Here is a 72,089-nt window from a genome sequence, read left to right as displayed (position 1 = left end):
TTGAGATATTGATACTAGAGGTAGTTACGGAGTTGAGAGTTAGCGACCTAACCCTGATGGAATTAATTAAAACCTAGGCTGGAATTTTTGTGATATTAGAGATTTATGATTGCCTAGTGGGTTTATTCTATTTATACAGTCTTTATTTGGAACTATTACCCTCCTAAGAACCTTTGGGTTCTTATCCGTCGTGGGTTTTCTGTTTTTCATATGCAGAGCATGATACCCCTCGATTAGTGTGTAGGATTCTATTGGCAAAGTGAAGAAGACTCTTTTGAAGTTATTTTGATTTACTTAGCACTTTCTCCACTTTGAAAACCTTATTGTATATTTCCTCTTAAAGGTTCTTATTTGGAGAAACAGGATTTCTATTTTGTATACTTTCTGATTTTTGTAATATTCTAGCTGCCTTTTCTTCGTGGGTCGAGACTAATAACTTTATGTATCCTATTCCAGAACTTATGTATATTTATATATCTATTTTGTTCTTATATTTGACATTTCTTACGTTCACGTTTCATGTGTGTATAATGGTTGTCGATTTTGTTTATCTTTCCTTCATAGGCTCCTAGTTATATCATTATTCTTCATCTTTAGGTACCATAATACGTCACCACCTCTGATTTACGACTATCCGTAAGGCTTTGTGTGGTAGGGTGTTATAAGTTACTAGATTAGACTTTATGTTTCTGGGCTTAAGGTTTTCTTTAGTTTAACTTAGTAAGAGATTATAAATACCTCATAAACTATTGTAGCCATCATAAAGTGATTAGAGGAGTATCAAAGCACTTTTTGGTTTCGAGATAAAACCATAGTGTGGGCAAATGAGGTCGAGTAAGTCACTTTCTTATTGCATCGGAAAATTTCGTAGAAGGTTGAATGATTCTTTTCGATTCAATTTCCAAATTATGGTGTGAACAAGTTAGGTTGAGTGAGTCCCTTTCTTATTGCATTAAGAAATTGGATAAAAAAATATAGTGTCTTTTTATATTCAATTTTAATCTATCCTTTTTTATTTTCTATTTCAATTTATCTTTTGTTTTTCAATGTCAATAATTGTCCTTTTGTTTATCACTTTTTCTGTATCAATTGAGTAGTTCATGATGAATTTTATTAGAAAGACGACATCAACATGCACCTCTGTGTTCTAGTGATATTTATCATACACTACTAAAAAAAGCAAAATAGCGGTAGATTTTTCTTGCAAATTTTTTTACCAGAATTCGTTGTGAATTTTGCTACAAAATTATCATTTATGGAAAAGTTGTAAAATGTTTGCTGCAAATTTTAAAATTCACATCAAATTTCATGACTTATTCTTGCACAATAAGACAAAAAATATTGCTTTTGAATATTTGCTGTGTAAACATAAGCAAGTAAATAACCACAGCTAAATCCTTAGGAAATTTGGCAATATGTTTAGACCATGTTATATTCACAGCTAATTCTGCAGCAACAAAATTTGTGGATTTAATTGTGAATTTATGTTGCGAATTTAGCTGCAAATTTTATTGTGAGCAAGTTGTTACAAATTTAGCTTCCGGCTTCGCCACTCTGATAGCTCGGGTATTACAACAATCCTTATAATATTTAATACTAAAATATGAGCCTGTTTAAACTGTAATACCGCTCCAAAATACTTTTGTTAGGTAACGTACATCCATACATACCATACAACTTACAAAACTCACAAAGAGTACAAACATATGTATATATATTAAATAATTTTACAAGCATTAACTAATACAATTCATATCCCTCTTACAGAACTCGCAAAGTTAAAGGCAAGGGAAAATATAAATACTAAAACAATACAGAAATAACGTCTATCAGAAAAGAAATAAGCTCTTTCGAACTTCGTCGTCCGTAACTTGAAAAAGAAAAGACCTGCAGGGAAGTGAGAACATCTTCCTCGAAAGGTTCTCACTATAGGGTTGCATAATTACTATAATAGGATATGCGAGATAAGATCATTACAGTGATTAATAACCACCTTATGCATCTTTTCAAAAGCAAATGTTTACTATAAAAGAAAAATCTGAAATCTTTTCTGAAAGAGGAACTGTTCATTTCTAAAAAAAAATTCAAAAATCCTTTCAAAACGATTATCTATGTTGAACCAAATTAGCTTTTCATACTTTTCCAAACCAAAAACATCAACCAGACATGGCTTTCGGCCCACCTCATAATTAACCACGGCTCTAGGCCCAAACAACCCAAACAACAACCAATCACCACAGTCCAACAGAGTCTCAGTCGCAAACACAAATAGGAAAGTTCAAGCACAAACAAACAATTACTGCAAGTAGAATAATTAGCAGTTAATCACAAGTAATCACAAAGGCAAACTGAAGAACGAAGCTCTCGCGCGATCTAGAATTTTCACAAATAAATTCGCGTTGTAAGTATAGCTTCTAGACCGACAAGAATTCCTTTCTTACAAAAGTTTGGTTGTCACAAGTAATAAAACCCAATAAAAATAAATAACTGAAGTATTTAAACCTCGGGTCGTCTTCTCAAGGAGTTGCAGGGCAATATGATTTATTATTTGTTATGGAAAAAGTGTATTTTTGGGTTTTTAATGTATAAGATAAAAAGCAAGAATAGTAAATGGCAAGAAAGTAAACTGTAGGAATTAATTTAAATAAACAAAACTCTTGGCAAGGTATAAGAACTAGACATCCTATCCTAGTTATCCTTATCAGGTGTGAAGAGAATTGGGTTCTGCTCCCACTTTTAAATTAACCTTTGCTAAACAAAGGAAAGTCAAGTGGACAAATTAATTTGATCCTCAGGTCCTAGTCAACTCCTATGGAGAGACTAGAGTTATTGGAGTGCAAATTAACTAGCAAAGAATTCCAATTTCATTCAACAGCTGAGTTTGATAACTCAAGTGTTGCTAAGTACTTAACCAAAGCCAAAAGGGGAAAATAAATCTAAATTGAATTGAAATCATTCATAACATAAATAAAGCAAAGCAATCTTAATTCTGAAACACCTCAAAATATATTAATTAAGAGAATCATAACATGAATGGTTCATAAGCCAAATCTGAAAGATAAATATCAATTAAAGTAATGAAGTAAATAAAACTAGAAAGTAAATTAAAGGAACATTGAACCTGTGATTGTAGAAGCAATCCTAAAAATAAGAGAAATCCTAATCCTAATCCTAAGAGAGAGGAGAGAATCTCTCTCTCTAAAAACTACATCTAAAACCTAATATTATGAATTATGAATGTTGTATTACTCTTCTCTCTTGATTCCTCTATTCTCTGGCTTATAATCTGTGTTTCTGGCTTGGATTTGGGTCGAAAAGGGTCCAGAAATCACTGGGGGCATTTTCTGCAGATTCTTGTATATGGCGTCTGTCACGCGTTCGCTTGGGTCACGCGTTCGCGTCATCTGGGAGTTTTCCTTGTCACGCATATGCGTCGGTCACGTGTACGCGTCAATTGCGTTCTGCTCAAGGCACGCGTCCGCGTCATCTACGCATTCGTGTCACTACTTTTTTGCGCTAGGCATGCGTTCGCATCGTCCATGCGTTCGTGTCGCTGCCCTTTTCTTCAAAACTCCATTTTTTTGTGCTTTTTCTTCCATTTTTGTATGTTTCCTTTTTGTCCTTTGAGCCATTCTTGCCCTATGAGATCTGAAAATACTTAACACACAAATCACAACATCGAATGGTAATAAAGGATAATTAAAATTAATATTTTTAAAACATAAGAAACATGTTTTTCACATATATCATAAAATAAGGAAGGAAAGTAAAACCATGCAATTTACATGAATAAGTGGGTGAAGAATTGAATAAATCACTTAAATTGAGTACAAATTATATCATAAAATATGGGTTTATCAACCTCCCCGCACTTAAACAATTGCATGTCCTCATGCTAAATCCAAGAGAAAGGGTAAAGTTAGAATGGTAGAATTTCATGCAATGCAATCTATTCTAAATGCAAACTACCTACATGAATCTTGCAATTTTAATTATCACCCACCTATATATATATATAGAGCTTACATGTGGTTAATTTGTTTCATATTTTCAAGGAATTATATATGTATAGCCAAACCTAGATCATGTTAAAGCACTGTCACAATTGAGTTGGGTTAAAATATTTCATAATCTTGCAAGACAATTAAATAATTAAACAGAGATATATGGTGATGAGCTATTGAACCCTCACTGGATTTTGTGTTTATTCTCTAGTCACTCAGTGTTTGGGGTTAATCACTCTATTATTTTCTATTCTTGCTTTCTAAAACTTTGTTATTCATCTAACCAATCAACAAATATTGAATACAGACATACAAAGATCATGAGGTCTTTTAAAGGTTGTAATAGGGCCAAGGTAAGGGTAAGGGTATATATATAAGGCCAAGTGAGCTATAAGTTGAATCCTTAATTAGTCTAAGGTCTCACCTAACATATACATATTCTATATAATTTATAACTTCCTTGGGGTTCTCAATTTTTCTCTTTCTTAATACATACTCATGTACCAATTTCAATTTTGATTCTTATCTCATGTGCATTGATTTCTTTACTAAACTTATCATTTGGGTAATTTTGTCTCCTTATTTACTTATTTAACTAAAAAGAATTTTTTTTTGAAATATAAACAGAACATATATCAATGCACATGGTATTTTAAATTTGTTTTACATGAGCATGCTCCCAAAATCCTTATTGAATTAATCCTTTCCTATCAACCCATGTTCCCATGTTTTTCCACACTTAGTGGATACACAATCTCTATCTTAAGCTAACCAAGGATTCAACTTGGAATTTTTAATTTGTTTTTCTGCTTAAGGCTAGTAATGTGGTTATAGAACAAGAGGGGATTAAAAGCTCAAGGGGGCTAACAAGGGTGATGTAAAAGGTAAGCTTATTTGGGATAAGTGAGAAAAAATTTAAATAATGGCCTCAATCATCTCTTGGTATGTATCTATATTCTATATTGGACATATAGATTAAAATAAAGTAAAGATTTCCAGAATAAAAAAGAAGGGCGAACACACAAAAATAAAATAATTATGGTTAAATAATGTAACCATACAAATAAGCTCAAAAACTCACAGGCTGTGTGTTCTCTGGCTCAAAAACCATATATCAGTTATGTATGTCATGCAAGTAGAAATCAAGAGTTCCCATTATTCTCAATGTGAATCTTAGGGTGGCCCTTAAAATCTTAGAGTTCTTCCTTGAAAAATGTTGTGTAAATTAACCAATCATTTATTGCTATATATACAGTGTGTGGATTGTTGTGATTCTGTTATACTAAAGTTTTTAGTTTACTCTTTTTATTTTCAATTAATCCAAGTTATCGTATGCTAAAAGGGTAAACTAAACTAATTAATCCATATATTCTATATCACAACTTAATAACTAAAATTACAACTAGACTAAACTAAATATCTGAGATAAGTATATGAACTAAAGTGCAAAATACAAAAATACTGTAAAAATACAGAAAAATGTGCAAGTACTGAAAGACAAGATAAGATAAAAATAAAAATAAAGATAAAAATACAGAAAAATAAACAAAATAGGATAAAAAGAGTGTCTAAAGAGTGGTTCACCAAAATAAAGTACGCCAGAGATGGCGACCTCCCCACACTTAAATAATAGCATCGTCCTCGATGCTCACTCAGGCTGGGTGTGAGAAGTGTCATCTCTGGAAGGATGGGCTACCGGTGACTCTGTGGTAGGCGGAGGATCTGCAGTCTTGGTAAGTGTAGGAGGAGCTGCCTGCTGACGCGGAGGCTCTGTCTGTAGAGGAATCTCCGGATCTGAGGCCTGGATCTGGTGGGGCTCCTCATGGTGTGGTGAAGAAGGGGGGGTGGTGTCGGCGGCGGTCCAGCGGCTGGGATGGCGTTGCGGCGGCAGGTCTGGGTGGCTGGGAGAGGTGGTGGTTGGGGAGGGGGGGTTTGGAGAAGAGAAGTTGCAGAGGGGGGTGGGGGGTTTTCGCGTGAATGGGTAGGGTTTCGCAGGAATGGGGGTTAGTGTTTTTGAATCCACGCGAACACGTGGAGCACGCGATCGCGTGATTTGGGCGAAAAGGGTGTTGACGCGAACGCGTCATTGACGCGATCGCGTGAATTGGGTAAAAGGTAAGGGACGCGTACGCGTGAAACACGTGAACGCGTCGCTGAAAATTGTGCTAAACGCACAGTTTCAGGGTCATTTTGGCGCAACTCTCTATTTCCAAAAGGGTCCATAAAATCCACGCGACGCGTACGCGTCGCTCACGCTTTCGCGTGGGATGTGGGTAGTGCGAGTGACGCGTTCGCGTCAGGGACGCGAACGCGTGGGCCGATTTGTGCTAAACGCACACCAGCCGCACGATTCCAGCGCAACTTTCTGGGCATCGGATCTTTACACCGATTTCCATTCGACGCCCACGCGTGGCCTGCGCGCTCGCGTGGGGTGATTTTTTTATGCAATTGTGCAGTATGCAATATGCAATGCTGATGTAGATGCTATGAATAATTCCAGGTTCAATGAAAATAAAATAGAATAAAAATAAGCAAAACGAAATAAAATTGAGAAAGGAACGATCATACCATGGTGGGTTGTCTCCCACCTATCACTTTTAGTTAAAGTCCTTAAGTTGGACATTTGGGGAGTCCTATGTTATGGTGGCTTGTGCTTGAATTCATCCAAAAATCTCCACCACTGTTTGGAATGCCAATAGCCTCCAGGGTCCCAAACTAGGCATGTACAGCCTTTGAGTAAATTCAAACAAGCTCTTAGGTTCCCGGAATGTTGAATATCAGAATAGATTCCAGGATCCCAAACCTTGCTCTTATATCCGCCTTTGTCTTGATTTATATTTTTCCAGCCGGGCGGTTTGGAAGTTGCATTCTCACCAAGATGGCCAAACATTCTCCGAGACCCATTCAATCGAACTCGAAACCAATCCTTACACTTCAGATTGAAGCGTGGAACCTTATTGAATCTTGCATACCAGCCTTGAGCACGAACCATTTCCTTTTTACTCTTAAAGCCGCAAAGAGCTCTAAGCTGACCATCTGTTTCAAGTAAACCATATTCAAGTGGAAAAGTAAAGATAAAAGCTAAGGATTTTACCCACTTGAAGTTTGTATTGGGCGGTAATGGCCTTGGAATAGGTGTTTCCAATGGTTTTGCAAGCTCTATTCCCTTGTATTCTTCTGTGAATTCTTCCATTTCTTTGCAGTTTTCTTCAGCTGTAACCATATCTTGATCGAAGTCTTCGGTATCTTCCTCATCACTCAAATTATAATTTGGAGGTTGCGAAAAGTCTACCTCCGCATCATCTTCGTATTCACTTGGGGAAGATTCTTCCATCTCAAAGAATTCACTTGCGAATGCAAGTTCATTACTAGGAGAACTTGACTCGTGATCTTCATTATCAAAGAAACTTGGTTGTTGAGTTATTCCGTCCAGTTCTTCATAAGATTCCTGCTTTGGAGGTTGTGCACTATCCTCCTTAGCATCAATTGTAAATTTCTTGACGGAATCCTCCACAATTCTGGATTCCCATGGAGGTTCAGCATCTCCTAAGTCTTCAACCAATTCTTCTTCTTCTATAATTTCAGCTTCCTCCACTTGTTCCAGTACAAAGTCATGCTCCGTGTTGTCCAGTAGGGTCTCTAGTATCTCATTCATGCTGCGTTCTTCATTAGATTGCCCACATGAAGCCATGGGGGTTCCTTGAGTGTCCGAACATCGGGGAGATAGTCTATTTATTGCTTGATTCAATTGGTGAAGTGTGGCGTGAAATTTTTCAAATATTTCCTTGAGTTGCTCCCTAGATTCTTGGAGAGATGGATATGGATGTGGTGCATAGGGAAGTGGTGGTTTTGGGAGTAATTGGGTTGGAATTGGGGTGGATAAGGGTTAGGGTCATATGGAGGTGAATGGTGGCAGTTGGCTTGTGAGTGTGGTGGTTCAAAGCTGTGTTGAGGAGGTGGTTCATAGGCGTATGATGGGGCTTGTCGGTAATTACAAGGGGGTCCACCATAACTAATGTTCTGACATGCATTGTTGAATGGTCGTCGTCCATGATAGTTTGGAAGGTGTTGTTGCCTAAAGGGTTGATCAGATCCTCGTGGTTCCGTCCATCTCTGATTGTTTTGACCTTGATGCATGTTCCTGTTATAGCTTCCATTCCTTTCAACATTATTAGAACCAAACTCAAAGCGATAGGGGTGAGAATTCATAGTAAATAATAAAAATTAAAAGTGAAAATAAAAAGAAATAAACAAGCAAAAGAAAATATTTACAATAACCAATAATAAGGCACACAGTTACAACTCCCCAGCAACGGCGCCATTTTGAAGAACGAAGCTCTCGCGCGATCTAGAATTTTCACAAATAAATTTGCGTTGTAAGTATAGCTTCTAGACCGACAAGAATTCCTTTTTTACAAAAGTTTGGTTGTCACAAGTAACAAAACCCAATAAAAATAAATAACCGAAGTATTTAAACCTCGGGTCGTCTTCTCAAGGAGTTGCAGGGTAATATGATTTATTATTAGTTATGGAAAAAGTGTATTTTTGGGTTTTTAATGTATAAGATAAAAATCAAGAATAGTAAATGGCAAGAAAGTAAACTGTAGGAATTAATTTAAATAAATAAAACTCTTGGCAAGGTATAAGAACTAGACGTCCTATCCTAGTTATCCTTATCAGGTGTGAAGAGAATTGGATTCTGCTCCCACTTTTAAATTAACCTTTGCTAAACAAAGAAAAGTCAAGTGGACAAATTAATTTGATCCTCAAGTCCTAGTCAACTCCTATGGAGAGACTAGAGTTATTGGAGTGCAAATTAACCAGCAAAGAATTCCAATTTCATTCAACAGTTGAGTTTGATAACTCAAGTGTTGCTAAGTACTTAACACCAAAACCAAAATGGGAAAATAAATCTAAATTGAATTGAAATCATTCATAACATAAATAAAGCAAAGCAATCTTAATTCTGAAACACCTGAAAATATATTAGTTAAGAGAATCATAACATGAATGGTTCATAAGCCAAATCTGAAAGATAAATATCAATTAAAGTAATGAAGTAAATAAAACTAGAAAGTAAATTAAAGGAACATTGAACCTGTGATTGTAGAAACAATCCTAAAAATAAGAGAAATCCTAATCCTAATCCTAAGAGAGAGGAGAGAACATCTGTCTCTAAAAACTACATCTAAAACCTAATATTATGAATTATGAACGTTGTATTACTCTTCTCTCTTGATTCATCTATTCTCTGGCTTATAATCTGTGTTTCTAGCTTGGATTTGGGCCGAAAAAGGGTCCAGAAATCACTGGGGGCGTTTTCTGCAGATTCTTGTATGTGGCGTCTGTCACGCGTTCGCGTCATCTGGGAGTTTTCCTTGTCACGCGTACGCGTCGGTCACGCGTACGCGTCAATTGCGTTCTGCTCAAGGCGCGCGTCCGCGTCATCCATGCATTCGCGTCGCTGCTTTTTCGTGCTAGGCACGCGTTCGCGTCATCCATGCGTTCGCATAGCTGCCCTTTTCTTCAAAACTCCATTTTTTGTGCTTTTCCTTCCATTTTTGTATGTTTCCTTTTTGTCCTTTGAGCCATTCCTGCCCTATGAGATCTGAAAATACTTAACACAAAAATCACGGCATCGAATGGTAATAAAGGATAATTAAAATTAATATTTTTAAAGCATAGGAAACATATTTTTCACATATATCATAAAATAAAGAAGGAAAGGTAAAACCATGCAATTTACATGAATAAGTGGGTGAAGAATTGAATAAATCACTTATATTGAGTATAAATTATATCATAAAATATGGGTTTATCACAAACCAAGTACAATATGCACACCCAAACAATGTCACATAGATGCATATGATGAATGCCTGTCCTAGTGGTTGATGAGTCTCATCTGTCGGTTATAAAGCCAACCCGACAAGTCCTGGTTGCTAACTATTGGACTGTCCCTCTGTCGTGTATCCCCAACTCGAGTTATTCACAATTATAATCATAATTCACATCCAACACCTTCACTGGTGTATATTCACGGGGGCGAGCTCATCCGGAACTTTCACAGTGTCCGGCCACACTTACGACATAGGGTCAACAGAGTATCGAGTCTCAACCTGGAGCACGTGGTGGTGATAAACCACTATTTTATGGTTTATATTGTGTTTAATTGTGTGGTTTTATCATGATCTTTACCCACTTATTCATATGATTAGCATGTATTTATATTTCCTTCCTAAATTTATTACATGATTGAAAACTTGCTTCCTAGAGACTTTTGATTATGTATTTTAATTCTCCTTTATTCCATTCGATGCTGTAATCTGTGTGTTAAGTGTTTCAGGCTTTATAGGGCACGAATGAGTTGGAGATTGGAAAGGAAGCTTGCAAAAATGGAAGGAACACAAGAAATTAAGGAGATGACCAGCGAGAAGTGACGCGGCCGCATGGCTCACGCGACCGCGCGAAAGAGAGGAAATCGCAGTGACGCGGCCGCATGGCTCACGTGACTGCGTGAATTGGAATAGCACAAGTGACGCGGAGGCGTGGACGACGCGTCCGCATGGAGAAGCAAAACGCCGAATGACGCGTCCGCATGGGTGACGCGATCGCGTGACGTGCGCGATCTGCATAATCTGCAGAATCACTGGGGGCGATTTTGGGCCCTGTTTCGACCCAGTTTTCGGCCAAAAAAAGCAGACTAGAGCCAGGGAACATGCAGAAACCAACAGAACATTCATTCTATATAGTTTTTAGTTTTTAGATCTAGTTTTTCTCTCCTCTAGGTTTTCTCTCTACACACACATTCATAGTTCTTGGGATTTTTATTTTCTATTGCTTTTTGCATTGGGATTTTGAGAAGAGTTATTACCTCATCAAGACTTCGTCATTCTAGTTCGTTTTCTTTACTTGGCTTTACTCTTCCATGTCCTTTAATTTACTCAATTTTACTATTGGATTGTTTTAGAATTTATTAATACAAGAATTACTTTTATTTTTAATTTACTCCTTTAAATTTTATTTATCATGTCTTTCTTTAATTCCCTTTCTTATGTTATGAGTTTTACATTCACAATAAGCGAGTAGTTCCCTTACTTGATGGGGAGTTGATTGAAAGGAACCCTTGAGTTGGAATACTCAAAAGAAAGATTGTAATTGGGTTTATTGCTGGATTGCCCTCTGGTCACTAACGCCAGTCCTTCCAAATAAGCGGATTGGGACTTGTGAATAGAAACAGCATTCCAACTTGTTTGACTTTCCTTTACCTAGTAAGGGATAACTAAACAGATTAATCCCCAATTATCAATTAATCTTGAAAGTACTGCAACAAGAATAGGGCTTCCAACTAATCAACTCTCAGTCAAGGCTTTTATTTAAATTACTTAATTTCTCTAATTTAATTTACTGTCTATTCAACTCAAACTCTTTTGAAAACATCTGATTAATAAAATAGCACACCTTTCTGCAACTCGTTGGGAGACAACCTGGGATTCATACTCGCAGTATTTTAATTTTAATTTCTGTGACATCCTTTTTAAATTGATAAGCGGATTTCTGGTTGGTTGAGAACTATACTTGCAACGCATATCTTATAACAATTCTTAACTCGCCAAATTCTGCCACATCAATTTTTGGCGGCGTTGTCAGGGACTTGCAATAGAGTGCTAAAGTTATTGATTGGATTTTATTTATTTGCATTTTATTTTATTTTATTACTATGAGCTGCTTGTTTCTTTCGTTGGATGACGCGTTCGCTTCTTGATCCAAGCTTGCTAGTATTCGATCCTGAGATTGAAAGAACTATTTCACGAATAAGGCAAGCTCGGCGTCGGTTAGTCTTCTCTGAGGGCGGATCTGAAACATCACTTGAGAAAGAAACCAGCTCCCATTCTACTGATTTGGTTGTTTTACGTGCAGGTAACATGACAGCAGCTAGGAGAGTTACTATCCAGGAGGCTGGAGCCCCTGATTTTACAATGCAACCGTTTCAAGCGCATCATCCATCGGTGGCTACAGACTTTGAAATAAAGACCGCACTGCTCAATTTGATGCCCAAGTTTTATGGCTTACCTGCTCAAGAGCCTATGAAGCACCTGAGTGATTTTCAAGCAGCCTGTTCTACTGTCAGGCGTGATGGTGCAAATGAAACTTCAATTTTGCTGAAAGCCTTCCCGTTTTCTCTTGAGGGAAAGGCAAGAGAGTGGTACTACACTCAACCCACAGCAACTGTATCCAACTGGGATACACTGAGAAGAGAATTCTTGGAAAAGTTCTTTCCAGCTGAAGTTACTGATAACCTGAGGAAAGATATTTCCATGATTGTTCAGGATGACTCTGGAACTCTCTATGAGTACTGGGAGCGCTTCAATAATCTTCTGGAAGCATGCCCCACCATATGATTGACAAGATAGTGTTACTCGGTTACGTCACAGAAGGCATGAGGCCCCAAGACAAGACCACATTGGAAAGTGCTAGCAATGGGTCTATGAAAAAGTACAAGACCACTGATGAGACATGGCAATTGATCAGCGACTTAGCTGAATCTACTAGGAATCACAGGCAGAAACAAGGCCGTGCAAAAGCCGTTGCTGAAGTATCCTCTAGCAGAGAGACTGCTGCTCTAACTCAGAGTATCTGTGAGATGACCAACTTGCTGAAGCAGATGCAATTGAACCAACAACAAGTTCAGCAAGCTCAACCTTCTCCACCACAGCAAAACCAACAGTTAGTCCCACAAAGAGTTTGCAGAATTTGTGCTGATTATAGCCATTATACTGATGAATGTCCGCAGCTCCAGCAGGAAGACAACACCGTGGCAGCCACTCATAATTTCTATGACCGCCCCAACCAAGGGTACAATCAAAGTGGCAATTACAACCATGGATGGCAAGATAATTCTAACCAGAATTGGAGGGACAACAACAACAGAGGAGGTAGAGATAATCAGAGAAATCAGAGGTGGAATAACAACAATAACAAGCAGCAGAACCAGTACCAGCCTTACAGAGCACCTCACCTGAGGCAATCCCAAGGACCACAGAATACCCAATAGCAGACCTCTTAAATTACCTATCCTTCTTCTTCTGCTAATGATGACTTACTACAATCTATTGATCGGAGATAGCAGACCATAGAAAATAACATTAATGCCACTCTGAATGGTCTGAACGCTACTTTGCAAGCTCTTGTCTCACAGAATGGTTCAATGAATAACTCCAATAACTAACCCTTGAGCTCCAGTGGAATTTCCTCTCAACCATTACCCAATCCCAAGGGTGGTATTAATGCCATCACCCTAAGGTCTGGAACCACACTGCAGGAGAGGAACCAGGAGGAGCCAAGCCCACCAGAACACACCTCAGCTGAAGAGATAGTGGAAATAGAAGATGTTGAAGAGGAAGAAGACATATAGGACATAACTGAAAAAGAAGAAGTTCAACCACAGGAGGAAGCATCAAAAGGCGCAGACACTGCAGAAGACACCACTCCTATTCCATTTCCACAACTTGCAAGGAAGCCCAGGAAGCAGCTGGAACCTGATCCAAAAATGGTAGAGATATTCAAAAAGGTTGAGGTAACTGTTCCTCTTTTTGATGTTATTCAACAGGTACCTAAATCTGCAAAGTTTCTAAAAGATTTATGTATAGATAAAGACAAAATTAATGAATTAGAAACTATTCCCTTAGGAAGTTCCATATCTGCTTTAATGGGAGGTTTACTTGAAAAGTGTAGTGACCCAGGTCCTTGTATGGTTAATTGTACTATTGGTGGTGTAATAATTTCTGACTGCATGTGTGATTTAGGAGCGTGTGTTAGTATAATGCCTTTGTCTATATATGATATTTTGAGGCTCCCTCCCTTAAAAAGGTCGGCAGCTCGTTTTGTGTTAGCAGATAAAACACTACAAAAAAACAGCTCTATTGCCACGCTTTTAAAGCATGGCGAAAAGCTGAAAAAAGCGTGGCGATAGCTTTTTGCCACGCTTTTTGAGCTACTGCCACGCTTTTGAAAGGGTGACCTATCAAAGGGTGGTGATTGCTCTGTCGCCACGCCTTTTCAAGCCTATCGCCACGCTTTTCTTTTTGCCACGCTTTTTGTAGATTGTCACGTTTAAAAGCGTGGCCGTAGGTGAGAGATATGGCCACGCTTTTAAAGTATGGCCGTATGTGAAAAATATGGCCACGCTTTTAAAGCGTGGCAATAGAGGGAGATACGGCCACGCTTTAAAAGCGTGACAACAGAGGGAGATACGTCCATGCTTTAAAAGCGTGGCCGTAGGGTTAGATACGGCCACGCTTTAAAAGCGTGGCCATAGGGTTAGATACGGCCACGCTTTTAAAGCGTGGCAATAACAAGAGATACGGCCATTAAATCACAAAGCTCACTATCATTGCTGTTATGGTAAAAAAGAAATTCTACTAAAGTTCACATATCAAATACCCAACACATTTAGAATTGTATCAAAGTTAATATTAATTATTAAGAGCTAAATCCAAAATAAACTGTCTTACACCAATAATCAAATCATTCCATTAGTAGTATCTTTCTATGATCTACTGTACCATAACCAAAATAATCATTCTAGAGACATCAATTGAAACCTAAAAGGTTGTCAAGAACTATACAATGGCATAGGAAACTTGAACAATACTAAACTAGTAACACAAGGTGTATTCCGAAACGAACAAGGAGCATGAAATCAATCAGCCTAAGCACGTTCACCACGGATGCGGCGAGCAAGCTGAATGTCTTTGGGAATTATGGTGACCTCCTGGCATGGATGGCACACAAGTTGGTGTGCTCAAACAAACCAACCAAGTAGGCTTGATGCCAGGGCATCTTGGCCAGTTTCACTGACCTTTTCTTTACTGTTTTTAGGTTAGTTTCATGCATTTCTTTAGGAAATAAGCTAGTTTTGGGTAAATATTCACTTATGCCTTGACTCAAGCATACATTGTGCATTTTACATGATTTCATGAGGATTTTGCATAAGTTTAGTGACAAATATTATGTTGCATTACTCATGACTTGGACTAGAGCTTTGATGCACTTTGTTGCTTGATTTCAGGACCAAAAAGAAGCAAGAAAAGGGGAGGTAACTTGCAAAGATTAATGAGAAAAGTGATTGCCAATAACACTCTCAAAAAGCCATCAATGCCCACGTTAGAGAGTCACGTTAACCAAGTTAACGTGAACTCTAACGTGGAGAAAAGAAGTTGAGCCAACGTTAGTGACACTCAACATTGTCACTAACGTTGGCAATTACTCATAAGTGGCCACGTTAGAAGCCACGTTAACCTAGTTAACGTGGCCTCTAACGTTAAGGGGGAGGGAGAGAAGCCAACGTTAGTGACACTCAACATTGTCACTAACGTTGGCCTATGGTGCTAAGTACCACGTTAACTCCCACGTTAACTTGGTTAACGTGGGAACTAACGTAGAGGATGAAGAGTTGTCGACAACGTTAGTGACACTCAACATTGTCACTAACGTTGAAGCAACCACACAACCCCCAAGAGTCACGTTAACTTCCACGTTAACTTGGTTAACGTGGAAGCTAACGATAAGAAATGAAGGATGAGCCAACGTTAGTGACACTCAACATTGTTACTAACGTTGGGATGGCTAAAAGATGGCCACGTTAGAAGCCACATTAACCTAGTTAACATGAACTCTAACGTGAGACCTAGGGGCACATTGGAACGTTAGTGACAATGTTGAATGTCACTAACATTCTCGAAGGATGGCAAAGGCCACGTTAGAAGCCACGTTAACCTAGTTAACGTGAGCTTTAACGTGAAGCAAGAAGGGGCACACTGGAACGTTAGTGACAATGTTGAGTGTCACTAACGTTCTCGAAGGTTGACAAAGCAACGTTAAAAGCCACGTTAACCTAGTTAACGTGGGTTTTAACGTAAGGCAAAAGGGGTGCATTGGAACGTTAGTGACAATGTTAAGTGTCACTAACACTCCCGAACTTGGACTTTCACTAAATGATTAACACTCCTTACGCCCTGAGCTTAAGTCTCTGCCCACTCCGCACTTTCTCTCTGCAAGTAAAGCCAAGCCCAAATAAAGAAAGGAACTGCTTCAAACTCAAGATCCAAAGGCCCAAGACTTGAAGAGTGAACTAGAAGCTGAGAAGAGTAGTATATATAGGAGTAGCTTTAAATTGTAAAAGAGTTCTGGAGGCTGAAGAATTACTCTCTGTATTTACTTTCTTTGCAATTTCTAGTTTTATGATGTATTCTCCATCTTTGTTTTCATTTTCAAGAGCTATGAACAAGTAAACCCCTTTCATTGGGTTAGGGAGCTCTGTTGTAATTTGATGGATCAATACTAATTTTTATTGTTCTTCTTCTATCTTTCCTCTTGATTTTACTTGAAAGCTTTCGATCTTCATCCAATTGAGTAGTTATCTTGGAAGAGAAGCTATTCAAACTTGGATCTCTTTTGAACCTTGGAAGAGGAATGAAGAGATCAAGCTAGAAATGCTTTCTCATGCTGGACCAAATTGGGTTTGGATGGGTATGTGACTGTAACCCTCTCAATACTTGGTTTGGGAAATGCATGTGGTATAATCAGTGACCATACTTCATCTCTTCTCATGAGCAATTGACCAAGGAATTGGCTATTAATCAAGATTTGAGAGATTGAATTGCAAGGGATTGTAATTCAATCACTTAAGATTGCCAAGGAGATCAATGAGTGCATTGATTGAGGAAGAGATGAAAATGAACTTGATCCGGAGAATTGCAACATCTCCTAAGCCCAACGAACTCCCCATCTCTAATCTTACCCATTCTCTTTAATTTCTGCGACTTACTTTTATGAGCAAATCCCCCATTCCCATTTACAATTATGCAATTTATTTTCAGTCATTTACTTCCAGTCCTTTAATTCTAGCATTTACTTTTCTGTTATTTACATTCCCGCCATTTTATTTTCTGCAACTCTCAACCCAAATTCTGGATTCGCTCAACTAGAACATTCTTCTAATTAAAGTTGCTTGATCAATCAATCCCTGTGGGATTCGACCTCACTCTATTATGAGTTTTTACTTGACGACAACTTCGGTACACTTGCCGAAGGGAGATTTGTTGAGAGACAAGTTTTCCACGCACCAAGTTTATGGCGCCGTTGCCGGGGATTGATTGTGCATCAACAATGATTAGATTGGAAGATCACTAGATTGAGCATTTTATTTTGTGTATTTCATTTTCTGTTTGAGAGATTTACTTTTTTGTTTTAGCTAAACTTCTTCCCTTCTCCTCTACTCTTTTGTTTCTCTTTGTTATTTTCAAATTCTGTTTGCTAACCCACTAACTGTTTGATATATTGCATCACCCACAACTAACAATAACTCTGACACAAATACTATCTGCGCCTATTTTCTTTGCTTGTACTTGTTGGTTGTATGACAGGGAGAAGAAGCGGGGCTTCAACTTCCTTTGATTCTGAACCAGAGAGAACCTTCCTTAGACTAAGGAGGGAGGCAAGAGAAAAATGAGTAGTTGGTGCTGAAGAAGAAGAGGAACAGTTTGAGGAATACTTTGAACCAAACATGGAAAAAAACATGGAAAATCATCATGAAGAAGAAACTCACAACCATGGCAGAGGAGGTGGAGCAAATCATGCTAGGGAGGATAGAAGAGTTTTAGGCTCTTACATTAATCCAAACCCAGGCAATTGTGGAAGTAGCATCCAAAAGCCAACAATCCATGCCAACAACTTTGAACTTAAACCACAGCTCATCACCCTTGTTCAAAACAACTGTTCGTTTGGAGGAAGTGTTCAAGAAGATCCCAACCAACATTTGACCACCTTCCTGAGAATATGTGACACAGTGAAATCTAATGGCATTCATCCTGACGCCTATAGATTGCTCTTATTTACCTTCTCACTCAGAGACAAGGCAGCCAAGTGGCTGGAATCCTTCCCAAGGGAGATCTTGACAACTTGGGAGGATGTGGTGAACAAATTCTTAGCAAGATTCTACCCTCCTCAACGAATCAATAGGCTGAGAGCTGAGGTTCAAACCTTCAGGCAACAGGATGGTGAGACTCTGTATGAAGCATGGGAGAGGTTCAAAGACTTAACAAGGAGGTGTCTGATGAGCGGATATTTTATACGCTTTTTGGGGTTAATTTCATATAATTTTGAGTATGTTCTAGTTAATTTTTAGTCTATTTTCATTAGTTTTTAGGAAAAATTCATATTTCTGGAATTTACTATGAGTTGTGTGTTTTTCTGTAATTTCAGGTATTTTTCTGGCTGAAATTGAAGGAGCTGAGCAAAAATCTGATTCAGGCTGAAAAAGGACTGCTGATGCTGTTGGATTCTGACCTCCCTGCACTCAAAGTGGATTTTCTGGAGCTACAGAACTCGAAATGGCATGCTCCCAATTGCGTTGGAAAGTAGACATCCAGGGCTTTCCAGCAATATATAATAGTCCATATTTTTCACAAGGATAGACGACGTAAACTGGCGTTCAACGCCAGTTCTCTGCCCAATTCTGGCGTCCAGCGCCAGAAAAGGATCAAAAGCTGGAGTTGAACGCCCAAACTGGCATAAAAACTGGCGTTCAACTCCACAAATGGCCTCTGCACGTGAATTGCTTAAGTCTCAGCCCAGCACACACCAAGTGGGCCCTAGAAGTGGATCTCTGCATCATCCATCATAGTCTACTCATATTTTGTAACCCTAGGCTACTAGTTTAGTATTTAAACAACTTTTAGAGACTTATTTTGTATCTCATGACATTTCAGATCAAAACTTTGTATTCTCTGACGGCATGAGTCTCTAAACCCCATTGTTGGGGGTGAGGAGCTCTGCTGTGTCTCGATGAATTAATGCAAGTATTTCTGTTTTCCATTCAAACACGCTTGTTCCTATCTAAGATGTTCATTCGCGCTTAACTGTGATGGAGGTGATGATCTGTGACACTCATCACCTTCCTCAAATCATGAATGTGTGCCTGACAACCACCTTCGTTCTATATACGATTGAATGAGTATCTCTTAGATTCCTTAATCAGAATCTCCGTGGTATAAGCTAGAACTGATGGCGGCATTCATGAGAATCCGGAAAGTCTAAACCTTGTCTGTGGTATTCCGAGTAGGATTCAAGGATTGAATGACTGTGACGAGCTTCAAACTCCTGAAGGCTGGGCGTTAGTGACAGACGCAAAAGGATAGTAAATCCTATTCCAACCGAATCGAGAACCAACCGGTGATTAGCCGTGCTGTGACAGAGCGCGTGAGCGTAGTGTTCACTGGAAGGATGGAAGGTAGCCATTGACAACGGTGATCCACCAACACACAGCTTACCATAGGAGGACGTGCGTGCGTGATCAAGAGGACAGAGGAAAGCAGAGATTCAGAAGACAAAGCATCTCCAAAACTCCAACATATTCTCCATTACTGCATAACAAGTAACCTTTAATCCATGCTCTATTGTTTAATTGCAATTCAACTGATAAACATAATTGACTTCCTGACTAAGATTTACAAAATAACCATAGATTGCTTCAAACTAACAATCTCCGTGGGATTCGACCCTTACTCACGTGAGGTATTACTTGGACGACCCAGTGCACTTGCTGGTCAGTGGTACGAGTTGTGAAAAGTGTAATTCATAATTCGTGCACCAAGTTTTTGGCGCCGTTACCGGGGATTGTTCGTGTTTGGACAACTAACGGTTTATTTTGTTGCTTAGATTAGGAAAAATTTTTCTTTTTAGTTTAGAGTCTTTTTATTATTTATCCCTTGTTAAAACACTTTAAATTTATAACTCAATTAGTTAGAACGTGGTGTTTATGTTCATGGTAATTGGCTATCATATTTTTAAAATCTTTTTCAAAAATATTTTTTTTTATTAAATCCTGTGCCAAACTTTAAGTTTGGTGTTTTCTTGTTGATTTTTCAAAAAAAAAAAAATTTCAAAAATTTCTTTTGGTTTTCTAAAAAATTTTAAGTTTGGTGTTCTTCCCTAGTGTTCTTGAGTTTTTCTTGTGTCTTGATCTTAAAATTTTTAAGTTTGGTGTTCCTTGGTGTTTTCCCTCCAAAAATTTTCGAAAAATAAGGAGCATTAGATCTAAAAATTTTAAATCCTGTGCTATCTTTTTGTTTCTCCCTTTTCCCTTAAACATCCAAAAATATCTTTTCCCTCTATTTTTAAAGCATCTTTTTCGAAAATCATTTTTTTAAAAAAAAAAATCATATCTTTTTCAAAACTTCCTAACCATTTCCTCTCTCCTCAATTTTTCGAAAATCTTCACCCACTTTTATTTATTTTTATTTTTATTTTATTTTCAAAAAAAAAATTTTAGTAAATAAAATAAAATAAATAAAAAGGTAAATCAATCCAAGTTATATCCCTTTATCCATCATGGACATAAGTGGAAATGAACAGTACAGGAGGACTCTGGTGTCATATTCTAACCCCTCTACTGCTTCATATGGGAGTAGCATCTGCATACCCTCCATTGGAGTTAGTAGCTTTGAGTTGAATCCTCAGCTCATTATCATGGTGCAGCAAAGTTGTCAGTATTCCGGTCTTCCACAGGAAGAACCTACAGAGTTTCTGGCACAATTTTTACAAATTGCTGACACAGTGCATGATAAGGAAATAGATCAGGATGTCTACAGACTATTACTGTTTCCATTTGCTGTAAAAGATCAAGCTAAGAGGTGGTTAAATAACCAACCTAAGGCCAGCATAAGAACATGGAAACAGCTGACAGAAAAATTCCTGAATCAGTATTTTCCTCCAAAAAGGATGACACAGCTAAGGCTGGACATCCAAGGCTTTAAACAAGGAGATAATGAATCTCTTTATGATGCCTGGGAGAGATACAGAGAGATGCTACGAAAATGCCCCTCTGAAATGTTTTCAGAGTGGGTTCAGTTAGACATCTTCTACTATGGGCTTGCAGAAGGAGCTCAGATGTCTCTAGATTACTCAGCTGGTGGATCTATCCATATGAGAAAGACAATTGAAGAGGCTCAAGAGCTCATTGATACAGTTGCCAGGAATCAGCATCTGTACCTAAGCAGCAACCCTTCCATGAATGAAGAGGTTAAAACAGTAACTGCTGAATTCAGTACTGTAAAACAAGCTGCTGAATTCAATTAGCAATTGGATTTTCTAACAAAGCAGCTAGCTGAATTCAAGGACAGGCTACAGGAGACAAGGATAGCTAATATACATATGGACGAACAGTTTAAGCAAACAAAGCAGCAGCTATCAAGGCAAATAGCAGAAGAATGCCAAGCAGTTCAATTAAGGAGTGGGAAAACATTAAATACCCCACCTCAAGGCATCAAAAATTCAAGAAATGAGCAACCCACCAAAGATTCACCTGAGGACAGTAAGAGCCCAAGGAAAAATAATTCTGGCGCTAAAACGCCAGAAAATGGGTGGAAGGCTGGCGCTGAACGCCCAGACCATGCCCAAAACTGGCGTTCAACGTCAGAAACAAGGCAGAATTAGCGTTCAACGCCAGAAATGGGCAAGAATCTGGCGTTGAACGCCCAAATGGGGCAGAATCCAGCGTTGAACGCCCAAAATGGGCACATTTCTGGCGTTCAGGCGCCAGGAACAGACAGTGAGCTGGCGTCTAACGTCACTCCAGCTTCTGACTCTGGCACTCAATTGCCAGTGAGGGATCAGACACACACAAGTGCTGATAACAACCCCTCTAAAAAGGCTTCTTTAACCACTAAGGTTGAGGAATATAAAGCCAAGATACCTTATCCTCAAAAACTCCGGAAAGAAGAGCAGGATAAGCAATTTGCTCACTTTGCAGATTATCTAAGGACTCTTGAAATAAAGATTCCATTTGCAGAGGCACTTAAGCAAATACCTTCTTATGCCAAGTTCATGAAAGAGATCTTGAGTCATAAAAAGGAGTGGAGAGAAACAAAAAGAGTTCTCCTCACTGAAGAATGCAGTGCAGTCATCCTGAAAAGCTTTCCTGAAAAGCTTAAAGACCCTGGGAGTTTTCTGATACCATGCATATTAGAAAGTGATTGCACCAAGACAGCTTTATGCGATCTTGGGGCAAGCATCAACCTAATACCTGCATCCACTATCAGGAAGCTTGGCTTAACTGAAGAAGTTAAACCAACCCGGATATGTCTCCAACTTGCTGATGGTTCCACTAAATACCCATCAGGCGTGATTGAAGACATGATTGTCAGAGTTGGGCCATTCGCCTTTCCCACTGACTTTGTTGTGCTGGAAATGGAGGAGCACAAGAGTGCTACTCTCATTCTAGGAAGACCCTTCCTAGCAACTGGACGATCCCTCATTGACGTCCAACAGGGGGAAATAACCCTGAGAGTCAATGATGATGAGTTTAAGTTGAACGCTGTCAAAGCCATGCAGCATCCAGACACATCAACAGACTGCATGAAAGTTGATCTCATTGACTCTTTGGTAGAAGAGATCAACATGGCTGAGAGTCTCAAATCAGAGTTGGAAGACATCTTTAAAGATGTTCAGCCTGATTTGGAGGATTCAGAGGACATGAAAGAGCCTCTGAACTTTCTTCTGAAAGAGGAAAAACCTCCTAAACCCGAGCTCAAGCCACTACCACCATCCTTGAAATATGCATTTCTGGGAGAAGGTGACACTTTTCCAGTGATCATAAGCTCTGCTTTAAATTCACAGGAAGAGGAAGCACTTATTCAAGTGCTAAGGACACACAAGACAGCTCTTGGGTGGTCCATAGGAGACCTTAAGGGCATAAGCCCAGCTAGATGCATGCACAAAATCCTATTGGAGGATAATGCCAAACCAGTGGTTCAACCACAGAGGCGGTTAAATCCAGCCATGAAGGAAGTGGTGCAGAAAGAGGTCACCAAATTACTGGAGGCTGGGATTATTTATCCTATTTCTGATAGCCCCTGGGTAAGCCCTGTTCAAGTCGTCCCAAAAAAGGGAGGCATGACAGTGATTCATAATGAAAAAAATGAACTGGTTCCTACAAGAACAGTTATAGGGTGGCGCATGTGTATTGACTACAGAAGGCTCAATACAGCCACCAGAAAGGATAATTTTCCTTTACCATTCATAGACCAGATGCTAGAAAGACTAGCAGGTCATGATTATTACTGCTTTTTGGATGGCTACTCAGGCTATAACCAGATTGCAGTAGATCCCCAGGATCAAGAGAAAACAGCATTCACATGTCCATCAGGAGTGTTTGCTTATAGAAGGATGCCGTTTGGGCTATGTAATGCGCTTGCAACCTTCCAGAGATGCATGCTCTCTATTTTCTCTGACATGGTGGAAAAATTTCTGGAAGTCTTCATGGATGACTTCTCAGTATATGGAGACTCATTCAGCTCCTGTCTTGATCACCTGAAACTTGTTTTGAAAAGATGCCAAGAAACCAACCTAGTTTTAAACTGGGAAAAGTGTCACTTCATGGTGAATGAAGGAATTGTTCTTGGGCATAAAATCTCAAACAAGGGAATAGAGGTGGATCAAGCAAAAATAGAGGTAATTGAAAAATTACCACCACCTGCCAATGTTAAGGCAATCAGAAGCTTTCTGGGGCATGCAGGATTCTATAGAAGGTTTATAAAGGATTTTTCAAAAATCGCAAAACCTCTAAGCAATCTGCTAGCTGCTGACACGCCATTTGTGTTTGACACAGAGTGACTGCAGGCGTTTGAAACGCTGAAAGCTAAGCTGGTCACAGCACCAGTCATTTCTGCACCAGACTGGACATTACCATTTGAGCTAATGTGTGATGCCAGTGATCATGCCATTGGTGCAGTATTGGGACAGAGGCATGACAAGCTTCTGCATGTCATTTATTATGCCAGTCGCGTTCTAAATGACGCCCAGAAAAATTACACAACCACAGAAAAAGAATTACTTGCAGTGGTTTACACCATTGACAAATTCAGATCATACTTAGTAGGATCAAAAGTGATTGTGTATACTGACCATGCTGCTCTTAAATATCTACTCACAAAGCAGGATTCAAAACCCAGACTCATCAGATGGGTATTGCTTCTGCAAGAGTTTGATATAGAAATAAGAGACAGAAAAGGGACAGAGAACCAAGTGGCTGATCATCTGTCCCGGATAGAGCCAGTGGAAGGGACGTCCCCCCCTTCTCTAGAGATCTCTGAGACGTTTCCTGATGAGCATTTATTCGCCATTCAGGAAGCACCATGGTTTGCCGATATTGCAAACTATAAAGCTGCAAGGTTCATACCCAAGGAGTACAACAGGATACAAAAGAAGAAATTAATTACTGATGCAAAGTACTACTTGTGGGATGAACCTTATCTCTTTAAGAGATGTGCAGACGGAATTATCCGTAGGTGTGTGCCTAGAGAAGAAGCACAGAGGATCCTGTGGCATTGCCACGGATCTCAATATGGAGGCCATTTCGGAGGTGAGCGAACAGCCACCAAGGTCCTCCAATGTGGCTTCTATTGGCCCACACTCTATAAAGATTCCCGAGAGTTTGTACGTAATTGTGACAGTTGCCAAAGAGCTGGTAATCTGCTTCATGGTTACGCCATGCCTCAACAAGGAATCTTGGAAATTGAGTTGTTTGACGTATGGGGAATTGACTTCATGGGACCTTTCCCACCATCATACTCAAACACTTATATTCTGGTGGCAGTTGACTATGTATCAAAATGGGTTGAGGCTATTGCCACACCCACCAATGATACTAAAACAGTGCTGAAGTTCCTCCAGAAACATATTTTTAGCAGGTTTGGTGTCCCTAGAGTACTAATCAGTGATGGGGGCACTCACTTCTGCAATAAACAGCTTTACTCTGCCATGGTTCGGTATGGAATTCGCCACAAGGTGGCCACTCCATATCATCCACAAACCAATGGGCAGGCTGAAGTCTCTAACAGAGAATTAAAGAGAATCCTGGAACGGACAGTAAATACCCGTAGAAAGGATTGGGCAAGGAGCTTGGATGATGCTCTGTGGGCTTACAGAACAGCATTCAAGACCCCTATAAGGACCTCTCCATACCAACTGGTGTATGGTAAGGCATGTCACCTGCCCGTGGAACTGGAACATAAGGCCTACTGGGCAACCAGATTCCTAAACTTTGATGCCAAATTAGCAGGAGAAAAAAGATTGCTCCAGCTAAATGAGCTAGAGGAGTTCAGATTCACAGCTTTCGAAAATGCCAAGCTATATAAAGAAAAATAAAAAAAGTGGCATGACAGAAAGCTGTCATCTAGAATCTTTGAACCAGGACAGAAGGTTCTGTTGTTTAACTCTAGACTCAGGCTATTCCCCGGGAAACTGAAATCCCGGTAGAGGGGACCATACGTGATTACAAGTGTATCACCATATGGTTATGTGGAGCTTCAAGATATTGATTCTGATAAGAAGTTCATTGTCAATGGATAGAGAATCAAGCATTATCTAGAAGGCAACATTGAGCAAGAATGCTCAAGGCTGAAGCTAGATTAAAAGCTCAGCAAGGTCCAGCTAAGGACATTAAAGAAGCGCTTGTTGGGAGGCAACCCAATTTTTATTTACTTTCATGGTTTTTCATGTTTTATTAGGTTCATGATCATGTGGAGTCACAAAATAAATATTAAAAATTGAAAACGGAATCAAAAACAGCAGAAGAAAAATCACACCCTGGAGGAAGCACCTGTCTGGCGTTCAACGCCAGAACAGAGCATGGTTCTGGCGCTGAACGCCCAGAACAAGCATGGTTCTGGCGTTCAACGCCAGAAATGGCTAGTAAATGGGCGTTGAACGCCCAAAATGGGCACCAACCTGGCGCTGAACGCCCAGAGTTGTGTGCAAGGGCATTTTGCATGCCCAAATTGGTGCAGGGATGTAAATGCCTTGACACCTCAAGATCTGTGGACCTCACAGGATCATTTCAAGATCTGTGGACCCCACAGGATCCCCACCTTCCCTCCTCATAATCCTAGTTTTTTTCTTTCCACATCTTCTTTTTCATCTATTCCCTCTTCTTTTGCTCGAGGGCGAGCAACATTCTAAGTTTGGTGTGGTAAAACAATTATGTGAAGGATCTATAGCTCAGTGGTAGAACATGTGGCTGCAAATCAAGAGATACCTCAAGGGATGCACTTCCCTCCACATAATTATTGGAAGCAACTGAGGATAGAAATACCAAAAATCACTAGGAATCAAGCCACAAAGGCAAGGAAGAGACATAAAAGAGCTCAAGAACATCATTGGTGCCTCAAGAAGGAAATGCTATCATCACTAAGGTGGACTCGTTCCTTGTTCTTACTTTCTCTGTTTTTCGTTTTCTCTATGTTAAGTGCTTATCTATGTTTGTGTCTTCATTACATGATCATTAGTAGTAATTAGTGTCTATTTTGATTTTATCCCCAATTAAGCTATAGTTTATTTTTCTCATCATCAGCAAACATGAATAAAGTAGTAGATCTTTTGAATAAGAGGCAATAAAATTTCGAGTTTTAATAAGAGAAATTCTAATTAGTTAAATGTGGTGGCAATGCTTTCTGTCTTCTGAATGAATGCTTGAACAGTGCATATGTCTTTTGAATTTGTTGCTTAAGACTGTTAAATATGTTGGCTCTTGAAAGAATGATGAACATGAGACATGTTATTGATAATCTGAAAAATCATAAAAATGATTCTTGAAGCAAGAAAAAGCAGCGAAGAACAAAGCTTGCAGAAAAAAAAAAGTGAAAAAAAATTATAGAAAGAAAAAGAAAAAGCAAGCAGAAAAAGCCAAAAGCTCTTAAAACCAAGAGGCAAGAGCAAAGAACCAATAGCCCTTAAAACCAAAAGGCAAGGGGAATGAAAAGGATCCCAAGGCTTTGAGCATCAGTGGATAGGAGGGCCACGAAGGAATAAAATCCTGGCCTAAGCGGCTAAACCAAGCTGTCCCTAACCATGTGCTTGTGGCGTGAAGGTGTCAAGTGAAAACTTGAGACTGAGCGGTTAAAGTCAAGGTCCAAGAAAAAAGAAGAGTGTGCTTAAGAACCCTGGACACCTCTAACTGGGGACTTGAGCAAAGCTGAGTCACAATCTGAAAAGGTTCACCCAATTATGTGTCTGTGGCATTTATGTATCCGGTGGTAATACTGGAAAACAAAGTGCTTAGGGCCACAGCCAAGACTCATAAAGAAGCTGTGTTCAAGAATCATCACGCTGAACTAAGAGAATCAATAACACTATCTGAATTCTGAGTTCCTATAGATGCCAATCACTCTGAGCTTCAATGGATAAAGTGAGATGCCAAAACTGTTCAGAAGCAAAAAGCTACTAGTCCCGCTCATCTAATTAGAATCTGAGCTTCAATCAAAAACTCTAAGATACTATTGCTTCTCAACCTATTAGTCTTCTATTTTATTTGTCTAGTTGCTTGAGGACAAGCAACAGTTTAAGTTTGGTGTTGTGATGAGCGGATATTTTATACGCTTTTTGGGGTTAATTTCATATAATTTTGAGTATGTTCTAGTTAATTTTTAGTCTATTTTCATTAGTTTTTAGAAAAAATTCATATTTCTGGACTTTACTATGAGTTGTGTGTTTTTCTGTAATTTCAGGTATTTTTCTGGCTGAAATTTAAGGAGCTGAGCAAAAATCTGATTCAGGCTGAAAAAGGACTGCTGATGCTGTTGGATTCTGACCTCCCTGCACTCAAAGTGGATTTTCTGGAGCTACAGAATACGAAATGGCATGCTCCCAATTGCGTTGGAAAGTAGACATCCAGGGCTTTCCAGCAATATATAATAGTCCATACTTTGCACAAGGATAGATGACGTAAACTGGCGTTCAACGCCAGTTCTCTGCCAAATTCTGGCGTCCAGCGCCAGAAAAGGATCAAAAGCTGGAGTTGAACGCCCAAACTGGCACAGAAACTGGCGTTCAACTCCACAAATGGCCTCTGCACGTGCAACACTCAGGCTCAGCCCAAACACACACCAAGTGGGCCCCAGAAGTGGATTTATGCATCAATTACTTACTCATGTAAACCCTAGTAGCTAGTTTATTATAAATAGGACCTCTTACTATTGTATGAGGCATCTTTTGATCAGTTGTATGCTATCTTAGATCACAATAGGGGGCTGGCCATCTCGGCCATGCCTGGACCTTCACTTATGTATTTTCAACGGTAGAGTTTCTACACTCCATAGATTAAGGTGTGGAGCTCTGCTGTTCCTCAAAGATTAATGCAAAGTACTACTGTTTTCTATTCAATTCATCTTATTTCACTTCTAAGATATCCATTCGCACCCAAGAATGTGATGAAGGTGATGATTATGTGTGACGCTCATCATCCTTCTCCCTTATGAACGCGTGCCTGACAAACACTTCTGTTCTACATGAATTAAGCTAGAATGAATATCTCTTAGATCTCCTAACCAGAATCTTCGTGGCGTAAGCTAGAATGATGGCGGCATTCAAGAGAATCCGAAAAGTCTAAACCTTGTCTGTGGTATTCCGAGTAGGATTCAATGATTGAATGACTGTGACGAGCTTCAAACTCGCGAGTGCTGGGCGTTAGTGACAGACGCAAAAGGAGGGTGAATCCTATTCCAGCATGATCGGGAACCGACAGATGAATAGCCGTGCCGTGACAGGGTGCGTAAGCATATTATTCACTGAGAGGAGGGGATGTAGCCACTGACAACGGTGATGCCCTTGCATAAAGCCAGCCATGGAAAGGAGTAAGACTGATTGGATGAAGATAGAAGGAAAGCAGAGGTTCAGAGGAACGAAAAGCATCTCCATTCGCTTATCTAAAATTCCTACCAATGATTTACATAAGTATCTCTATCCCTATTTTATTATATAATATTCGAAAACATCATTATCACTTTATATCTGCCTGACTGAGATTTGCAAGGTGACCATAGCTTGCTTCATACCAACAATCTCCGTGGGATTCGACCCTTACTCACGTAAGGTATTACTTGGACGACCCAGTGCACTTGTTGGTTAGTTGTATCGAAGTTGTGACAATTATGATTACGCATACCAAGTTGCTCACGTGCCAGGAATAATTTGAGCCTGGACATCACAATTTCGTGCACCAAGTTTTTGGCGCCGTTGCCGGGGATTGTTTGAGTTTGGACAACTGACGGTTCATCTTGTTGCTCAGATTAGGTAATTTTCTTTTTGTTTTCTTTTCAAAAAAAATATTTTCAAAAATTTTCTCATCTGTTTTCGAAAATAATATAAAAATGTTTTCAAAAATTTTATTCAAGATTTTTAAGAATGAATTCTAGTGTTTCATGAAGCATGTGAAGCCTGGCTGGCTGTAAAGCCATGTCTAAATTCTTTTGGACTGAGATTTTGGATTAAAATTGAATGAATTACACTCATATGTTTGCTGAAGCTTGGCTGGCCATTGGCCATGTCTAGTGTTTTGGACCGGAGCTTTCATTGAAAGCTTGGCTGGCTAGTGAGTCATGTCTAATTCCTGGACTGAAGCTTTAGACTAACATGGCAAGATTCCTGGAATTCATATTAAAAATTTTGGAATCCTTATTTTTCTTTCTTTCTAAATAATTTTCGAAAAATATAAAATAAAAATCCAAGAAATTTAGAAAATCATAAAAATCAAAAATATTTTTCTGTTTCTTGTTTGAGTCTTGAGTCATATCATAAGTTTGGTGTCAATTGCATATGCATCTAGCATTTTTCGAAAATTTCATGCATTCATAGTGTTCTTCATGATCTTCAAGTTGTTCTTGGTAAGTCTTCTTGTTTGATCTTGATGAATTTTTGTTTTGTGTTGTATAGTGTTTTTCATATGCATTCTTGAATTCTTGGTGTCTAGGCATTAAAGAATTCTAAGTTTGGTGTCTTGCATGTTTTCTTTGCATTAAAAATTTTTCAAAAATATGTTCTTGATGTTCATCATGACATTCATAGTGTTCTTGGTGTTCATCTTGACATTCATAGCATTCTTGCATGCATTCATTGTTTTGATCTAAAAATTTCATGCATTGCATCCTTTTAGTGTTTTCCTCTTGCATCATAAAAATTCAAAAATCAAAAAAATATCTTTCCCTTTTTCTCTCATCAAATTCGAAAATTTGAGTTGACTTTTTCAAAAATTTTTAAAATCAAGTTGTTTCTTATGAGTCAAATCAAATTTTCAGTTTGAAAATCTTATCTTTTTTAAAATCTTTTTCAAAAATCAAATCTTTTTCAAAATTCTTAGTTATTTTCGAAAATTCCAAGAATATTTTTCAAAAATATTTTTCTTATTTTTATACCAAATTTTCGAAAATAACATAATCAATTAATGTTTTGATTCAAAAATTTGAAGTTTGTTACTTGCTTGTTAAGAAAGATTCAAACTTTAAGTTCTAGAATCATATCTTGTGAATCAAGTCATTAATTGAGATTTTTTAAAAAAAAAAATCAAATCTTTTTCAAAATTTGTTTCTAAAATATCTTCTTATCTTATCTTTTTCAAAAATATCTTTTCAAAATATCTTTTCTAACTTCCTAACTTCTTATCTTTTCAAAATTTGTTTCAACTAACTAACTAACTTTTTGTTTGTTTCTTAACTTTTTCAAAACTACCTAACTAACTCTCTCTCTCTAATTTTCGAAAATATCTTCCCCCTTTTTCAAAAAATTTCTTTTTAATTAACTAATTATTTTTATTTTTTATTTCAAAAATTTTCGAAAATACTAACAATTTTCAAAAACCAATTTTCAAAAATCACTAACTCCTTTTCAAAAATAATTTTCGAAAATTCCCTCCTTCTCTCTCATCCTATTCTATTTATTCATTCATTAACTAACATCTCTTCCTCACATCATCACCAAATTCGAACCCCCTCTTCTATCTATGTTCGAATTTCTTCTTCTTTTCTTCTACTAACAATAAGGATCCTCTTTACTGTGACATAGAGGATTCCTCTTCTTTTCTTTTTCTCTCCTCTTTCTTATGAGCAGGGACAGAGAAAAAGGCATTCTTGTTGAAGCTGATCCAGAACCTGAAAGGACTCTGAAGAAAAAATTAAGAGAAGCTAAATTACAACAATCCAGAGACAACTTGATTGAAAATTTTGAACAAGTAAAGGAGATGGCAGCCGAACCCAACAACAATGCAAGGAGAATGCTTGGTGACTTCACTGCACCTAATTCCAATTTACATGGAAGAAGCATCTCCATTCCTGCCATTGGAGCAAACAACTTTGAGCTGAAACCTCAATTAGTTTCTCTAATGCAGCAGAACTGCAAGTTTCATGGACTTCCATCTGAAGATCCTTTTCAGTTCTTAACTGAATTCTTGCAGATATGTGATACTGTTAAGACTAATGGAGTAGATCCTGAAGTCTACAGGCTCATGCTTTTCCCTTTTGCTGTAAGAGACAGAGCTAGATTATGGTTGGATTCTCAACCCAAAGACAACCTGAACTCTTGGGATAAGCTGGTCATGGCTTTCTTAGCCAAGTACTTTCCTCCTCAAAAGCTGAGCAAGCTTAGAGCTGATGTTCAAACCTTCAGGCAGAAAGAAGGTGAATCCCTCTATGAAGCTTGGGAAAGATACAAACAGTTGACCAAAAAGTGTCCTTCTGACATGCTTTCAGAATGGACCATCCTGGATATATTCTATGATGGTTTATCTGAGTTATCAAAGATGTCACTGGACACTTCTGCAGGTGGATCCATTCACCTAAAGAAAACGCCTGCAGAAGCTCAAGAACTCATTGACATGGTTGCTAATAACCAGTTCATGTACACTTCTGAAAGGAATCCTGTGAGTAATGGGACGCCTATGAAGAAGGGAGTTCTTGAGGTTGATACTCTGAATGCCATATTGGCTCAGAATAAAATATTGACTCAGCAAGTCAATATGATTTCTCAGAGTCTGCATGGAATGCAAGCTGCATCCAACAGTACTCAAGAGGCATCTTCTAAAGAAGAAGCCTATGATCCTGAGAACCCTGCAATAGCAGAGGTAAATTACTTAGGTGAACCTTATGGAAACACCTATAACTCAACATGGAGAAATCATCCAAATTTCTCATGGAAGGATCAAAAGCCCCAACAAGGCTTTAATAATGGTGGAAGAAACAGGTTTAGCAACAGCAAGCCTTTTCCATCATCCACTCAGCAACATACAGAGAACTCTGAACAAAATGCTTCTAATTTAGCAAATCTAGTCTCTGATCTATCTAAGGCCACTATAAGTTTCATGAATGAAACAAGGTCTTCCATTAGAAATTTGGAAGCACAAGTGGGCCAGCTGAGTAAAAGGATCACTGAAATCCCTCCTAATACTCTCCCAAGCAATACAGAAGAGAATCCAAAAGGAGAGTGCAAGGCCATTGACATAAGCGCCATGGCCGAACCTGTGAGGAGAAGAGAGGACGTGAATCCCAAGGAGGAAGATCTCCTGGGACGTCCAGTGATCAATAAGGAGCTTCCCTCTGAGGAACCAAAGGAATCTGAGACTCATCTAGAGACCATAGAGATTCTATTGAACCTCCTTATACCCTTCATGAGCTCTGATGAGTATTCCTCTTCTGAAGAGAATGAGGATGTTACTGAAGAGCAAACTGTCAAGTTTCTTGGTGCAATCATGAAGCTGAATGCCAAATTATTTGGTATTGACACTTGGGAAGTCGAACCTCCCTTGTTCATCAATGAACTGAGTGATCTGGATCAACTGACATTACCTCAGAAGAGACAGGATCCTGGAAAGTTCATAATACCCTGTACCATAGGCATTATGATCTTTAAAGCTCTGTGTGACCTTGGTTCAGGAATAAACCTCATGCCCCTCTCTGTAATAGAGAAACTGGGAATCTATGGGGTGCAAGCTGCTAAAATCTCACTAGAGATGGCAGACAGCTCAAGAAAACAGGCTTATGGACAAGTAGAAGATGTATTAGAAAAGGTTGAGGGCCTTTACATCCCTACTAATTTCATAGTCCTGGATACTGGAAAGGAAGAGGATGAATCCATCATCCTAGGAAGACCTTTCCTGGCCACAGCAAGAGCTGTGATTGATGTTGACAGAGGTGAAATATTCCTTCAATGGAATGAGAACTTCCTTGTGTTTAAAACTCAAGGATCTCCCTCTGCAACCATGGAGAGGAAGCAGAAAAAGCTTCTCTCCAAGCAGAGTCAACCAGAGCCCCCACAGTCAAACTCTAAGTTTGGTGTTGTGAGGGCACAACCAAACTCTAAGTTTGGTGTTGAACTCCCATATCCAAACTCTAAGTTTGGTTTTGGAAAGTCTCAACAAAGCTCTGCACATCTGTGAGGCTCCATGAGAGCCCACTGTCAAGCTATTGACATTAAAGAAGCGCTTGTTGGGAGGCAACCCAATGTTTATTTATCTAACTATATTTTTCTTAGTTATGTGTCTTTATAGGTTCATGATCATGAGGAGTCACAAAATAAATATAAAAATTGAAAACGGAATCAAAAACAGCAGAAGAAAAATCACACCCTGGAGGAGCATCTGTCTAGCGTTCAAACGCCAGAACAGAGCATAGTTCTGGCGCTGAACGCCCAGAATGGGAGCATCCTGGCGCTGAATGCCCAGAACAAGCATGGTTCTGGCGTTCAATGCCAGAAATGGCAGCAAAGGGGTGTTGAACGCCCAAAATGGGCACCAACCTGGCGCTGAACGCCCAGAGTTGTGTGCAAGGGCATTTTACATGCCTAAATTGGTGCAGGGATGTAAATGCCTTGACACCTCAGGATCTGTAGACCCCACAGGATCCCCACCTACCTCATCATCTCTCTTTCCATTCATGATCATCCCTTCTTTTTTTCCATTTACCACTCACATCCATCCACTCTTCCCCATAAACCTACCTCATAAACTCCACCTACCTTCAAAATTCAAAACCAATTTCCCACCCAAACCCACCCATATGGCCGAACCAATACCCCCTCCCTTCCCTATATAAAGACCTCCATTCTTCATCAAATCCACACAACACACCCCTCTACACTCCTCTTGGCCGAAACCACATCTCCTTCTCCCTCTCCATATTTCTTCTTCTTCTTCTTCTATTCTTTTGTTTATTGCTCGAGGGCGAGCAATATTCTAAGTTTGGTGTGGTAAAAGCATTGCTTTTTTGTTTTTCCATTACCATTGATGGCATCTAAGACCGGAGAATCCTCTAGAAGAGGGAAAGGGAAGATAAAAGCTTCCACATCCGAGTCATGGGAGATGGAAAGGTTCATCTCCAAAGCCCATCAAGACCACTTCTATGATGTTGTGGCCAAGAAGAAGGTGATCCCTGAGGTCCCTTTTAAACTCAAAAGAAATGAGTATCCGGAGATCCGACATGAAATTCAAAGAAGAGGTTGGGAAGTTCTAACAAATCCCATCCAACAAGTCGGCATCCTAATGGTTCAAGAGTTCTATGCCAATGCATGGATCACCAAGAACCATGATCAAAGTAAGAACCCAGATCCAAAGAACTATGTTACAATAGTTCGGGGGAAATACTTAGATTTTAGTCCGGAGAATGTGAGGTTGGCGTTCAACTTGCCATACATGGAAGAGAACGCACGCCCCTACACAAGGAGAGTCAACTTTGATCAAAGGTTGGACTAAATCCTTATGGACATATGTGTAGAAAGAGCTCAATGGAAGATTGACTCCAAAGGCAAGCCGGTTCAACTAAGAAGATTGGACCTCAAGACCGGGCCATCATGATCCATAGCATCATGATTGGAGAAGAGGTGGAAGTTCATGAGATTATACCTCAAGAACTCTACAAGGTGGCTGACAAGTCCTCCACCATGGCAAGGTTAGCCTTTCCTCACCTCATTTGCCACCTATTCAATTCGGCTGGGATTGACATAGAGGGAGATATCCTCATCAAAGAGGACAAGCCCATCACTAAGAAAAAGATGGAGCAAGCAAGAGAGCCCAGTCATGGAGCTCAAGAGGCGCAAGAAGCTCACTTCCATGAGATCCCTGAGATGCCTCAAATGCACTTTCCTCCACAAAACTATTGGGAGCAAATCAACACCTCCCTAGGAGAATTGAGTTCCAATATGGGACAACTAAGGGTGGAACATCAAGAGCACTCCATCATGCTCCATGAAATAAGAGAAGATCAAAAAGCAATGAGGGAGGAGCAACAAAGACAAGGAAGAGACATAGAAGAGCTCAAGGACATCATTGGTTCCTCAAGAAGGAAACGCCACCATCACTAAGGTGGATTCATTCCTTGTTCTTCTTTCTTCTGTTTTTCGTTTTCTATGTTATGTGCTTATCTATGTTTGTGTCTTCATTACATGATCATTAGTAGTAGTAACTATGTCTTAAAGTTATGAATGTCCTATGAATCCATCACCTCTCTTAAATGAAAAATGTTTTAATTCAAAAGAATAAGAAGTACATGAGTTTCGAATTTATCCTTGAACTTAGCTTAATTATATTGATGTGGTGACAATGTTTCTTGTTTTCTGAATGTATGCTTGAACAGTGCATATGTCTTTTGAAGTTGTTGTTTAAGAATGTTAAATATGTTGGCTCTTGAAAGAATGATGACTAGGAGACATGTTATTTGATAATCTGAAAAATCATAAAAATGATTCTTGAAGCAAGAAAAAGCAGCAAAGAACAAAGCTTGCAAAAAAAAAAAGGGGCGAAAAAAAAAATAGAAAAAAAATAGAAAAAAAAAAGAAGAAAAAGCAAGCAGAAAAAGCCAATAACCCTTAAAACCAAAAGGCAAGGGCAAATAAAAAGGATCCCAAGGCTTTGAGCATCAGTGGATAGGAGGGCCTAAAGGAATAAAATCCTGGTCTAAGCGGCTAAACCAAGCTGTCCCTAACCATGTGCTTGTGGCGTGTAGGTGTCAAGTGAAAACTTGAGACTGAGCGGTTAAAGTCAAGGTCCAAAGCAAAAAAAAGAGTGTGATTAAGAACCCTGGACACCTCTAATTGGGGACTTTAGCAAAGCTGAGTCACAATCTGAAAAGGTTCACCCAATTATGTGTCTGTGGCATTTATGTATCCGGTGGTAATACTGGAAAACAAAGTGCTTAGGGCCACGGCCAAGACTCATAAAGAAGCTGTGTTCAAGGATCATCATACTGAACTAGGAGAGTCAATAACACTATTCGAAATCTGAAGTTCCTATAGATGCCAATCATTCTAAACTTCAATGGATAAAGTGAGATGCCAAAACTATTCAAGAGGCAAAAAGCTATAAGTCCCGCTCATATGATTGAAGCTCTGTTTCATTGATAGTTTGGAATTTATAGTATATTCTCTTCTTTTTATCCTATTTGATTTTCAGTTGCTTGGGGACAAGCAACAATTTAAGTTTGATGTTGTGATGAGCGGATAATTTATACGCTTTTTGACATTATTTTTAGTATGTTTTTAGTAGGATCTAGTTACTTTTAGGGATGTTTTCACTAGTTTTTATGTTAAATTCACATTTCTGGACTTTACTATGAGTTTGTGTCTTTTTCTGTGATTTCAGGTATTTTCTGGCTGAAATTGAGGGACTTGAGCAAAAATCTGATTCAGAGGTTGAAGAAGGACTGCTGATGCTGTTGGATTCTGACCTCCCTGCACTCAAAGTGAATTTTCTGGAGCTACAGAACTCGAAATGGCGCGCTTCCAATTGCGTTGGAAAGTGGACATCCAGGGCTTTCCAGAAATTGATAATAGTCCATACTTTGGCCAAGAATTGACGACGTAAACTGGCGTTCAACGCCAGCCTTCTGTCCAAATCTAGCGTCCAGCGCCAGAAAAGGATCCAAAACCAGAGTTGAACGACCAAACTGGCACAGAAACTGGCGTTCAACTCCACAAATGGCCTCTGCACGTGCAACACTCAGGCTCAGCCCAAACACACACCAAGTGGGCCCTGGAAGTGGATTTATGCATCAATTACTTACTCATGTAAACCCTAGTAGCTAGTTTATTATAAATAGGACCTCTTACTATTGTATGAGGCATCTTTTGATCAGTTGTATGCTATCTTAGATCACAATAGGGGGCTGGCCATCTCAGCCATGCCTGGACCTTCACTTATGTATTTTCAACGGTAGAGTTTCTACACTCCATAGATTAAGGTGTGGAGCTCTGCTGTTCCTCAAATATTAATGCAAAGTACTACTATTTTCTATTCAATTCATCTTATTTCGCTTCTAAGATATCCATTCGCACCCAAGAACGTGATGAAGGTGATGATTATGTGTGACGCTCATCATCCTTCTCAAATCATGAACGTGTGCCTGACAACCACCTCCGTTCTATATACGATTGAATGAGTATCTCTTAGATTCCTTAATCAGAATCTCCGTGGTATAAGCTAGAACTGATGGCGGCATTCATGAGAATCCGGAAAGTCTAAACCTTGTCTGTGGTATTCCGAGTAGGATTCAAGGATTGAATGACTATGACGAGCTTCAAACTCCTGAAGGCTGGGCGTTAGTGACAGATGCAAAAGGATAGTAAATCCTATTCCAACCGAATCGAGAACCAACCGGTGATTAGCCATGCTGTGACAGAGCGCGTGAGCGTAGTGTTCACTGGAAGGATGGAAGGTAGCCATTGACAACGGTGATCCACCAACACACAGCTTGCCATAGGAGGACGTGCGTGCGTGATCAAGAGGACAGAGGAAAGCAGAGATTCAGAAGACAAAGCATCTCCAAAACTCCAACATATTCTCCATTACTGCATAACAAGTAACCTTTAATCCATGCTCTATTGTTTAATTGCAATTCAACTGATAAACATAATTGACTTCCTGACTAAGATTTAAAAAATAACCATAGATTGCTTCAAACCAACAATCTCCGTGGGATTCGACCCTTACTCACGTGAGGTATTACTTGGACGACCCAGTGCACTTGTTGGTCAGTGGTACGAGTTGTGAAAAGTGTAATTCATAATTCGTGCACCAAGTTTTATGCAAGGGCATCACCGTTGTCAGTGGCTACATCCCCTCCTCTCAGTGAATAATATGCTCACGCACCCTGTCACGGCACGGCTATTCATCTGTCGGTTCCCGATCATGCTGGAATAGGATTCACCCTCCTTTTGCGTCTGTCACTAACGCCCAGCACTCGCGAGTTTGAAGCTCGTCACAGTCATTCAATCATTGAATCCTACTCGGAATACCACAGACAAGGTTTAGACTTTCCGGATTCTCTTGAATGCCGCCATCATTCTAGCTTACGCCACGAAGATTCTGGTTAGGAGATCTAAGAGATATTCATTCTAGCTTAATTCATGTAGAACAGAAGTGTTTGTCAGGCACGGGTTCATAAGGGAGAAGGATGATGAGCGTCACACATAATCATCACCTTCATCACGTTCTTGGGTGCGAATGGATATCTTAGAAGCGAAATAAGATGAATTGAATAGAAAACAATAGTACTTTGCATTAATCTTTGAGGAACAGCAGAGCTCCACACCTTAACCTATGGAGTGTAGAAACTCTACCGTTGAAAATACATAAGTGAAGGTCCAGGCATGGCCGAGATGGCCAGCCCCCTATTGTGATCTAAGATAGCATACAACTGATCAAAAGATGCCTCATACAATAGTAAGAGGTCCTATTTATAATAAACTAGCTACTAGGGTTTACATGAGTAAGTAATTGATGCATAAATCCACTTCCGGGGCCCACTTGGTGTGTGTTTGGGCTGAGCTTAAGTGTAGCACGTGCAGAGGCTATTTGTGGAGTTGAACGCCAGTTTCTGTGCCAGTTTGGGCGTTCAACTCTGGTTTTGGATCCTTTTCTGGCGCTGGATGCCAGATTTGGGTAGAAAGCTGGCGTTGAATGCCAGTTTACGTCGTCTATTCTTGGCCAAAGTATAGACTATTATACATTTCTGGAAAGCCCTGGATGTCCACTTTCCAACGCAATTGGAAGCGCGTCATTTCGAGTTCTGTAGCTCCAGAAACTCCACTTTGAGTGCAGGGAGGTCAGAATCCAACAACATCAGCAGTCCTTTTTCAACCTCTGAATCTGATTTTTGCTCAAGTCCCTCAATTTCAGCCAGAAAATACCTGAAATCACAGAAAAACACACAAACTCATAGTAAAGTGCAGAAATGTGAATTTAACATAAAAACTAATGAAAACATCCCTAAAAGTAACTAGATCCTACTAAAAACATACTAAAAACAATGTCAAAAAGCGTATAAACAATGTCAAAAAGCGTATACTTTGGCCAAGAATAGACGACGTAAACTGGTGTTCAACGCCAGCTTTCTACCCAAATCTGGTGTCCAGCGCCAGAAAAGGATCCAAAACCAGAGTTGAATGCCCAAACTGGCCACAACCCATTTGGATAATTTATACGCTTTTTGACATTGTTTTTAGTATGTTTTTAGTAGGATCTAGTTACTTTTAGGGATGTTTTCATTAGTTTTTATGTTAAATTCACATTTCTGGACTTTACTATGAGTTTGTGTATTTTTCTGTGATTTCAGGTATTTTTTGGCTGAAATTGAGGGACTTGAGCAAAAATCAGATTCAGAGGTTGAAAAAGGACTGCTGATGCTGTTGGATTCTGACCTCCCTGCACTCAAAGTGGATTTTCTGGAGATACAGAACTCGAAATGGTGCGCTTCCAATTGCGTTGGAAAGTAGACATCCAGGGCTTTCCAGCAATGTATAATAGTTCATACTTTGGCCAAGAATAGACGACGTAAACCGGCGTTCAACGCCAGCTTTCTACCCAAATCTGGCGTCCACCGCCAGAAAAGGATCCAAAACCAGAGTTGAACGCCCAAACTAGCACAGAAACTGGCGTTCAACTCCACAAATGGCCTCTGCACGTGCTACACTTATGCTCAGCCCAAACACACACCAAGTGGGCCCCGGAAGTGGATTTATGCATCAATTACTTACTCATGTAAACCCTAGTAGCTAGTTTATTATAAATAGGACCTCTTACTATTGTATGAGGCATCTTTTGATCAGTTGTATGCTATCTTAGATCACAATAGGGGGCTGGCCATCTCGGCCATGCCTGGACCTTCACTTATGTATTTTCAACGGTAGAGTTTCTACACTCCATAGATTAAGGTGTGGAGCTCTGCTGTTCCTCAAAGATTAATGCAAAGTACTACTGTTTTCTATTCAATTCATCTTATTTCGCTTCTAAGATATCCATTCGCACCCAAGAACGTGATGAAGGTGATGATTATGTGTGACGCTCATCATTCTTCTCCCTTATGAACGCGTGCCTGACAAACACTTCTGTTCTACATGAATTAAGCTAGAATGAATATCTCTTAGATCTCCTAACCAGAATCTTTGTGGCGTAAGCTAGAATGATGGCGGCATTCAAGAGAATCCGAAAAGTCTAAACCTTGTCTGTGGTATTACGAGTAGGATTCAATGATTGAATGACTGTGACGAGCTTCAAACTCGCGAGTGCTGGGCGTTAGTGACAGACGCAAAAGGAGGGTGAATCCTATTCCAGCATGATCGGGAACCGACAGATGAATAGCCGTGCCGTGACAGGGTGCGTGAGCATATTATTCACTGAGAGGAGGGGATGTAGCCACTGACAACGGTGATGCCCTTGCATAAAGCCAGCCATGGAAAGGAGTAAGACTGATTGGATGAAGATAGCAGGAAAGCAGAGGTTCAGAGGAACGAAAAGCATCTCCATTCGCTTATCTGAAATTCCTACCAATGATTTACATAAGTATCTCTATCCCTATTTTATTATATAATATTCGAAAACATCATTATCACTTTATATCTGCCTGACTGAGATTTGCAAGGTGACCATAGCTTGCTTCATACCAACAATCTCCGTGGGATTCGACCCTTACTCACGTAAGGTATTACTTGGACGACCCAGTGCACTTGCTGGTTAGTTGTATCGAAGTTGTGACAATTATGATTACGCATACCAAGTTGCTCACGTGCCAGGAATAATTTGAGCCTGGACATCACAATTTCGTGCACCAAGTTTTTGGCGCCGTTGCCGGGGATTGTTTGAGTTTGGACAACTGACGGTTCATCTTGTTGCTCAGATTAGGTAATTTTCTTTTTGTTTTCTTTTCAAAAAAATTATTTTCAAAAATTTTTCAAAAATTTTCTCATCTGTTTTCGAAAATAATATAAAAATGTTTTCAAAAATTTTATTCAAGATTTTTAAGAATGAATTCTAGTGTTTCATGAAGCATGTGAAGCCTGGCTGGCTGTAAAGCCATGTCTAAATTCTTTTGGACTGAGGTTTTGGATTAAAATTGAATGAATTACACTCATATGTTTGCTGAAGCTTGGCTGGCCATTGGCCATGTCTAGTGTTTTGGACCGGAGCTTTCATTGAAAGCTTGGCTGGCTAGTGAGCCATGTCTAATTCCTGGACTGAAGCTTTAGACTAACATGGCAAGATTCTTGGAATTCATATTAAAAATTTTGGAATCCTTATTTTTCTTTCTTTCTAAATAATTTTCGAAAAATATAAAATAAAAATCCAAAAAATTTAGAAAATCATAAAAATCAAAAATATTTTTCTGTTTCTTGTTTGAGTCTTGAGTCATATCATAAGTTTGGTGTCAATTGCATATGCATCTAGCATTTTTCGAAAATTTCATGCATTCATAGTGTTCTTCATGATCTTCAAGTTGTTCTTGGTAAGTCTTCTTGTTTGATCTTGATGAATTTTTGTTTTGTGTTGTATAGTGTTTTTCATATGCATTCTTGAATTCTTGGTGTCTAGGCATTAAACAATTCTAAGTTTGGTGTCTTGCATGTTTTCTTTGCATTAAAAATTTTTCAAAAATATGTTCTTGATGTTCATCATGACATTCATAGTGTTCTTGGTGTTCATCTTGACATTCATAGCATTCTTGCATGCATTCATTGTTTTGATCTAAAAATTTCATGCATTGCATCCTTTTAGTGTTTTCCTCTTGCATCATAAAAATTCAAAAATCAAAAAAATATCTTTCCCTTTTTCTCTCATCAAATTCGAAAATTTGAGTTGACTTTTTCAAAAATTTTTAAAATCAAGTTGTTTCTTATGAGTCAAATCAAATTTTCAGTTTGAAAATCTTATCTTTTTTAAAATCTTTTTCAAAAATCAAATCTTTTTCAAAATTCTTAGTTATTTTCGAAAATTCCAAAAATATTTTTCAAAAATCTTTTTCTTATTTTTATACCAAATTTTCGAAAATAACATAATCAATTAATGTTTTGATTCAAAAATTTGAAGTTTGTTACTTGCTTGTTAAGAAAGATTCAAACTTTAAGTTCTAGAATCATATCTTGTGATTTCTTGTGAATCAAGTCATTAATTGAGATTTTTTTAAAAAAAAAAAATCAAATCTTTTTCAAAATTTGTTTCTAAAATATCTTCTTATCTTATCTTTTTCAAAAATATCTTTTCAAAATATCTTTTCTAACTTCCTAACTTCTTATCTTTTCAAAATTTGTTTCAACTAACTAACTAACTTTTTGTTTGTTTCTTAACTTTTTCAAAACTACCTAACTAACTCTCTCTCTCTAATTTTCGAAAATATCTTCCCCCTTTTTCAAAAAATTTCTTTGTAATTAACTAATTATTTTTATTTTTTATTTCAAAAATTTTCGAAAATACTAACAATTTTCAAAAACCAATTTTCAAAAATCACTAACTCCTTTTCAAAAATAATTTTCGAAAATTCCCTCCTTCTCTCTCATCCTATTCTATTTATTCATTCATTAACTAACATCTCTTCCTCACATCATCACCAAATTCGAACCCCCTCTTCTATCTATGTTCGAATTTCTTCTTCTTTTCTTCTACTAACAATAAGGATCCTCTTTACTGTGACATAGAGGATTCCTCTTCTTTTCTTTTTCTCTCCTCTTTCTTATGAGCAGGGACAGAGAAAAAGGCATTCTTGTTGAAGCTGATCCAGAACCTGAAAGGACTCTGAAGAAAAAATTAAGAGAAGCTAAATTACAACAATCCAGAGACAACTTGATTGAAAATTTTGAACAAGTAAAGGAGATGGCAGCCGAACCCAACAACAATGCAAGGAGAATGCTTGGTGACTTCACTGCACCTAATTCCAATTTACATGGAAGAAGCATCTCCATTCCTGCCATTGGAGCAAACAACTTTGAGCTGAAACCTCAATTAGTTTCTCTAATGCAGCAGAACTGCAAGTTTCATGGACTTCCATCTGAAGATCCTTTTCAGTTCTTAACTGAATTCTTGCAGATATGTGATACTGTTAAGACTAATGGAGTAGATCCTGAAGTCTACAGGCTCATGCTTTTCCCTTTTGCTGTAAGAGACAGAGCTAGATTATGGTTGGATTCTCAACACAAAGACAGCCTGAACTCTTGGGATAAGCTGGTCACGGCTTTCTTAGCCAAGTACTTTCCTCCTCAAAAGCTGAGCAAGCTTAGAGCTGATGTTCAAACCTTCAGACAGAAAGAAGGTGAATCCCTCTATGAAACTTGGGAAAGATACAAACAGTTGATCAAAAAGTGTCCTTCTGACATGCTTTCAGAATGGACCATCCTGGATATATTCTATGATGGTTTATCTGAGCTATCAAAGATGTCACTGGACACTTCTGCAGGTGGATCCATTCACCTAAAGAAAACGCCTGCAGAAGCTCAAGAACTCATTGACATGGTTGCTAATAACCAGTTCATGTACACTTCTGAAAGGAATCCTGTGAGTAATGGGACGCCTATGAAGAAGGGAGTTCTTGAGGTTGATACTCTGAATGCCATATTGGCTCAGAATAAAATATTGACTCAGCAAGTCAATATGATTTCTCAGAGTCTGCATGGAATGCAAGCTGCATCCAACAGTACTCAAGAGGCATCTTCTAAAGAAGAAGCCTATGATCCTGAGAACCCTGCAATAGCAGAGGTAAATTACTTAGGTGAACCTTATGGAAACACCTATAACTCAACATGGAGAAATCATCCAAATTTCTCATGGAAGGATCAAAAGCCCCAACAAGGCTTTAATAATGGTGGAAGAAACAGGTTTAGCAACAGCAAGCCTTTTCCATCATCCACTCAGCAACATACAGAGAACTCTGAACAAAATGCTTCTAATTTAGCAAATCTAGTCTCTGATCTATCTAAGGCCACTATAAGTTTCATGAATGAAACAAGGTCTTCCATTAGAAATTTGGAAGCACAAGTGGGCCAGCTGAGTAAAAGGATCACTGAAATCCCTCCTAATACTCTCCCAAGCAATACAGAAGAGAATCCAAAAGGAGAGTGCAAGGCCATTGACATAAGCGCCATGGCCGAACCTGTGAGGAGAAGAGAGGACGTGAATCCCAAGGAGGAAGATCTCCTGGGACGTCCAGTGATCAATAAGGAGCTTCCCTCTGAGGAACCAAAGGAATCTGAGACTCATCTAGAGACCATAGAGATTCTATTGAACCTCCTTATACCCTTCATGAGCTCTGATGAGTATTCCTCTTCTGAAGAGAATGAGGATGTTACTGAAGAGCAAACTGCCAAGTTTCTTGGTGCAATCATGAAGCTGAATGCCAAATTATTTGGTATTGATACTTGGGAAGTCGAACCTCCCTTGTTCATCAATGAACTGAGTGATCTGGATCAACTGACATTACCTCAGAAGAGACAGGATCCTGGAAAGTTCATAATACCCTGTACCATAGGCATTATGATCTTTAAAGCTCTGTGTGACCTTGGTTCAGGAATAAACCTCATGCCCCTCTCTGTAATAGAGAAACTGGGAATCTATGGGGTGCAAGCTGCTAAAATCTCACTAGAGATGGCAGACAGCTCAAGAAAACAGGCTTATGGACAAGTAGAAGATGTATTAGTAAAGGTTGAGGGCCTTTACATCCCTACTGATTTCATAGTCCTGGATACTGGAAAGGAAGAGGATGAATCCATCATCCTAGGAAGACCTTTCCTGGCCACAGCAAGAGCTGTGATTGATGTTGACAGAGGTGAAATATTCCTTCAATGGAATGAGAACTTCCTTGTGTTTAAAACTCAAGGATCTCCCTCTGCAACCATGGAGAGGAAGCAGAAAAAGCTTCTCTCCAAGCAGAGTCAACCAGAGCCCCCACAGTCAAACTCTAAGTTTGGTGTTGAACTCCCATATCCAAACTCTAAGTTTGGTTTTGGAGAGTCTCAACAAAGCTCTGCACATCTGTGAGGCTCCATGAGAGCCCACTGTCAAGCTATTGACATTAAAGAAGCGCTTGTTGGGAGGCAACCCAATATTTATTTATCTAACTATATTTTTCTTAGTTATGATTTTTATGATTTTCTAAATTTTTTGGATTTTTATTTTATTTTTTTCGAAAATTATTTAGAAAGAAAGAAAAATAAGGATTCCAAAATTTTTAATATGAATTCCAGGAATCTTGCATTCGAAAATTATTTGGTATTGATACTTGGAAAGTCGAACCTCCCTTGTTCATCAATGAACTGAGTGATCTGGATCAACTGACATTACCTCAGAAGAGACAGGATCCTGGAAAGTTCATAATACCCTGTACCATAGGCACTATGATCTTTAAAGCTCTGTGTGACCTTGGTTCAGGAATAAACCTCATGCCCCTCTCTGTAATAGAGAAACTGGGAATCTATGGGGTGCAAGCTGCTAAAATCTCACTAGAGATGGCAGACAGCTCAAGAAAACAGGCTTATGGACAAGTAGAAGATGTATTAGTAAAGGTTGAGGGCCTTTACATCCCTACTGATTTCATAGTCCTGGATACTGGAAAGGAAGAGGATGAATCCATCATCCTAGGAAGACCTTTCCTGGCCACAACAAGAGCTGTGATTGATGTTGACAGAGGTGAAATAGTCCTTCAATGGAATGAGGACTCCCTTGTGTTTACCACTCAAGGATCTCCCTCTGCAACCATGAAGAGGAAGCAGAAAAAGCTTCTCTCCAAGCAGAGTCAACCAGAGCCCCCACAGTCAAACTCTAAGTTTGGTGTTGGGAGGCCACAACCAAACTCCAAGTTTGGTGTTGAACTCCCATATCCAAACTCTAAGTTTGGTGTTGGAGAGTCTCAACAAAGCTCTGCACATCTGTGAGGCTCCATGAGAGCCCACTGTCAAGCTATTGACATTAAAGAAGCGCTTGTTGGGAGGCAACCCAATGTTTATCTAATTCTTATTTTTATTGTTTTTCATGTTTTCTTAGGGTCATGATCATGTGGAGTAACAAAATAAATATAAAAATTGAAAACGGAATCAAAAACAGCAGAAGAAAAATCACACCCTGGAGGAGCATCTGTCTGGCGTTCAGCGCCAGAACAGAGCATGATTCTGGCACTGAACGCCCAAAATGGGCAGCTTCTAGGCGCTGAACGCCAGAACAGGCATGGTTCTGGCGTTCAACGCCAGAAATGGCACACAAATGGGCGTTGAACGCCCAAAATGGCCACCAACCTGGCGCTGAACGCCCAGAGTTGGGTACAAAGGCATTTTTACATGCCTAATGGGTGCAGGGATGTAAATGCCTTGACACCTCAGGATCTGTGGACCCCACAGGATTCACTCAGGATCTGTGGACCCCACAGGATCCCCACCTACCTCATCATCTCTCTTTCCATTCATGATCATCCCTTCTTTTTTTCCATTTACCACTCACATCCATCCACTCTTCCCCATAAACCTACCTCATAAACTCCACCTACCTTCAAAATTCAAAACCAATTTCCCACCCAAATCCACCCATATGGCCGAACCAATACCCCCCTCCCTTCCCTATATAAAGACCTCCATTCTTCATCAAATCCACACAACACACCCCTCTCCACTCCTCTTGGCTGAAACCACATCTCCTTCTCCCTCTCCATATTTCTTCTTCTTCTTCTTCTATTCTTTTGTTTATTGCTCGAGGGCGAGCAATATTCTAAGTTTGGTGTGGTAAAAGCATAGCTTTTTTGTTTTTCCATTACCATTGATGGCATCTAAGACCGGAGAATCCTCTAGAAGAGGGAAAGGGAAGATAAAAGCTTCCACATCCGAGTCATGGGAGATGGAAAGGTTCATCTCCAAAGCCCATCAAGACCACTTCTATGATGTTGTGGCCAAGAAGATGTGATGAGCGGATAATTTATACGCTTTTTGACATTGTTTTTAGTATGTTTTTAGTAGGATCTAGTTACTTTTAGGGATGTTTTTAATAGATTTTGTGTTAAATTCACATTTCTGGACTTTACTATGAGTTTGTGTGTTTTTCTGTGATTTCAGGTATTTTCTGGCTGAAATTGAGGGACTTGAGCAGAAATCAGATTCAGAGGTTGAAAAAGGACTGCTGATGCTGTTGGATTCTGACCTCCCTGCACTCAAAGTAAATTTTCTGGAGCTACAGAACTCGAAATGGCGCGCTTCCAATTGCGTTGGAAAGTAGACATCCAGGGCTTTCCAGCAATATATAATAGTCCATACTTTGGCCAAGAATTGACGACGTAAACTGGCGTTCAACGCCAGCTTTCTACCCAAATCTGGCGTCCAGCGCCAGAAAAGGATCCAAAACCAGAGTTGAACGCCCAAACTGGCACAAAAACTGGCGTTCAACTCCACAAATGGCCTCTGCACGTGCAACACTTAAGCTCAGCCCAAACACACACCAAGTGGGCCCCGGAAGTGGATTTATACATCAAATACTTACTCATGTAAACCCTAGTAGCTAGTTTATTATAAATAGGACCTCTTACTATTGTATTAGGCATCCTGGATTGTATTTTGATCCCGTGATCACGTTTTGGGGGCTGGCCATCTCGGCCATGCCTGAACCTTCACTTATGTATTCTCAATGGTAGAGTTTCTACACTCCATAGATTAAGGTGTGGAGCTCTGCTGTTCCTCAAATATTAATGCAAAGTACTTCTGTTTTCTATTCAATTCATCTTATTTCGCTTCTAAGATATCCACTCGCACCCAAGAACGTGATGAAGGTGATGATTATGTGTTTCGCTCATCATCCTTCTCCCTTATGAACGCGTGCCTGACAAACACTTCTGTTCTACATGAAATAAGCTAGAATGAATATCTCTTAGATCTCCTAACCAGAATCTTCGTGGCGTAAGCTAGAATGATGGCGGCATTCAAGAGAATCCGAAAAGTCTAAACCTTGTCTGTGGTATTTCGAGTAGGATTCAATGATTGAATGACTGTGACGAGCTCCTAACTCGCGATTGCAGGGCGTTAGTGACAGACGCAAAAGGATAGTAAATCCTATTCCAGCATGATCGAGAACCGACAGATGAATAGCCGTGACGTGACAGGGTGCGTGAGCATATTATTCACTGAGAGGATAAGATGAAGCCATTGACAAGGGTGATGCCTCCAGACGATTAGCCGTGCCGTGACAGGGCATTGGATCATTTTCTCGAGAGATGACCGAAAGTAGCCATTGACAGTGGTGATGTATCACATAAAGCCAGCCATGGAAAGGAGTAAGAATGACTGGATGAAGATAGCAGGAAAGCAGAGGTTCAGAGGAACGAAAGCATCTCCATTCACTTATCTGAAATTCCTATCAATGAATTACATAAGTGTCTCTATCCCTATTTTATTAATTAATATTCGAAAACACCATTATCACTTTATATCTGCCTGACTGAGATTTACAAGGTGACCATAGCTTGCTTCATACCAACAATCTCCGTGGGATTCGACCCTTACTCACGTAAGGTATTACTTGGACGACCCAGTGCACTTGCTGGTCAGTTACACGGAGTTGTGAACCGTGGTCTTGGCATCATGTTTTTGGCGCCATTACCAGGGAAAGAAAGAGCGATGAATTTTACATAATTAAAGTGTAATCACGATTCCGCGTACCAAGTTTTTGGCGCCGTTGCCGGGGATTGTTTGAGTTTGGACAACTGACGGTTCATCTTGTTGCTCAGATTAGGTAATTTTCTTTTTATTTTATTTTCAAAAATTTTTCAAAAAAAAAATCTTTCAAAAATTTTTCTTTTGTTTTCGAAAAAAAAAATGTTTTCAAAAATATTATTTTTCTTCAGAATTTTTAAGAATGAATTCTAGTGTTTCATGAAGCATGTTGAAGCCTATTTGGCTGTAAAGCCATACCCAAACTACTTTGGGATTGGCATTCAACTAATCACTCTAGTCCATGTAATTATATGCTAAAGTTTGGCTGGCTATTAAGCCATGCCTGACCCTTTGATTGGAGCTTTAAGACTAACATGGCAAGATTCCTGGAATTCATATTAAAAATTTTGAAATCCTTATTTTTATTTTTCACAATAATTTTCAAAAAAAAAATAATAATAAATAAAAATACAAAAAAATTAGAAAATCATAAAAATCAAAAATATTTTTGTGTTTCTTGTTTGAGTCTTGAGTCATGTTATAAGTTTGGTGTCTTGCATGTTTTCTTTGCATTAAAAACTTTTCAAAATTATGTTCTTGATGTTCATCTTGACATTCAAAGTGTTCTTGGTGTTCATCTTGACACTCATATCATTCATGCATGCATTCATTGTTTTGATCTAAAAATTTCATGCATTGCATCATTTTTCTTGTTTTTCCCTTGCATCATAAAAATTCAAAAAATAAAAAAATATCTTTCCCTTTTTCTCTCATCAAGTTCGAAAATTTGAGTTGACTTTTTCAAAAATTTTTAAAATCAAGTTGTTTCTTATGAGTCAAATCAAATTTTCAATTTGAAAATCTTATCTTTTTCAAAATTCTTAGTTATTTTCGAAAATTCAAAAAAATATTTTTCAAAAATCTTTTTCTTATTTTTATACCAAATTTTCGAAAATAACATAAACAATTAATGTTTTGATTAAAAAATTTGAAGTTTGTCACTTGCTTGTTAAGAAAGATTCAAACTTTAAGTTCTAGAATCATATCTTGTGATTTCTTATGAATCAAGTCATTAATTGTGATTTTAAAAATCAAATCTTTTTCAAAACTAATTTCAATCATATCTTTTCAAAAATATCTTCTTATCTTATCTTTTTCAAAAAAAATATCTTTTCAAAATATCTTTTCTAACTTCCCAACTTCTTATCTTTTCAAATTTGTTTCAACTAGCTAACTAACTTTTTGTTTGTTTCTTAACTTTTTCAAAACTACCTAACTAACTCTCTCTCTCTCTAATTTTCGAAAATATCTTCCCTCTTTTTCAAAAATTTCTTTTTTATTAACTAATTATTTTTATTTTTTATAAAAAAAAAATTTCGAAAAAAAATACTAACCTTTTTCAAAAACTATTTTCAAAAATCACTAACTCTTTTTCAAAAATTGTTTTCGAAAATTCACTTCCCCCTCTCATCTTCTTCTATTTGTTTATTGATATACTAACATCTTTCCTTCAACTCTCCAAAAATCCGAACCCCCTCTCTCTCTGAGTTCAGATTTTCTTCCCTTCTTTTCTTCTACTAACACAAGGATCCCTATACTGTGGTATAAAGGATCCATATTATTATTACTATTTTTTCTGTGCCATCTTCTTTGTCATATGAGCAGGAGCAAGGACAAGAACATTCTTGTTAAAGCAGATCCAGAACCTGAAAGGACTCTGAAAAAAAAATTAAGAGAAGCTAAAATACAACAATCCAGAGATAACCTTTCAGAAATTTTCGAACAGGAAAAGGAGATGGCATCCGAAAATAATAATAATATAAGGAAGATGCTTGGTGACTTCACTGCACCTAATTCCAATTTACATGGAAGAAGCATCTCCATTCCTGCCATTGGAGCAAACAACTTTGAGCTGAAACCTCAATTAGTTTCTTTGATGCAGCAAAACTGCAAGTTTCATGGACTTCCATCTGAAGATCCCTTTCAGTTCTTAACTGAATTCTTGCAGATATGTGATACTGTTAAGACTAATGGAGTAGATCCTGAAGTCTACAGGCTCATGCTTTTCCCTTTTGCTGTAAGAGACAGAGCTAGATTATGGTTGGATTCTCAACCCAAAGACAGCCTGAACTCTTGGGATAAGCTGGTCACGGCTTTCTTAGCCAAGTACTTTCCTCCTCAAAAGCTGAGCAAGCTTAGAGCTGATGTTCAAACCTTCAGACAGAAAGAAGGTGAATCCCTCTATGAAACTTGGGAAAGATACAAACAGTTGATCAAAAAGTGTCCTTCTGACATGCTTTCAGAATGGACCATCCTGGATATATTCTATGATGGTTTATCTGAGCTATCAAAGATGTCATAGGTGGATCCATTCACCTAAAGAAAACGCCTGCAGAAGCTCAAGAACTCATTGACATGGTTGCTAATAACCAGTTCATGTACACTTCTGAAAGGAATCCTGTGAGTAATGGGACGCCTATGAAGAAGGGAGTTCTTGAAGTTGATACTCTGAATGCCATATTGGCTCAGAATAAAATATTGACTCAGCAAGTCAATATGATTTCTCAGAGTCTGAATGGAATGCAAGCTGCATCCAACAGTACTCAAGAGGCTTCTCCTGAAGAAGAAGCTTATGATCCTGAGAACCCTGCAATAGCAGAGGTGAACTACTTAGGTGAACCTTATGGAAACACCTATAACTCATCATGGAGAAATCATCCAAATTTCTCATGGAAGGATTAAAAGCCTCAACAAGGCTTTAACAATGGTGGAAGAAACAGGTTTAACAACAGCAAGCCTTTTCCATCATCAACTCAGCAACAGACAGAGAACTCTGAACAAAATGCTTCTAATTTAGCAAATCTAGTCTCTGATCTATCTAAAGCCACTGTAAGTTTCATGAATGAAACAAGGTCTTCCATTAGAAATTTGGAAGCACAAGTGGGCCAGCTGAGTAAAAGGATCACTGAAATTCCTCCTAGTACTCTTCCAAGCAATACAGAAGAGAATCCAAAAGGAGAGTGCAAGGCCATTGACATAAGCACCATGGCCGAACCCAATAAGGGAGTGGAAGACGTGAATCCCAGGGAGGAAGACCTCCTGGGACGTCCAGTGATCAATAAGGAGCTTCACTCTGAGGAACCAAAGGACTCTGAGGCTCATCTAGAGACCATAGAGATTCCACTGAACCTCCTTATGCCCTTCATGAGCTCTGATGAGTATTCCTCTTCTGAAGAGAATGAGGATGTTACTGAAGAGCAAACTGCCAAGTTTCTTGGTGCAATCATGAAGCTGAATGCCAAATTATTTGGCATTGATACTTGGGAAGTTGAACCTCCCTTGTTCATCAATGAACTAAGTGATCTGGATCAACTGACATTGCCTCAGAAGAGACAGGATCCTGGAAATTTCATAATACCCTGTACCATAGGCACCATGATCTTTAAGGCTCTATGTGACCTTGGTTCAGGAATAAACCTCATTAGAGATGGCAGACAGCTCAAGAAAACATGCTTATGGACAAGTAGAGGACGTGTTAGTAAAGGTTGAAGGCCTTTACATCCCTGCTGATTTCATAGTCCTGGATACTGGAAAGGAAGAGGATGAATCCATCATCCTAGGAAGACCTTTCCTGGCCACAGCAAGAGCTATGATTGATGTTGACAGAGGTGAAATATTCCTTCAATGGAATGAGAACTCCCTTGTGTTTAAAACTCAAGGATCTCCCTCTGCAACCATGGAGAGGAAGCAGAAAAAGCTTCTCTCCAAGCAGAGTCAACCAGAGCCCCCACAGTCAAACTCTAAGTTTGGTGTTGGGAGGCCACAACCAAACTCTAAGTTTGGTGTTGAACTCCCATATCCAAACTCTAAGTTTGGTGTTGGAGAGTCTCAACAAAGCTCTGCACATCTGTGAGGCTCCATGAGAGCCCACTGTCAAGCTATTGACATTAAAGAAGCGCTTGTTGGGAGGCAACCCAATGTTTATTTATCTAACTATATTTTTCTTAGTTATGTGTCTTTATAGGTTCATGATCATGAGGAGTCACAAAATAAATATAAAAATTGTAAACGGAATCAAAAACAGCAGAAGAAAAATCACACCCTGGAGGAGTATCTGTCTGGCGTTCAAACGCCAGAACAGAGCATAGTTCTGGCGCCGAACGCCCAGAATGGGAGCATCCTGGCGCTGAACGCCCAGAACAAGCATGGTTCTGGCGTTCAACGCCAGAAATGGCAGCAAAGGGGCGTTGAACGCCCAAAATGGGCACCAACCTGGCGCTGAACGCCCAGAGTTGTGTGCAAGGGCATTTTACATGCCTAAATTGGTGCAGGGATGTAAATGCCTTGACACCTCAGGATCTGTGGACCCCATAGGATCATCTCAGGATCTGTGGACCCCACAGGATCATCTCAGGATCTGTGGACCCCACAGGATCCCCACCTACCTCATCATCTCTCTTTCCATTCATGATCATCCCTTCTTTTTTTTTTCCATTTACCACTCACATCCATACACCCACTACCTTAAAAAATTCAACATCTCTCTCCCACCCAATCCCACCCATATGGCCGAATACACACTCCCATCCATCTCCTCCATATCTTCTTCTTATTCTTCTATTCTTTCTTCTTTTGCTCGAGGGCGAGCAACATTCTAAGTTTGGTGTGGTAAAAGCATAGCTTTTTTGTTTTTTCCATAACCATTGATGGCACCTAAGGCCAGAGAAACCTCTAGAAAGAGGAAAGGGAAGACAAAAGCTTCCATCAAGGGTCTATAGCTCAGTGGTAGAACATTTGACTGCAAATCAAGAGATCCCTGAGATACCTCAAGGGATACATTTTCTTCCACACAATTATTGGAAGCAACTAAGGGTGGAACATCAAGAGCACTCCATCATCCTTCATGAAATCAGAGAAGATCTAAAAACACTGAAGGAGGAGCAACAAAGGCAAGGAAGAGACATAGAAGAGCTCAAGGACATCATTGATTCCTCAAGAAGGAAACGCCACCATCACTAAGGTGGATTCATTCCTTGTTCTTAATTCTTCTGCTTTTCGTTTTCTATGTTATGTGCTTATCTATGTTTGTGTCTTCATTACATGATCATTAGTAGTTAGTAACTTTGTCTTAAAGTTATAAATGTCCTATGAATCCATCACCTCTCTTAAATGAAAAATATTTTAATTCAAAAGAACAAGAAGTACATGAGTTTCGAATTTATCCTTGAACTTAGTTTAATTATATTGATGTGGTGACAATGCTTCTTGTTTTCTGAATGTATGCTTGAACAGTGCATATGTCTTTTGAAGTTGTTGTTTAAGAATGTTAAATATGTTGGCTCTTGAAAGAATGATGACTAGGAGACATGTTATTTGATAATCTGAAAAATCATAAAAATGATTCTTGAAGCAAGAAAAAGCAGCAAAGAACAAAGCTTGCAGAAAAAAAAATAGGCGAAAAAAAAATAGAAAGAAAAAGAAAAAGCATGCAGAAAAAGCCAAAGCTCTTAAAACCAAGAGGCAAGAGCAAAAAGCCAATAACCCTTAAAACCAAAAGGCAAGGGCAATTAAAAAGGATCCCAAGGCTTTGAGCATCAGTGGATAGGAGGGCCTAAAGGAATAAAATCCTGGTCTAAGCGGCTAAACCAAGCTGTCCCTAACCATGTGCTTGTGGCGTGTAGGTGTCAAGTGAAAACTTGAGACTGAGCGGTTAAAGTCAAGGTCCAAAGCAAAAAAAAGAGTGTGCTGAAGAACCCTGGACACCTCTAATTGGGGACTTTAGCAAAGCTGAGTCACAATCTGAAAAGGTTCACCCAATTATGCGTCTGTGGCATTTATGTATCCGGTGGTAATACTGGAAAACAAAATGCTTAGGGCCACGGCCAAGACTCATAAAGAAGCTGTGTTCAAGAATCATCATACTGAACTAAGAGAGTCAATAACACTATTCGAAATCTGAAGTTCCTATAGACGCCAATCATTCTGAACCTCAATGGATAAAGTGAGATGCCAAAACTATTCAAGAGGCAAAAAGCTATAAGTCCCGTTCATATGATTGAAGCTCTGTTTCATTGATAGTTTGGAATTTATAGTATATTCTATTCTTTTTATCCTATTTTGATTTTCAGTTGCTTGGGGACAAGCAACAATTTAAGTTTGGTGTTGTGATGAGCGGATAATTTATACGCTTTTTGACATTGTTTTTAGTATGTTTTTAGTAGGATCTAGTTACTTTTAGGGATGTTTTTAATAGATTTTGTGTTAAATTCACATTTCTGGACTTTACTATGAGTTTGTGTGTTTTTTTGTGATTTCAGGTATTTTCTGGCTGAAATTGAGGGACTTGAGCAGAAATCAGATTCAGAGGTTGAAAAAGGACTGCTGATGCTGTTGGATTCTGACCTCCCTGCACTCAAAGTGGATTTTCGGGAGCTACAGAACTCGAAATGGCGCGCTTCCAATTGCGTTGGAAAGTAGACATCTAGGGCTTTCCAGAAATATATAATAGTCCATACTTTGGCCAAGAATTGACGACGTAAACTGGCGTTCAACGCCAGCTTTCTACCCAAATCTGGCATCCAGCGCCAGAAAAGGATCCAAAACCAGAGTTGAACGCCCAAACTGGCACAAAAACTGGCGTTCAACTCCACAAATGGCCTCTGCACGTGCAACACTTAAGCTCAGCCCAAACACACACCAAGTGGGCCCCGGAAGTGGATTTATACATCAAATACTTACTCATGTAAACCCTAGTAGCTAGTTTATTATAAATAGGACCTCTTACTATTGTATTAGGCATCCTGGATTGTATTTTGATCCTGTGATCACGTTTTGGGGGCTGGCCATCTCGGCCATGCCTGAACCTTCACTTATGTATTCTCAACGGTAGAGTTTCTACACTCCATAGATTAAGGTGTGGAGCTCTGCTGTTCCTCAAAGATTAATGCAAAGTACTTCTGTTTTCTATTCAATTCATCTTATTTCGCTTCTAAGATATCCACTCGCACCCAAGAACGTGATGTAGGTGATGATTATGTGTGACGTTCATCATCCTTCTCCCTTATGAACGCGTGCCTGACAAACACTTCTGTTCTACATGAAATAAGCTAGAATGAATATCTCTTAGATCTCCTAACCAGAATCTTCGTGGCGTAAGCTAGAATGATGGCGGCATTCAAGAGAATCCGGAAAGTCTAAACCTTGTCTTTGGTATTCCGAGTAGGATTCAATGATTGAATGACTGTGACGAGCTCCTAACTCGCGATTGCAGGGCGTTAGTGACAGACGCAAAAGGATAGTAAATCCTATTCCAGCATGATCGAGAACCGACAGATGAATAGCCGTGCCGTGACAGGGTGCGTGAGCATATTATTCACTGAGAGGATAAGATGAAGCCATTGACAAGGGTGATGCCTCCAGACGATTAGCCATGCCGTGACAGGGCATTGGATCATTTTCCCGAGAGATGACCGAAAGTAGCCATTGACAGTGGTGATGTATCACATAAAGCCAGCCATGGAAAAGAGTAAGACTGACTGGATGAAGATAGCAGGAAAGCAGAGGTTCAGAGGAACGAAAGCATCTCCATTCACTTATCTGAAATTCCTATCAATGAATTACATAAGTGTCTCTATCCCTATTTTATTAATTAATATTCGAAAACACCATTATCACTTTATATCTGCCTGACTGAGATTTACAAGGTGACCATAGCTTGCTTCATACCAACAATCTCCGTGGGATTCGACCCTTACTCACGTAAGGTATTACTTGGACGACCCAGTGCACTTGCTGGTCAGTTACACGGAGTTGTGAACCGTGGTCTTGGCATCATGTTTTTGGCGCCATTACCAGGGAAAGAAAGAGCGATGAATTTTACATAATTAAAGTGTAATCACGATTCCGCGTACCAGTAAAACAATTATGTGAAGGATCTATAGCTCAGTGGTAGAACATGTGGCTGCAAATCAAGAGATACCTCAAGGGATGAACTTCCCTCCACATAATTATTGGAAGCAACTGAGGATAGAAATACCAAAAATCACTAGGAATCAAGCCACAAAGGCAAGGAAGAGACATAAAAGAGCTCAAGAACATCATTGGTGCCTCAAGAAGGAAATGCCATCATCACTAAGGTGGACTCGTTCCTTGTTCTTACTTTCTCTGTTTTTCATTTTCTCTATGTTAAGTGCTTATCTATGTTTGTGTCTTCATTACATGATCATTAGTAGTAATTAGTGTCTATTTTGATTTTATCCCCAATTAAGCTATAGTTTATTTTTCTCATCATCAGCAAACATGAATAAAGTAGTAGATCTTTTGAATAAGAGGCAATAAAATTTCGAGTTTTAATAAGAGAAATTCTAATTAGTTAAATGTGGTGGCAATGCTTTCTGTCTTCTGAATGAATGCTTGAACAGTGCATATGTCTTTTGAATTTGTTGCTTAAGACTGTTAAATATGTTGGCTCTTGAAAGAATGATGAACATGAGACATGTTATTGATAATCTGAAAAATCATAAAAATGATTCTTGAAGCAAGAAAAAGTAGCAAAGAACAAAGCTTGCAGAAAAAAAAAAGTGAAAAAAATTATAGAAAGAAAAAGAAAAAGCAAGCAGAAAAAGCCAAAAGCTCTTAAAACCAAGAGGCAAGAGCAAAGAGCCAATAGCCCTTAAAACCAAAAGGCAAGGGTAATGAAAAGGATCCCAAGGCTTTGAGCATCAGTGGATAGGAGGGCCACGAAGGAATAAAATCCTGGCCTAAGCGGCTAAACCAAGCTGTCCCTAACCATGTGCTTGTGGCGTGAAGGTGTCAAGTGAAAACTTGAGACTGAGCGGTTAAAGTCAAGGTCCAAGCAAAAAGAAGAGTGTGCTTAAGAACCCTGGACACCTCTAACGGGGGACTTGAGCAAAGCTGAGTCACAATCTGAAAAGGTTCACCCAATTATGTGTCTGTGGCATTTATGTATCCGGTGGTAATACTGGAAAACAAAGTGCTTAGGGCCACGGACAAGACTCATAAAGAAGCTGTGTTCAAGAATCATCACGCTGAACTAAGAGAATCAATAACACTATCTGAATTCTGAGTTCCTATAGATGCCAATCACTCTGAGCTTCAATGGATAAAGTGAGATGCCAAAACTGTTCAGAAGCAAAAAGCTACTAGTCCCGCTCATCTAATTAGAATCTGAGCTTCAATCAAAAACTCTAAGATACTATTGCTTCTCAACCTATTAGTCTTCTATTTTATTTGTCTAGTTGCTTGAGGACAAGCAACAGTTTAAGTTTGGTGTTGTGATGAGCGGATATTTTATACGCTTTTTGGGGTTAATTTCATATAATTTTGAGTATGTTCTAGTTAATTTTTAGTCTATTTTCATTAGTTTTTAGGAAAAATTCATATTTCTGGACTTTACTATGAGTTGTGTGTTTTTCTGTAATTTCAGGTATTTTTCTGGCTGAAATTGAAGGAGCTGAGCAAAAATCTGATTCAGGCTGAAAAAGGACTGCTGATGCTGTTGGATTCTGACCTCCCTGCACTCAAAGTGGATTTTCTGGAGCTACAGAACTCGAAATGGCATGCTCCCAATTGCGTTGAAAAGTAGACATCCAGGGCTTTCCAGCAATATATAATACTCCATACTTTGCACAAGGACTCCATACTTTGCACAAGGATAGACGACGTAAACTGGCGTTCAACGCCAGTTCTCTGCCCAATTCTGGCGTCCAGCGCCAAAAAAGGATCAAAAGCTGGAGTTGAACGCCCAAACTGGCATAAAAACTGGCGTTCAACTCCACAAATGGCCTCTGCATGTGAATTGCTTAAGTCTCAGCCCAGCACACACCAAGTGGGCCCTAGAAGTGGATCTCTGCATCATCCATCATAGTCTACTCATATTTTGTAACCCTAGGCTACTAGTTTAGTATTTAAACAACTTTTAGAGACTTATTTTGTATCTCATGACATTTCAGATCAAAACTTTGTATTCTCTGACGGCATGAGTCTCTAAACCCCATTGTTGGGGGTGAGGAGCTCTGCTGTGTCTCGATGAATTAATGCAAGTATTTCTGTTTTCCATTCAAACACGCTTGTTCCTATCTAAGATGTTCATTCGCGCTTAACTGTGATGGAGGTGATGATCTGTGACACTCATCACCTTCCTCAAATCATGAACGTGTGCCTGACAACCACCTTCGTTCTATATACGATTGAATGAGTATCTCTTAGATTCCTTAATCAGAATCTCCGTGGTATAAGCTAGAACTGATGGCGGCATTCATGAGAATCCGGAAAGTCTAAACCTTGTCTGTGGTATTCCGAGTAGGATTCAAGGATTGAATGACTGTGACGAGCTTCAAACTCCTGAAGGCTGGGCGTTAGTGACAGACGCAAAAGGATAGTAAATCCTATTCCAACCGAATCGAGAACCAACCGGTGATTAGCCGTGCTGTGACAGAGCGCGTGAGCGTAGTGTTCACTGGAAGGATGGAAGGTAGCCATTGACAACGGTGATCCACCAACACACAGCTTGCCATAGGAGGACGTGCGTGCGTGATCAAGAGGACATAGGAAAGCAGAGATTCAGAAGACAAAGCATCTCCAAAACTCCAACATATTCTCCATTACTGCATAACAAGTAACCTTTAATCCATGCTCTATTGTTTAATTGCAATTCAACTGATAAACATAATTGACTTCCTGACTAAGATTTACAAAATAACCATAGATTGCTTCAAACCAACAATCTCCGTGGGATTCGACCCTTACTCACGTGAGGTACTACTTGGACGACCCAGTGCACTTGCTGGTCAGTGGTACGAGTTGTGAAAAGTGTAATTCATAATTCGTGCACCAGTGTCCACCTGACATGTTCAACGAATGGGTCCAGCTGGACATTTTCTATGAAGGACTCTCTTATGAGTCAAAGAAGGCAGTAGACCATTCATCTGGAGGGTCCTTGAACAAGAAGAAGACCATTGAGGAAGCCATAGATGTTATTGAAACAGTAGCAGAAAACGACTACTTCTATGCTTCCAAAAGAGGGAACACAAGAGGAGTGATGGAGCTAAACAATATAGATGCTCTGTTGGCCCAAAACAAGCTCATTACTCAGCAGCTGGCTGACCTCACCAAGAAGATGGAGATGAACCAAGTAGCAGCAATCTCCACTTCATCAACAACACAAGAAGGAGTAAACCAAGAAGCAGAAGGGAGTCAGGAGCAAGCCAACTACATTGGGAATTCACCAAGGAAAAACTATGATCCATACTCCAAGACTTACAACCCTGGATGGAGAAATCACCCGAACTTTGGGTAGGGAAGTGAGCAAGATCAAAACCAAGACCAGAGACGTTACAACTCCAACAACAATGCAGCTCACCAACAATTCACCCAGAGGACATCTCAACACCCCCACAACAACAACTCTCCACATACTTATCAAAACCAAAACAGCACATCTGCTCCGAACCACTCATCAATTGATGACAAGCTCTCTAAGATTGAAACATTCATTGAAGGAATATGTAGAGACATTCAAGACAGTAAAGCATTCAGAGAGGAAGTGCAGTCAAACATGCAGAATCAAAATGCTGCCATCACAAAACTGGAGACACAAATCAACTATCTTTTTAAGCAGCTTCCGAACCACAATTTTTGCTATGATACCCATTCAAGCAAAAGGGAGGAGTGTCAAGCTATCACACTTAGGAGTGGGAAGGAACTGAAGGAACATCCCCAAAAACCACTAGAAGAAAGCTCAATTGAAAAGGAAGAGGAGCAAGATGGAATGCAACCCCCCACTCCAAGTTTGCAGAAAGAGAAAAAGATACCCCAACTCAACATCTCAAGAGCTCCATACCCCCAGCTATTGAAGAAAAAGGAAGATGACAACTAGTTCTTGAGATTTTTGGAAATCTTCAAGAAGCTACAAATCAACATACAATTTGCTGAAGCCATAGAACAAATGTCACTTTATGCCAAGTTTTTGAAGGAGCTAATGACTAAGAAAAGAAGCTGGAAGAACAATGAGACTGTGATACTAACTGAAGAGTGCAGTGCTATCATTCAGCATAAACTACCTCAGAAACTGAAGGATCCTGGGAGTTTTCAGATCCCTTGCATTATAGGAGAAATCACAGTAGAAAAGGCTCTTTGTGACTTAGGGGCCAGCATCAATTTGATGTCAGTAGCTATAATGAGAAAGATGAAAATTGAGGAGGCTAAACCAACAAAAATGGCTCTACAACTGGTAGACCGATCGTTCAAATTCCCTCATGGGATAGTGGAGGATTTGCTAGTAAAAGTAGGAGATTTCATATTCCCAGCAGATTTTGTGGTGCTGGACATGCAGGAAGACGCCAAAACCTCCATCATTTTGGGAAGGCCATTCTTGGCTACTGCTGGAGCTGTCATTGATGTTCAAAAGGGTGACCTCACCCTTAGATTACACAATGAAAAGATGACATTCAATGTGTTCAAGGCCATGAGTTATCCACCGGAACAATTAGGGGAATGCATGAGGTTAGATGCACTTGAGGATGAAGTGCATGAGAATTTTGAAGAAGATGAACCTGAAGAGAACGAGAGATTGGTGGAGGAAGAATCTGAATCAAGTGAAGAGGTAGCTACAACAGAAACACATATACCAGATGCACCAAAGGAAGGGAGCAAAAAATCAGAAGCACCCAAACTTGAACTCAAAGCATTGCCACCCACTCTCAAATATGCATATCTAGGAGAAAATAAAAACTACCCAGTGATCATAAATTCATCCCTCAGTCAAGATCAAGAGGACGAGCTACTCAAGGTGCTGCGGAAGCATAAGGATGCCATTGGATGGACCCTTGCTGACTTGAAGGGAATCAGTTCAGCCATATGCATGCATAAAATACTGTTGGAAGATGACGCCAAGCCATCCATTCAATCCCAAAGAAGGCTGAACCCAATCATGAAGGAAGTGGTATAGAAAGAGGTTATGAAGCTTTGGCAAGGAGGAGTCATATACCCAATTTTGGACAGCCCTTGGGTTAGCCCCATACATGTCGTACCGAAGAAGGGAGGGATCACTGTGGTTACCAATGAGAAGAACGAGCTCATACCTACAAGGACCGTCACAGGATGGCGGATGTGCATAGACTACAGGAAGCTCAATGAGGCTACACGAAAGGACCATTTTCCCCTTCCATTCATGGATCAGATGTTGGAAAGACTTGCAGGGCACGCTTATTATTGTTTTCTCGACGGTTATTCAGGATACAACCAAATGGTGGTTGATCCAAGAGACCAAGAGAAAACCTCATTTACCTGTCCGTATAGAGTGTTTGCCTATAGGCGCATGCCATTTGGGTTGTGTAATGCCCCTGCAACTTTCCAACGCTGCATGCTTTCTATCTTTTCAGATATGATAGAAAAATTCATTGAAGTTTTTATGGATGATTTCTCGGTATTCGGAGATTCTTTTCCTAGTTGCCTACATCACCTCGCCTTGGTATTGAAAAGGTTCCAAGAGACCAATTTGGTCTTGAACTGGGAAAAATGCCACTTCATGGTGACAGGGGGAATAGTCCTTGGTCACAAAGTCTCTCGCCAAGGCATTGAGGTTGATAGAGCTAAAGTGGAACTTATTGAAAAACTACCCCTACCCAGTGATGTCAAGGCAATTAGAAGTTTTTTAGGGCATGCTGGTTTTTACAGAAGATTTATTAAAGATTTTTCAAAGATAGCCAAGCCCTTAAGCAATCTCCTTGTGTTTGATACACCATTCATCTTTGATGAAACCTGCATGCTAGCATTTACACATTTGAAAAAGAGGTTATCCTCTGCTCCTATCATTTCCCCACCTGATTGGAACTTACCATTTGAATTGATGTGCGATGCATCTGATTTTGCAGTTGGGGCAGTGTTAGGACAAAGGAAAGATAACCTAGTTCGTGTGATATACTATGCTAGCAAAGTCCTTAATGAAACTCAAAGAAATTATACCACTACTGAAAAGGAATTGCTAGCAATAGTTTTTGCATTTGACAAATTTAGATCATACCTCATTGGTGCTAAAGTGATCATTTTTACAGATCACACAGCACTTAAATATTTGTTTGCCAAGCAAGAATCGAAGCCAAGACTAATAAGGTGGATCTTACTGTTGCAGGAATTCGATATTGAAATCAGAGACAAGAAAGGAGTGGAGAACAAGGTGGCAGATCACTTATCTAGAATCCCTCATGATCAAGGTGGAGAAAATGATACAAGTGTTAACGAGCTCTTCCTTGATGAGCAGTTGATGACAGTTCATAAAGCACCATGGTTCGCAGATATTGCAAATTTCAAGGCAACTGGAGCATTACCCCCAGGGATCAATAAGCATAAAAAGAGGAAGCTCATGAATAATGCAAAATACTTTGTCTGGGACGAGCCATATCTCTTCAAGAAATGTTCAGATGGAATTCTTAGAAGATGTGTCTCGGAAGAGGAAGGGAGAGAAGTCCTGTGGAACTGCCACGGTTCATGCTATGGCGGGCACTTTAGAGGGGACAGAACTGCAGCAAAGGTATTACAAAGCGGATTCTTTTGGCCCACTCTTTTCAAGGATGCCAAAGAGCTAGTAAAAAGTTGCAATGAATGCCAAAGATCTGGAAACCTGCCCAAAAGAAACGCCATGCCACAAAATTTCATCTTGGAACTTGAACTGTTTGATGTGTGGGGAATTAATTTCATGGGACCATTCCCAACCTCATATGCAAACAATTACATCTTGGTAGCAGTAGATTATGTTTCCAAGTGGGTAGAGGCTATTGCAACCCCAACTAATGATAACAAGGTAGTCATGAACTTCCTCAGGAAGAATATCTTTAGCCGGTTTGGAGTCCCAAGAGCCCTCATCAGTGATGGAGGGAGCCACTTTTGTAACAAACCACTGGAAGCTCTCCTCTTACGATATGGGGTAAAACACAAAGTAGCCACACCTTACCATCCTCAAACAAGTGGGCAAACTGAGATATCCAACAGAGAGTTGAAGAGGATCCTGGAAAAGACTGTGGGTGCATCTAGAAAGGATTGGTCAAAGAAGTTGGATGATGCTCTGTGGGCATACAGAACAGCATTCAAAACCCCACTTGGAATGTCTCCATATCAATTAGTCTATGGGAAAGCTTGTCATTTACCACTGGAGCTGGAACATAAAGCTCTTTGGGCTATCAAGATACTAAATTTTGACAGCATTGCTGCTGGTGCAAAAAGAATCTTGCAGTTGCAAGAGATGGAGGAATTCAGGTCACAAGCCTATGAAAACACTAAGATGTATAAAGAGAAGGCAAAAAGAAAACATGACATGCACTTGGCACCCAGGAGTTTTGAAAAAGGGCAGCAAGTACTCCTTTACAATTCTAAATTAAGACTGTTCCCAGGGAAACTCAAGTCAAGGTGGTCCGGACCTTTCTTGGTTACAAAAGTGTCACCATATGGCCATATCGAAATCACGGATGAAGGTTCAAAGAGAACTTTTACAGTGAATGGACAAAGACTCAAGCATTATCTGGGCAACTGATGAGCGGATATTTTATACGCTTTTTGGGGATAATTTCATATAGTTTAGAGTATATTTTAGTTAGTTTTTAGTCTATTTCTAGTAGTTTTTAGGAAAAATTTATATTTCTGGACTTTACTATGAGTTGTGTATTTTTCTGTAATTTCAGGTATTTTTCTGGCTGAAATTGAAGGAGCTGAGCAAAAATCTGATTCAGGCTGAAAAAGGACTGCTGATGCTGTTGGATTCTGACCTCCCTGCACTCAAAGTGGATTTTCTGGAGCTACAGAACTCGAAATGGCATGCTTCCAATTGCATTGGAAAGTAGACATCAAGGGCTTTCCAGAAATATATAATAGTTCATACTTTTCACAAGGATAGACGATGTAAACTGGCGTTCAACGCCAGTTCTCTGCCCAATTCTGGCGTCCAGCGCCAGAAAAGGATCAAAAGCTGGAGTTGAACGCCCAAACTGGCATAAAAACTGGCGTTCAACTCCACAAATGGCCTCTGCACGTGAATTGCTTAAGTCTCAGCCCCAGCACACACCAAGTGGGCCCCAGCACACACCAAGTGGGCCCCAGAAGTGGATCTCTGCATCATCCATCATAGTTTATCCAAATTTTGTAACCCTAGGCTACTAGTTTAGTATTTAAACAACTTTTAGAGACTTATTTTGGACCTCATGACATTTCAGATCTAAACTTTATATTCTCTGACGGCATGAGTCTCTAAACCCCATTGTTGGGGGTGAGGAGCTCTGCTGTGTCTCGATGAATTAATGCAAGTATTTCTGTTTTCCATTCAAACACGCTTGTTCCTATCTAAGATGTTCATTCGCGCTTAACTGTGATGGAGGTGATGAGCTGTGACACTCATCACCTTCCTCAAATCATGAACGTGTGCCTGACAACCACCTCCGTTCTATATACGATTGAATGAGTATCTCTTAGATTCCTTAATCAGAATCTCCGTGGTATAAGCTAGAACTGATGGCAGCATTCATGAGAATCCGGAAAGTCTAAACCTTGTCTGTGGTATTCCGAGTAGGATTCAAGGATTGAATGACTGTGACGAGCTTCAAACTCCTGAAGGCTGGGCGTTAGTGACAGATGCAAAAGGATAGTAAATCCTATTCCAACCGGATCGAGAACCAACCGGTGATTAGCCGTGCTGTGACAGAGCACGTGAGCGTAGTTTTCACTGGAAGGATGGAAGGTAGCCATTGACAACGGTGATCCACCAACACACAGCTTGCCATAGGGGGACGTGCGTGCGTGAACAAGAAGACAGAGGAAAGCAGAGATTCAGAAGACAAAGCATCTCCAAAACTCCAACATATTCTCCATTACTGCACAACAAGTAACTTTTAATTTATGCTCTACTGGTTACTCACAATTCAATTGATAAACATAATTGACTTCCTGACTAAGATTTACAAGATAACCATAGATTGCTTCAAACCAACAATCTCCGTGGGATTCGACCCTTACTCACGTAAGGTATTACTTGGACGACCCAGTGCACTTGCTGGTTAGTGGTACGCGTTGTGAAAAGTGTGATTCACAATTCGTGCACCAAGTTTTTGGCGCCGTTTCCGGGGATTGTTCGTGTTTGAACAACTGACGGATTATTTTGTTGCTTAGATTAGGAAAAATCTTTCTTTTTTTGGTTTAGAGTCTTTTATTATTTATCCCTTGTTAAAATACTTTAAACTTATAGCTCAGTTATTTAGAACGTGGTGTTTATGTTCATGATAATTGGCTATCATATTTTTTTAAAACCCTTTTCAAAAATAATTTTTCTATTAAATCCTGTGCCAAACTTTAAGTTTGTTGTTTTCAAAAATAATCTTTCTTAAAATTTTTGAAGGTCCCATAACTCATTTGGCTAGAGCGTTAATCTGTGTTCTTGGTAATTGGGTTAGAGTCTTTTATATTCTTTTCAAAACCTTCTTTTTCATAAATAATATTTTCTCTATTAAATTTTGTGCCAAACTTAAAGTTTGGTGTTTTCTTGTTGGTTTCCCTTTGGTTTTCGAAAATTTTGGTTTGGTTTTCTAAAAATTTTAAGTTTGGTGTTCTTTCTTCATGTTCTTGTGTTCTTGTGAATCTTCAAAGTGTTCTTGAGTTTTCCTTGTGTCTTGATCTTAAAATTTTTAAGTTTGGTGTTCCTTGGTGTTTTCCCTCCAAAATTTTCAAAAACAAGGAGCATTAGATCTAAAAATTTTAAATCTTGTACTATCTTATTGTTTTTCTCTCTCCTCACTAAATTCAAAAATATCTTTTCAAAATATCTCTTCTAACTTCCTAACTTCTTATCTTTTCAAAATTTGTTTCAACTAACTTTTTGTTTGTTTCTTAACTTTTTCAAAACTACCTAACTAACTCTCTCTCTCTCTAATTTTCGAAAATATCTTCCCTCTTTTTCAAAAATTTCTGTTTTTTTTAACTAATTATTTTTTATTTTTTTTACGAAAAAAAAATTTAATTTCAAAATTCAAATTCTTTTTAGTTATTTTATTTTATTTAAGTGTTTACTTCTTATAAAATAAAATAAATAAAAAGATAAATCAGTCCAAGTTATATCCATACATCCATCATGGACATAAGTGAAAATGAACAGTCCAGGAGGACTCTGGGGTCATATTCTAACCCCTCTACTGCTTCATATGGGAGTAGCATATGCATACCCTCCATTGGAGTTAGTAGCTTTGAGTTGAATCCTCAGCTCATTATCATGGTGCAGCAAAGTTGCCAGTATTCCGGTCTTCCACAGGAAGAACCTACAGAGTTTCTGGCACAATTTTTACAAATTGCTGACACAGTACATGATAAGGAAATAGATCAGGATGTCTACAGACTATTACTGTTTCCATTTGCTGTAAAAGATCAAGCTAAGAGGTGGTTAAATAACCAACCTAAGGCCAGCATAAGAACATGGAAACAGCTGACAGAAAAATTCCTGAATCAGTATTTCCCTCCAAAAAGGATGACACAGCTAAGGCTGGACATCCAAGGCTTTAAGCAAGGAGATAATGAATCTCTTTATGATGCCTGGGAGAGATACAGAGAGATGCTACGAAAATGCCCCTCTGAAATGTTTTCAGAGTGGGTTCAGTTAGACATCTTCTACTATGGGCTTGCAGAAGGAGCTCAGATGTCTTTAGATTACTCAGCTGGTGGATCTATCCATATGAGAAAGACAATTGAAGAAGCTCAAGAGCTCATTGATACAGTTGCCAGGAATCAGCATCTGTATCTAAGCAACAACCCTTCCATGAATGAAGAGGTTAAAACAGTAACTGCTGAATTCAGTACTGTAAAACAAGCTGCTGAATTCAATCAGCAATTAGATTTTCTAACAAAGCAGCTAGCTGAATTCAAAAACAGGTTACAGGAGACAAGGATAGCTAATATACATATGGACGAACAGTTTAAGCAAACAAAGCAGCAGCTATCAAAGCAAATAGCAGAAGAATGCCAAGCAGTTCAACTAAGAAGTGGGAAAACATTAAATACCCCACCTCAAGGCATCAAAAATTCAAGAAATGAGCGACCCACCAAAGATTCACCTGAGGACAGTATGAGCCCAGGGAAAAATAATTCTGGCACTAAAACGCCAGAAAATGGGTGGAAGGCTGGCGCTGAACGCCCAGACCATGCCCAAAACTGGCGTTCAGCGCCAGAAACAAGGCAGGATTGGCGTTCAACGCCAGAAATGGGCAAGAATCTGGCGTTGAACGCCCAAAGGGGGCATAATCCAGCGTTGAACGCCCAAAATGGGCACATTTCTGGCGTTCAGGCGCCAGGAACAGACAGTGAGTTGGCGTCTAACGTCACTCCAGCTTCTGACTCTGGTACTCAATTGCCAGTGAGGGATCAGACACACACAAGTGCTGATAATAACCCCTCTAAAAAGGCTTCTTTAACCACTAAGGTTGAGGAATATAAAGCCAAGATACCTTATCCTCAAAAACTCCGGAAAGAGGAGCAGGATAAGCAATTTGCTCGCTTTGCAGATTATCTAAGGACTCTTGAAATAAAGATTCCTTTTGCAGAGGCACTTGAGCAAATACCTTCTTATGCCAAGTTCATGAAAGAGATCTTGAGTCATAAAAAGGAGTGGAGAGAAACAGAAAGAGTTCTCCTCACTGAAGAATGCAGTGTAGTCATTCTGAAAAGCTTTCCTGAAAAGCTTAAAGACCCTGGGAGTTTTCTCATACCATGCATATTGGAAGGTGATTGCACCAAGACAGCCTTATGCGATCTTGGGGCAAGCATCAACCTAATACCTGCATCCACTATCAGGAAGCTTGGCTTAACTGAAGAAGTTAAACCAACCCGGATATGTCTCCAACTTGCTGATGGTTCCACTAAATACCCATCAGGCGTGATTGAGGACATGATTGTCAGAGTTGGGCCATTCGCCTTTCCCACTGACTTTGTTGTGCTGGAAATGGAGGAGCACAAGAGTGCTACTCTCATTCTAGGAAGACCCTTCCTAGCAACTGGACGATCCCTCATTGACGTCCAACAGGGGGAAATAACCCTGAGAGTCAACGATGACGAGTTCAAGTTGAACGCTGTCAAAGCCATGCAGCATCCAGACACATCAACAGACTGCATGAAAGTTGACCTTATTGATTCTTTGGTAGAAGAGATCAACATGGCTGAGAGTCTCGAATCAGAGTTGGAAGACATCTTTAAAGATGTTCAGCCTGATTTGGAGGATTCAGGGGACATGAAAGAGCCTCTGAACTTTCTTCTGAAAGAGGAAAAACCTCCTAAACCAGAGCTCAAGCCACTGCCACCATCCTTGAAATATGCATTTCTAGGAGAAGGTGACACCTTTCCAGTGATCATAAGCTCTGCTTTAAATTCACAGGAAGAGGAAGCACTTATTCAAGTGCTAAGGACACATAAGACAGCTCTTGGGTGGTCCATAGGTGACCTTAAGGGCATAAGCCCAACTAGATGCATGCACAAAATCCTATTGGAGGATAATGCCAAACCAGTGGTTCAACCACAGAGGCGGCTAAATCCAGCCATGAAGGAAGTGGTGCAGAAAGAGGTCACCAAATTACTAGAGGCTGGGATTATTTATCCCATTTCTGATAGCCCCTGGGTGAGCCCTGTTCAAGTCGTCCCAAAAAAGGGAGGCATGACAGTGATTCATAATGAAAAAAATGAACTGGTTCCTACAAGAACAGTTACAGGGTGGCGCATGTGTATTGACTACAGAAGGCTCAATACAGCCACCAGAAAGGATCATTTTCCTTTACCATTCATAGACCAGATGCTAGAGAGACTAGCAGGTCATGATTATTACTGCTTTTTGGATGGCTATTCAGGCTATAACCAGATTGCAGTGGATCCCCAGGATCAAGAGAAAACAGCATTCACATGTCCATCGGGAGTGTTTGCTTATAGAAGGATGCCATTTGGGCTATGTAATGCGCCTGCAACCTTCCAGAGATGCATGCTCTCTATTTTCTCTGACATGGTGGAAAAATTTCTGGAAGTCTTCATGGATGACTTCTCAGTATATGGAGACTCATTCAGCTCCTGTCTTGATCACCTGAAACTTGTTCTGAAAAGATGCCAAGAAACCAACCTAGTTTTAAACTGGGAAAAGTGTCACTTCATGGTGACTGAAGGAATTGTTCTTGGTCATAAAATCTCAAACAAGGGAATAGAGGTGGATCAAGCAAAAATAGAGGTAATTGAAAAATTACCACCACCTGCCAATGTTAAGGCAATCAGAAGCTTTCTGGGGCATGCAGGATTCTATAGGAGGTTTATAAAGGATTTTTCAAAAATCGCAAAACCTCTAAGCAATCTGCTAGCTGCTGACACACCATTTGTGTTTGACACAGCATGCCTGCAGGCGTTTGAAATGCTGAAAGCTAAGCTGGTCACAGCACCAGTCATTTCTGCACCAGACTGGACATTGCCATTTGAGTTAATGTGTGATGCCAGTGATCATGCCATTGGTGCAGTATTGGGACAGAGGCATGACAAGCTTCTGCATGTCATTTATTATGCCAGTCGCGTTCTAAATGATTCCCAGAAAAATTACACAACCACAGAAAAAGAACTACTTGCAGTGGTTTACGCCATTGACAAGTTCAGATCATACTTAGTAGGATCAAAAGTGATTGTGTATACTGACCATGCTGCTCTTAAATATCTACTCACAAAGCAGGATTCAAAATCCAGGCTCATCAGATGGGTATTGCTTCTGCAAGAGTTTGATATAGAAATAAGAGACAGAAAAGGGACAGAGAACCAAGTGGTTGATCATCTGTCCCGGATAGAGCCAGTGGAAGGGACGTCCCTCTCCTTTCTTGAGATCTCTGAGACGTTCCCTGATGAGCATCTATTTGCCATTCAGGAAGCACCATGGTTTGCCGATATTGCAAACTATAAAGCTGCAAGGTTCATACCCAAGGAGTACAATAGAATACAAAAGAAGAAATTAGTTACTAATGCAAAGTACTACTTATGGGATGAACCCTATCTCTTTAAGAGATGTGCAGACGGAATTATCCGTAGGTGTGTCCCCAGAGAGGAAGCACAGAGAATCCTATGGCATTGCCACGGATCTCAATATGGAGGCCATTTCGGAGGTGAGCGAACAGCCACCAAGGTCCTCCAATGTGGCTTCTATTGGCCCACACTCTATAAAGATTCCCGAGAGTTTGTACGTAATTGTGACAGTTGCCAAAGAGCTGGTAACCTGCCTCATGGTTACGCCATGCCTCAACAGGGGATCTTGGAAATAGAGTTGTTTGATGTATGGGGAATTGACTTCATGGGACCTTTCCCACCATCATACTCAAACACTTATATTCTGGTGGCAGTGGATTATGTATCAAAATGGGTTGAGGCTATTGCCACACCCAACAATGATACTAAAACGGTGCTGAAGTTCCTCCAGAAACATATTTTTAGCAGGTTTGGTGTCCCTAGAGTACTAATCAGTGATGGGGGCACTCACTTCTGCAATAAACAGCTTTACTCTGCCATGGTTCGGTATGGAATTCGCCACAAGGTGGCCACTCCATATCATCCACAAACCAACGGGCAAGCTGAAGTCTCTAACAGAGAATTAAAGAGAATCCTGGAACGGACAGTAAATACCCGTAGAAAGGATTGGGCAAGGAGCTTGGATGATGCTCTGTGGGCTTACAGAACAGCATTCAAGACCCCTATAGGGACCTCTCCATACCAACTGGTGTATGGTAAGGCATGTCACCTGCCCGTGGAACTGGAGCATAAGGCTTACTGGGCAACCAGATTCCTAAACTTTGATGCCAAATTAGTAGGAGAAAAAAGATTGCTCCAGCTGAATGAGCTAGAGGAGTTCAGATTCACAGCTTTCGAAAATGCCAAGCTATATAAAGAAAAATAAAAAAAGTGGCATGACAGAAAGCTGTCATCTAGAATCTTTGAACCAGGACAGAAGGTTCTGTTGTTTAACTCTAGACTCAGGCTATTCCCCGGGAAACTGAAATCCCGGTGGAGGGGACCATACGTGATTACAAGTGTATCACCATATGGTTATGTGGAGCTTCAAGATATTGATTCTGATAAGAAGTTCATTGTCAATGGACAGAGAATCAAGCATTATCTAGAAGGCAACATTGAGCAAGAATGCTCAAGGCTGAAGCTAGATTAAAAGCTCAGCAAGGTCCAGCTAAGGACATTAAAGAAGCGCTTGCTGAGAGGCAACCCAGCCATGGGGCAACAATCCTCTAAGCATTTTGCCCTATTTTTATTTTTATTTGTTTATATAAAGTTCACTGA

The 72,089-nt window shown here is 39.5% G+C and overlaps 4 non-coding genes across 4 annotated transcripts; all 4 read right to left on the bottom strand.

Moving 5' to 3' along the window:
- Positions 1 to 18,024: 18,024 nt before the first annotated feature.
- On the bottom strand, positions 18,025 to 18,130 carry LOC148568529 (small nucleolar RNA R71). The gene has a single exon (XR_015882650.1). It is a non-coding gene; the product is annotated as a small nucleolar RNA R71 (small nucleolar RNA).
- A 13,337-nt stretch (positions 18,131 to 31,467) lies between these two features.
- Positions 31,468 to 31,575, bottom strand: LOC148568528 (small nucleolar RNA R71). The gene has a single exon (XR_015882310.1). It is a non-coding gene; the product is annotated as a small nucleolar RNA R71 (small nucleolar RNA).
- Positions 31,576 to 43,350: 11,775 nt separating this feature from the next.
- On the bottom strand, positions 43,351 to 43,458 carry LOC148568527 (small nucleolar RNA R71). The gene has a single exon (XR_015882736.1). It is a non-coding gene; the product is annotated as a small nucleolar RNA R71 (small nucleolar RNA).
- A 7,488-nt stretch (positions 43,459 to 50,946) lies between these two features.
- LOC148568526 (small nucleolar RNA R71) lies at positions 50,947 to 51,054 on the bottom strand. The gene has a single exon (XR_015882735.1). It is a non-coding gene; the product is annotated as a small nucleolar RNA R71 (small nucleolar RNA).
- Between the last annotated feature and the right edge of the window lie 21,035 nt (positions 51,055 to 72,089).

Source organism: Arachis ipaensis, chromosome B4 (assembly GCF_059453495.1).
Source record: "Arachis ipaensis isolate K30076 ecotype BB chromosome B4, ASM5945349v1, whole genome shotgun sequence".
Lineage (NCBI taxonomy): Eukaryota > Viridiplantae > Streptophyta > Magnoliopsida > Fabales > Fabaceae > Arachis > Arachis ipaensis.
This window is presented reverse-complemented; position numbering and strand designations above follow the sequence as displayed.